Here is a 70,597-nt window from a genome sequence, read left to right as displayed (position 1 = left end):
GATATTATAGACGATTTGTACAGGACTTTTCGAAGATCGCTGTACCTTTGACGAAGTTAACTCAGAAGAACGTGAAATTCAACTGGACGGACCAGTGTGAACTCAGTTTTCTGAAATTGAAGGAGTGTTTAACGACGGCACCAGTCCTAACGTTACCAGAAGGAACGGAAGGATTCACAGTTTACTGTGACGCGTCAAGAGTTGGACTAGGATGTGTCCTTATGCAACACGGTCGAGTGATTGCATACGCTTCGCGACAGCTCAAGAAGCACGAAACGAACTATCCCACGCATGATCTAGAGCTAGCAGCGGTGATTTTTGCATTAAAGATTTGGAGACATTATTTGTACGGCGCTACGTGCGAAATCTTTACAGATCATAAGAGTCTCAAGTACATTTTTGACCAACGAGAGTTAAACCTCAGACAGCGGAGATGGATGGAGCTACTGAAAGATTACGACTGCACGATACAATACCATCCAGGCAAGGCCAACGTAGTGGCAGATGCCTTAAGCAGGAAGTCAGCTGGAAGTCTCGCGCACGTTACAACGACATGGCGGAGGCCATTAATCAACGAGATACATACGATGTTTAGCCAAGGAGTGGAGTTCGAGATCTCATCTCTCGGAAACCTAATGGCTCAGTTAACGGTACGATCGACGTTGATTGATCAGATCAAAGAGTTGCAAGCAGACGACCCTCAATTGACGCATCTAATCGAGGAAGTTCAACAAGGAAAAAGTCAAGATTTCAGTATCGTCAACGGAATCTTGAAATACGGCAGTCGAATGTGCGTTCCAGATGTGGAAGACTTAAGACAGAAGATCATGGAAGAGACTCATGGAACGATTTATAGCGTTCATCCTGGTTCCACGAAGATGTACCATGACATCAAATCAACGTATTGGTGGAGCGGAATGAAGAAGGATATCGCAGAGTTCGTGGCGAAATGCCCGACTTGTCAACAAGTCAAGTTGGAGCATCAACGGCCTTACGGATTTCTTCAACCATTACCCATTCCGGAGTGGAAGTGGGAGCAGATCACGATGGATTTCGTAATCGGACTACCCAAGACACAGAAAGGTTTTGACTCTATTTGGGTAATCGTGGATCGTTTGACGAAGTCAGCGCACTTCATTCCTATTAAGACGACTTATTCTGCAGCAAAGTTAGCGGAGATTTATATCACTAAGATTGTGAGCCTACACGGAGTTCCCGTGTCAATCGTTTCCGACAGAGGTTCCGTATTTACCTCTCATTTCTGGAAGAGCTTACAAGACGCGCTGGGAACGCGATTGAATTTCAGCACTGCGTTTCACCCTCAGACAGACGGTCAGTCTGAACGGACGATTCAAACGTTAGAAGATATGCTTCGACTTTGCGTATTAGACTTTGGAGGTAGTTGGGATACGTACCTACCCCTAGTCGAGTTTGCCTACAACAACAGCTATCATTCAAGCATCGAGATGGCTCCTTACGAAGCATTGTATGGGCGAAAATGTCGATCTCCTATTTGTTGGGACGAAGTCGGTGAACGAAAGCTCACTGGAGCAGAGATCATCCAGATTACGTCAGAAAAAGTTCCGTTGATAAAGCAGCGTTTGAATACTGCTTCCAGTCGACAGAAGAGTTACGCGGACCCCAAGAGGAAGGATATCGAATTTCAGCTCGGAGACTACGTGTTTCTCAAAGTGTCACCGATGAAGGGAGTAATTCGTTTCGGAAAGAAGGGTAAATTGGCTCCGAGATATGTCGGACCATATCAGATTGTGGAGCGTATAGGCTCAGTTGCCTATAAGCTAGACTTGCCACAGGAGATGTCGCAAGTTCATCCTGTCTTTCATATTTCCATGCTTAGGAAATATGTACCAGACCCTTCTCGAATAATTCAACCGCAAGCGGTAGACGTGAGCGAAGAGCTAACATACGAAGAACGGCCAGTGCAGATTGTCGATACCCAGATACGACAATTGCGGACCAAGAGAATCCCGATGGTGAAAGTTCTTTGGAGGAGTCAGTCCATAGAAGAGTGCACGTGGGAGACAGAAGAGGATATGAGGCAGAAGTACCCATATCTATTTACGCAAGGTACGTGGCTAACTTTTAAATTCGAGGACGAATTTATTTTAAGGGGGGGTGAATGTAATACCCCAAAATATTTTAAGATAATTACGTCGTGCCACGTGTCGTGATTTCCGATAAATTAAATTAAGAAGAATTTAATTTAATTATATCGGGAAATTTGAATAAATTTTAATAAGTTAAATAACGGGATTTGGGGATTTAACTTCAGAAATTTATATAAAATAATTTATAAATCCCGTAAGGAATTTTATTTCGCCAAAGTCCGCGAAATAATTTATAGTATTTATGGTAAAAGTTTCAAGTCAATCGGAGACTGTTTAAAATTTGGACGCGAATAGGTTTTGGACTAAATTGAAACTTTTGAAAAGTTTCAAGGACCAAAGTGCAAGTTAGCCAGATATATATATAAAAACCCTTCAGATGAAGGAACCATCCAGACTTCATCTCCTTTCCATTTCTTTCGATCATAAACGGCGATAACGTACGTTTCCGTCGCTCGATTCCGTTTCTCGTCCATTTTCGACGTTTAATAACTCGAATTGATCGTATTCACGAGGCGAATCACGGTAAGCTTGACGTTTTACCGTTTCGTTGATTATATTTTGAGTTATATTGATTCAAAGTTTTAGGCCACGAAACGATTTTATCGTTTATTCGATTATAGGATCGTATTTGGGTGTTTTGAAGTTAGAAATAGCGTTTTAGTTACGTTTTGAGCGTTTTGGCACGGTGGAGCACGTCGGAAAACGATTTCCGGGCAAAAGCCCGTGGCTGTGCGTCCCACAGCCGAGCTGTGCGAACGCACAGCAGGACTGTGCGAACGCACAGTCAATGGACTGTGCGAACGCACAGTCAACTGTGCGAACGCACAGTCAGGTGACTGTGCGAACGCACAGTCATGGACTGTGCGAACGCACAGTCTGCTAGGACTGTGCGAACGCACAGTCACACCGTGCAGACGCACAGTCCCCTGTGCAATCGCACAGGCAGACGTGCGTACGCACAGTGTTTTCGTCTATCGACCTAGTTCTTCGAGAAATTTTATACGCGCATATCGAGACGTGAAATGGGTTAGTAATTGATTAATGTGAGACATTAACCTAATGAAGTTAAAAGTGATATTTTATCCATAAACGAGTTTGATACCGTTTATCGGAATATACGTGAGAAGCACGACGATTAATAAAGAAAAACATATTGAATCTCGAGTCTAGAGTCAATCTTAGAATAGGATTCTGATGTGAGTCAAATGTTTTGAAATTTGTTTTAGATCCAGCAAGGCAAGAAGGAGCTGGACCAGGAGTTCGGGAAGCTTGACGTTCTAAAGCCCCGACGTATTTTTGGATAAGCGTTTTCTGTGAGTTTATACGATTTGCTTTTAAAGTATTTAAGCAATTATTTTATATTACTTTGTGTTTGAATTTCATGTTTGGTATGCGAATTCTTTTTATGAATTGCATATGTTTGATTTGAAACCAGTATTGATCCGATGGAACGTGCTACCTATTGGGCGACAATAGGACTGTGTGATCACCAGTTTTGATATGATTCAGCTGGGAGCTGATGATGAATATGAAATTTACGATTGGGTTATGATTTAGATACGCAGAGTGAACTCGGCTACGGTGTAGCCTGGAAGTCCCCGTATCTAGTGGCTGGGCCACCAGCGAGTTGGACTCGCAATTGATATTTATGATTGGATTGATAGATTGATTATTAGTATGTTTGAGGATTAAGGTTTCAATCGGATCTTATACTTGGCCGCATATGATTGATTGCGATTTTACGTTTTATTTGAATACTTACTAGTAAATGTATGAACTAACTCAGTATATCCCAATATACTGACCCCTCACAGATTTCCTTTCAGGATAAAGACGCTTTGAAGCAACGGACTTCTATCCTACTTCCAGAAGTCTGTATTTTGAATATGTAAAGAAACAGTACTTTACTCTTAGAGCTGCAGTAGATAAGTATTTTGTGAGTCAGCTGTTATATATAGTTTTCTGTAAATATTACTCTAACGTTTTAAAGTTTTAAACGTTTTACGCTTGCTGCGTTATTTATATGTGGTGACTGCCAGAGGATATGTGTGCCTGGCATATGTGCTTCTGTATGACACGTGTTTGCTTATGTCATGCATGACGTTTACATTTAGAATTGCGAAAAATTATTTTACGTTTTTAGGCTTGCTACGGGTTTCGGAGCAACCACTCCCATTCCCTAGCGCCGGTCTCGGCCCTGAGATTGGGTCGTGACACCAACCGTCTGATTTGTGTCGAAACCTGGTGGTATTTCCATGTACACCTCCTGAAGCAAATCACCGTGGAGAAAGGCATTCTTCACGTCAAGTTGGTGCAGCTTCCACCCACCATTCACGGCTAAGGAGACAAGCGTCCTTACTGTACTTATTTTAGCCACTGGTGCAAAAGTCTCATCATAGTCGATTCCGTATGTCTGACTATATCCTTTCGCCACTAACCGTGCCTTGTAGCGCTCAATTCGCCCTTCTGGGCTCTGCTTCACAGTGAAGACCCACTTGCACCCAACTATCTTTTTCCCTGCTGGTAGAGGTACTATCTCCCATGTTCTGTTTTTATCAAGTGCCCCAAGTTCTTCTTGCATGGCTGTTTTCCACTTTGGATCTTCCTTAGCTACCTGCCAACACTTGGGTATAGAGACAATGTCCAATGATGCAATGAATGCTCCATATATAGGTGATATGTTAGGGTATGAGACAAAATGAGCAATGTCATAACCAAAGCGATTTGGAGGGAGTCCCGCATTGTTGCGAGAGGACCTCCTCAAAGTAATTGGATTAGGAGAGGAAGGGAGAGGAATGATATCACCTGAATGATCAGAGTCTGATGTAGGTGTAGGTGTCTCAAGAGTCGAGGAAGACCGGGACAAGGGACTTGCGGGTACGAGTGCTTCCTCATCTTGTTTTCTCCTTCTTGTATACACCCTCAACTCCCCCTGATTTCGAACCTCACCACCTCTGGATTCAATCTCCTTATCAATCTCCTCACCTCTGAATTCAGTCTTCTCATTTTCCGGCTCCACAGAGGGTTCTTTCCTCAAAACAGGACAAGGTATCGTTCCCACATGTATTAATCTCCCATGGTCAGTACTCTCCCCCTCTCGCCTCATACACGTAGTATCTGGCGAGTCTCCAAAGGGCGAGGTCACCTCCGAGGTGTAATATGGTTCAAATTCTCTAAAATTTACATCCATACTCACAAACAATCTTTTCTCTATTGGACTCCAACAAACATACCCCTTCTGGGTAGCCGAATAGCCCACAAAAACGCACTTCACAGCTCTTGGATCCAACTTTCCTACCGATGGTCTGTTGTCCTTCACAAAACATACACAACCAAATACCTTCAATGGAAGGATTCCGCCATTATCTCCTTTCAACAGCTCACAAGGAGATTGCCACTCCAATACTCTTGAGGGCATCCTGTTAATCAATTGAGCAGCTGTCAAGACCGCTTGTCCCCATAAGTGCTTTGGAACATTCATCGAGATCATCATGCTTCGGGCTACCTCTAAAAGGTGCCTATTTTTCCTCTCTGCTACTCCATTTTGTGCCGGAGTGTATGCACATGTGGTTTGATGTTGTATTCCTTGGACTGACAAGTACTCCTCAAACGCCTTGTTGGTATACTCTGTCCCATTATCAGACCGGAATGCCTTCACTACTGCACTGTATTGAGTCTGAATCGCCCTGTGAAAGTCTTTAAAGCAGCCAAACACATCACTTTTATTTTTCATCAAATACAACCAAGTAACACGAGAAAAACAATCAATAAAAGTCACAAAATATCGATAGCCATGCATAGAACTTGTAGAACAAGGTCCCCAAACATCTGAATGTACCAAATCAAAAGCAAAAGAACTCCTATTTCCAGAACTAACATAAGAGCTCCTAGTAAATTTGCCAAACTCACAAGCATCACACACAAGTTTTTGCTTATTTGCCTTTTCATATAAAGATGGGTACAATCGACTCAACAGACTAATAGAAGAATGTCCCATGCGTTTGTGATGTAACAACAACACATCTTCCACACTACTCCCAAATGTTTCTACTCTAGCACTCTCCACCATGGATGTTAAGGCTGAGTCCATCCCGTCTCTATCCAAGTACCATAATCCACTATGCCACGTGCCAGTCCCAAGTCTCCGGCCAGTCCCCTTCTCTAGAAAGATCACCTTAGGAATATCAAAAGAAACGACACATTTCAGTTGGAGTATAATTGCACTAATGGATAAAAGGTTTACAGGAAAGGAAGGAGCATGCAGAACATTGGACAAAGTCATCGAATTGGTACCCTTCACAGTACCCTTACCAACCACAGGCTGAGCAGTACCATCAGCGGTCTGAATGCTTTCTGGGACTGCTAAGTGAGTATAGGAAGAGAACTCACTAGCAGTTCCTGAAACATGCCGAGATGCGCCAGAATCTACTATCCATTCTGGTGATCTTACAGTGGATATAGAGGCAAGAGCATGTGCATCACAATTACCTTTAGTTGAGTGAGCATAAGAAGCAGTGTTACCCCTGGATGAAGACGAGGTGTATGTGTCCTCGATCACACTCTTTTTGTCCTTATCACCTGCTGCTCTCTGCTTCTTCTTCAGCATTTCCAAGAGCTGACCATCCTCTTCGGTAAAGGCCACACTTGTCTCTCCACCATCCTCTGCTATCGTCAGATTTGCTCGGTAGCCTCCTCTTTCGCCTCTTCGGCCACCACGGCCACGACCACGGCCTCCAAACTGTCCACGTCCGCCTGACTCTCTCTCCTTAGGTGGCCTTGGACAAGCCGGTCTCAGATGACCTATTTCACCACAGTTGTAGCACCTGCGGGTCTCCCCCTGTGCACTTGTGTTACCCGAGTTGGAGACTACCAATGCCGATCGAATTCCCGGTGGTCCATTAGTTACAGCCTGCAATCCGATGCGACTCTCCTCCTGCATCATGGCTGCAATAGCCTCCTCCAATGGAGGAATCCTTGTCTGGGCTAGCAACACTCCACTCCTCTGCTCAAACATTGGGTTGAGGTTTTTCAGAAATTGCATAGTCCTTTCTTGCGCAAAAATCTCTCTACTCTTGCACGCAGGATCATTACAGCTTGCCATGGGCGAGAAGTGGTCATAGTCTGCCCATAAGCGCTCTAGATCTATGGCATAATCTTGAACAGTCCTATCTCCCTGAACAACAGCATCAATCTCTCGCTTTATCTGAAACACCCTCAGGTTGTTACCTGCCCCAGCGTATGTCCTCCTCAACTTTCCCCAGATGTCCTTCACACTCTCAATGCCATCCACTGTGGCAGCAATAGAAGGAACCATCGAGTTGAGCAGCCATGTGTATAGTAACATGTGAGTGGCATTCCACTCTGACCACTCGGCAGTATCTCTTCCCGGCTCTACCTTATCTCCCGTCAGATAGCCCTCAAGGCTCCTTCCTGCTAGAGCCCCTTTGACCCTACGCGACCAGCTCAAGTATGTGGCAGGTCCATCGAGTTTTAGATCTACAGGTGGGAGATCCAACTTCACACGTTGTGAGCGTGTTGGCTCCTCGCTTTTCGACAACTTCAAGAGCTCAATCAAAGTCTTCACATCCGCAGAATCTAGCTTCTTAAGAATTTCTTCCATCGAACTAACTCGTATCTGATTTTCTCACACCAATCGTACGAGACTGAACCCCCCTTTTTTTTTACTGTAGCAGCCGCGTTACTGTAGCAGTCGCGCACACTGTAGCAGTCGCACGCACTGTAGCAACCGCGCGCACTGTAGCAGCCGTGTCACTGTAGCAGCGCGTCACTGTAGCGGCAGCTAGGGTTTTGGCTTTGATACCATCTTGAATTTGTTCTCTCTTTTGATATTAGTTCTTGTATCTATTAATTTACATTCTAGGCATATATATAGACTTTACAATATTGCTAATAAGTCCCTATATCTTTTTACCTAATAAGACCCTAAACTTATAAATCTCAACATGAACAATAAAAGAAAACAGTTAAAAGACCAGTAATTAATTATTTAGAAATTTTATAGTAAATCACAAACGCAACAAACAAATAAATAGTATGATCATGGTTGTCAAATTTGAACCGGACTGGTCGATTTGAGCGAAATAATTGGAAACCTTATCTATTTTTTGTTCGGATTAATATAATAACTCTATGTATACAATGAATCGTCAAAAATCTCAAATTCGGCCGGTTAATAATACAGCTCCTCTATAATTCTAATAGCTGCAAAGCTTTTGATCAAGCTTAGTTACTGATTTTTGGCTTTTGTTACTTCTACATGAATTACCACATCAGCAACGAGTACTTCTCATTGAATTAGCATGCGTTTTGAATTTGTTAGATTCGTATAAATTTGTTAGAGGCGGTTACTTTTGCAGCAAACCAGTGAGTATATAAACTGATTATGCTACTGTAAATGATAACTTTTGATCATTAATAAAATTTCAATTTTCTGTAAATTTGTTATAGTATCAAAGCTTTGAAAGTCTTCTTTTTCATTGATTTAATAGCCAACACTCTTATTGTATAGCGTCGGTCACGGTCTCAAAATCTGGATCGTAATAGTTTTCTTCTCTGTTTGAAATAGACAGATCGAAAAAATCCTAGTTTTTAAAAGCTACTACGATTTGTTTTCTAGAGCAAAAAAATACAAACGAATTCTTGAGTAATTATATAACGAGTGTTATATATAGGTATTTTTTTTCTGTCAGAGATAACAGTATATAAATATATAGAAGAATGACAACCACATGAAGGAAATGAGCCATTTTTTAAACAAATAATAATAAGTGGACTTTGTAGCTACAATATGAGCCATCCAAATACACATTTATTTAACAAATATATATAAACCAAAGTTTAAATAATTTGTTAAACAAACGGTAGAACGCTAAAATAAATTGACAATATTAAAGATGATCAAGATACGTACCAATAGTAAAAATGATATGATAATAGTAGTACCTTATGAGTTTATTGTAACATGTAGTAGCGTAGATTGAAAAAACTATCCAGAAAGAATTTCTCAAGTGTACCTGTTCATTTATTTCGCAAAAATAAAATAATAGTTTAATATAATCATATCTGATATTGAAGGAGTCCTCTCGATTTATCTACCGAGAATAGGAGTTAGAGGGGCCAATTGAGAGGCCCCTCTTATGAAATAGGTTTCATTTTAAAAACTTAAGTAATAATTAAATAGTTATATTAATTAAATTATCGCATTTTTTAAATTAAGTAGTTATTTTAAAAAGTTTATTGATAAGTGTTATATAGGAGTTTAGCAGAGAGAAAAAACACCCACATAGGGAGAGAAAATCACCCATATTGGGGATGAAAGTAATAAAGAACATATAAATAATAACTATTTTCTGATTCTGGAATTTTGTTTTTGTTATCATCCCACATTCTAAAAAACGTGTTTCTCATTTTGACATAAATTAAAAACTCATTAAATTTAACCTCTCATGAGCGTAACAAAAATTTAATAATATACAGTTAATGTTCCATCGTCTATAATGTTTATGATAAAAAAAACTCATAATAAGATATATAGAGAAAACAAATATATTAATCAAAAACACCAATTAATAAATAATAATTCAAATGAATTTGATCTGTCAAAGACCACTAACTATAATGATAGTTAAAAATGTTTTTTCAAATCTCAAGACACTCTATATATTACACTTTTATTAAAAAATTGAATTGAAAAAATCAATTTCATACTAATTTTACATAGTTAATATATAAATAAAAAAAACCATATAATTTTAATATCAAATTCTGAAAAAGAAAATAATAGTAATTTCGTCACCACTTAATGGTTATAGATACGAATCGGTTTCTAATTCATGAAACGGTTATTCTCTCTTGAGGATAATATGGTCCCAAAATCAAATATTGGTAAAGAGCAACAAAGAGAAGCCGTCAACTTCAAGAATGAATTTAAATATTTTGAATTTAATTAAGAAATCAGAAATGAAAAGTACAATTTGTTTGGTGAATGACCATTTTGATGCTAATAATTGGCTTAGGAATTGAGATTTTCATATTTATCTATTTACATGAGAAAATGTTTTGCAGTTGTTGGTTATAAATTGGGTACCATCAAATTATGTTGATAAGAAGTAGCATGATCATACAAGGTAATTGGATATACTATTTAAACTAAAAACTGTCAATTAATTCAAAAAATTATTTCAATTAATGTAGAATCTCATCAGGAATATAATAGCCTCACAAGGAGTACATAACTTCACAAAAAGTACAATAACCTCATAAGGAGTACAAAACCTCACAATGAGTACAATAACCTCACAAGGAGTACATTAACCTCACAAGGAGTACAAAACCTCAAACGGAGTACACTAATATATTCAATATCCTCGTTAGTATTCGCCTTATAATAGTTTAAGATATTTGTGAATTTGATAACTAGCAATGAATGATGAAATATATAAAATATGAATTCAAAAATTGAAAATTAAAAACACATTTTTTATTAGAAAAATTACTGATTTAAAAAAAAGAAAATTTTATGCAAAATTGAAGCAATTATACGAGAGTTGATAATATTCAAGTGGATGATTTGTGAGAAAGGAAATTATTCGCAGCAAATCTAATATAGTCTTCTTCTCTGTTTGAAATAGACAGATCGAAAAAATCCTAGTTATACGGCTGTTTTATTCTAGGGACGCCACAATTGCTAGTATGCGACTCAGCCTCTTTCCGAATTATCACACGTGGAGCCAGGATTTCAACATAGGGAGGGCCAAATTACAATATGTAATATATGAAGTAGGCAATTTTAAAAATTAGGGGGGGCTAAATTGTAAAAAATAAAAAAATTGGTGGTAATTTTAACAATTTTAAAATTTTAGAGAGGGTCGTGACACTCCCATGCCTCCCTCATCTCCGTCATTGCGTGCGCGTCGTCGGCCGGTCGATCAATTAGTTGGTCTAGTATGGTTGGTTCGGTTCGAAATCTTATTAGTTTTTTATTTTTTGGATGTTATATATTTTAAATCCCTTTAACTTGCTATGTGTTTTAGGAGAGATTCTTAGGTAGACTCAGTCCACCACGTCATCCGTGGACTAGCCTATTATATAATGACACGTCATTAAAATGATGGCAATCTTGTAAATTCGTTTATTACTTATTTACACTTTTGAATAGTAATATTACAAGATTGCCATCATTTTAATGACGTGTCATTATGTGATAGGCTTAGTCCACGGATGACGTGGTGGACTAAGTCTACCTAAGAATTTCTCGTGTTTTAGGGTAGCAATTTTTACACTCCACAACTTGATGTTTGCACTCCAAAACTTGTTAAATTGGCCATAATATCCTTAAATTTGCCAATTTTTTCTTTTGTTAAAGCTCCGTTTCATGGTTGGTTCAGTTTGAATACTTATTATTTTTTTATTTTTGAATGTTATATATTTTTAACCCCTTTAACTACTATACATTTTATTTTACAAAAACGTATTATTTAATTGCATTTATTTTTAGAAACGTGTGATATAATTACATTTATTTTGGTAACATTTAATACAAAGTGCTCATCAATATCTCCCGATTACATTTATAATTACAATTTACATTCATTCTGAAGGTTTGAGTTTTTAAAAAAAGTTGAAATGTTTTAAATTATCCCGCAACAGTCATTACAAATCTAGTGTTATATTTATTTTATTTTTATCATTTTTGCACTCTTACGTTGGATGTTGAACGTGAGGTTGTTTCCACGTTTTTTTTATATATCAATATTTTTGATTTTGATGTTTTGGACTCGAGTGGATTCGAGCGCATGTTTTCATTGTGAGTTAGAGTTGGAATCTCGGGTGCATCCAAATAATCGTCTATCATTAATAGGCACCCGTCTGTACCACCAACAGACGATCCCAACGATCGAATGCTAGATAAATCTCTTAGGAACAACATATTTCAAAATGAGCTCAATCCAACGGTTCAATTAGGAGATATCGATATTTTACTAATTATATCAGATTTTGAAAACACGCGAATACAATAACGATAATCATCGAAAAAATGATCAAAATCTTATTGATTATGCCCTAACTAACACGCTCACAAAACCAAATCATAAATTCCTCATCTCATTTCTAATCCTTTCGAGAATAATACAGAATTCAATTCTCGATCAACGATCAAACTGTTTAACGAATTAGAATCACAATTTACTTTTACCTTAAAGATTGTAACACTTGTCAATTTCAATAAAAATTTCGACTAACTCCCATCCATAACATAATAAAAGAAAGTCCAGAAATCGATTACTACGAATTTGACGCGTGTCACACTGAAAATTTGAATAGAGCAAACGTCACACGTTGGAAACTTATATCACGACGGTGCGGGGTATTACATAATAGTTAGAAAACTGTTTTATTTTAGGGTCACCGCAGTTTGCATCTCTGGCCAGAGCCGCAAAACTTTTAAAAGAGAGCGACATAATCCGCGATTTGGAATATTCATTCTTTCATGTTCTGCTTGTAATTGTTTCAACATAAAGGAGATGAAAGGAGGAACATGAAAATCACATCCAATTTTACAATACGTTTTATCTAACTGAGAAACAATTAATCTAATCTCTATATTTATGTTTTGGAGTCAAGCAAATTATTTTTAATTTTTTTAATTAACTCAATCTCAAAATTTGCATCTCGGTGACTTTTAATTTTTGAGTAAATTAATTTCAGCTCCTCAGTTATACCATAATATAGGTCACTTGATCTCAAAACACATACTTTTAAATTTAATTAATTAAAAACATCAAAATTAATTAATTTAATCACGAGATATAAATTTATAATTTAATTAATTAAAAAAATCCAAAATGACTTATTTATCCCCATACTTGAGTTACCCTTACTTTTTTCATTTATTTTTCATGTTTTGAAAAGGTATTAATCTCAATATAATATCAAACATTTGCGGGTTTTGTCAATTATAATCAAACTTTCAAAACGGCTAGTTTAACCCATTTTGGGATAATTAAATTTTTTTAGTCATTCGTGAACCAAACAAAAAAATTTGTCATTTGTAAAGGGGTTAAACTAGCCGATTTTGATTGATTTCACCAGAATAGGTTTTAAATACCTCATATCATTTAAAATCGGTTAGTTTAGCCATTTACGAATGAAAAATTCTTTGATTTGATTCACGAATAGCTAAAAACAAGTTACAAATATCTGAAATGGACTAAACTAGCCGATTTTAAAAAGTATAGTTACAATGACAAAACATGCAAACTTTTATTATTTTGTTGTAATTAAACACTTGAAAAAATAAAGAGCATTTTGTTTCTGATATTCCCTTTTTTTCTTCTTTTCAACAAGATATTTATTAATTTACATTCAAAAACATTTGAGAAAATCAAACAAACACAGAGATTAAAGAAAATAATTATACCTTCACATTCAACCCAACAAAGATGGTTCAATTTCTAGGCTCAATTCGTGTATCTCCTTCTTCTATCGCCAGTTTTGCATCTCACAGACGCCAATTCTCTTCATTTTCCCTTACAAGAAATGGGTTCGCTCCATTTTCACTTTGCAAATATGGGTCCGCTCCATTTTCACTTTGCAAAAATGGGTCCTCCCCAATTAGGAGTATAATTCGAGCTTGCTCTGTATCAAGTATGTTCTGAGCTCTTCTATATTTACAATGAACTTAGTTTAATATTGTTTGTGATATAATAGTGTTCTTGCCTCGAAATTAGGGGAAGCTAGATTTTAATTAGTTTTGAATTTCCATTATCTGGTGTAGAATTGAGTTGTTTGAGATATCAGCTTGTAGTTGCATTATTTGCTCATTTGCTTACTTTATGATGCAATGTGTTTTAATGATTTAGCTTTATACTTCAGTGCATTTGCTAATCTTATTATTGTTCGACACGGAATTTCGTTGTAGATGCAAGTGAAAATGCGGATACCAAGCTGTCCATAGACCAATCTGAAATCATTTTCATGGGAACTGGTACGAGTGAAGGGATTCCGCGACTCAGCTGCCTTACTAATCCACTAAAGAAATGTCAGGTATTTGTGCAAACGTCGTTGCATAAGTATTGTGCCTGATCCATTGATTGTTTTTAGACATCAAATGCTCTATTATTTCTCAGGTGTGCTTAAAAGCTGCGGAGCCTGGTAATAAGAATAGAAGACTCAACACGGGTCTTTTGATTCGATATGCTGGGCCTACTGGTAGGCATAACATTCTAATAGATGCCGGCAAGTAAGTGAAAAGAATCTGTAGTCTTACTATTGTTTTTATCGCATGAAAAACTTGTATGCCTACTTTAAAATCTAGCATTAGTTCTGAGTAGTTCTAGTATGGTGATGGAGCATTCTTATGCATGCAATGCCATTCCGTAGGATATGATTTGATTATCTGACATCTCATCATTTCCAGCTGCATTTCCTTATATTATTAGTTGTGGACTAAAACTCTAAAATGAAGTCACATATCTGGCTTGCATTCTCACATTGTGGAACAGTTTATAAAATTTCTGATATGTAAATGCAGCCAATGAAAAAGTTCATGTTGATTGAGTATGATGTTCTGGTTTGACTCCCCTGCATTATTTGATGGAACTTCTTTCTTCATATTTAATTTTGCAGGTTTTTCTACCATAGTGTACTTCAGTGGTTTCCAGCATATGGGTTAGTTTCTTAAGTTTCTCAAGCTATCATCTACAGTTTCCTTTTATATTTATTGGTGTGTGTTGATCAACAACTGTTTGACTGAAGATTTGGTGTCTCCTGCTAGGCGAGGATCTAGATATCATTCTTTAAGTTATCTATAGGAATTTACATAGATCAATTAAAATTAACCTCTTACTATAAAGTAGGATGGACAAAAATTTGTTCTATATCATATGCACAAACGAGCATAAGAATATATGCATGTGGTAGTGGACAGATGCTGCAATTTCATATCTCTTCTAGATGGTACTGAGAGTGACATCATAATTTGGTTTCATGTAAACCATAAAGTTTTGGTTGTTTTTTGCTAGCTCTGTTATTTTGCATCTGTCCAGTATTATGTATTTGCGTTTTTGTAACTAATTGCATTTTTCCAGGCTAAGAACAATTGATGCAGTTATTATCACTCATTCTCATGCTGATGCAATTGGAGGTCTCCAACATTAACACTTCCTAATGTTATTTTGGAATAACTATATAAAGGCAATGCCTAAAGTTCTCCTTGTCCTTTTAAAGTAGAATTTTACATGTTATCTGACACTAAAGAATGTCCCTTTTCCTATGTAACTTGCTTCCCCAGGTCTGGATGATCTTCGGGACTGGACAAACAATGTCCAACCTTACATTCCAATCTATGTCGCAGAGCGCGATTTTGAGGTCAAAATTGTGTACCGTCTTTTACAAATTCTTTTAACTCTTTTCTTATGCTTTTGCATTTGAGCATGCTTTTTGAAGCTAATAGTATTATGATAAAGATGATCTGGTGTAAAGTAGTGACTATTTCGGGATTAACTAACCTTTTAGAAATTCGTCATTGGCCTTACACTGCAGACTTACTGAAGCAATAAATAAAACTGAGCTTTCTTCCCAAATGTCTCATGGATTCATTATTAACCATGTCAGTAAATCATCATTAAATCGTAGAATAATCATTACTTTTGGGTCATCTTCATGCATTTCTTTTTCTTCTCCTAAAATAACTGTTAGTTGGTGCATGAAATCCCGGTCCACCATTTTTCTGATCAAAAGGCTGGTCTGTTTTGGATACATGACACTCACTATGCAAAAGTGTCGATTTTATGAATTTTTTTCTTGTGAATTTAAAATATTAGAATTGTTTTTACAATGGTAAATTAATGCAGGTGATGAAGAAAACTCATTATTATTTGGTGGATACAAGCGTGATAACACCTGGTGCTGCCGTTTCATCGATACAATTTAACATCATGCATGAGGAGCCGTTTGTTGTATGTGATTTGAAGGTATCCACTGATTTTTCAATTAGTAATAAATGGCTTTTCTCATTTGAGTTTAATTGCTATGAATTTGAAGTTTGAACATGTTGTCAATTTCAGATTTAACATTTTGAATGGTAGAGAGTGCATCTTTGTTGATCAGGGCTGTACTTCAGCTATAATTAAACTATTAAAGTATGTAGTTGAAGTACTCATTGTTGTTAAAAACTTCTTGCTGCAATGCAAATGCAAAGAGCTATACTTCTCAATTTTAGGAACAATTACTTGGAAGCTATAAAAATATTATGGTGAGGCTATGGTTTGAGTGAAATACCAATCTTATTGCCAGATTAGTTTCACTAAACTTGAAATTCTTCAACAATTAGGTTAATTAGGTATCTTGCTAATTCGGCGCCTAGTAGTGCAACTATGTGAGAGGAATGATGGCCGCTGATCTTTAACAAATATCAGCTATCATTTGTTGGTCCCAGTTATGGACTTCACATTTGATAATTTCAGAAGCTAGGAAAATTGACCAGGTTGGCACGATGGATCTTATAAACCATGTCGATTTTTGTGTAAAGATGGGAGACGTAGGTCTACTTAGAATTCTGCCTTTCTGCCACAACACTCTGCTGGTTGAATCTTTCTCATTAGGTCTAAACCATTCAGCAAAACTTAATTTCTATTTGTAGCACTCATTGCTCGTTTATTTGTTATTACAACCTTCCTCGTGAGAGCATTACCTTGTACTTGTAGGCTCATAATTCGCTGGACTTCCCAACCTAAAATATGAAAAGGGGTTTGGAATAATCTTTCTATTTGAGCACAAAAATATGTTCTGTGACATAGAAAGTTAATTTGGAAATATTTAAGAACTATTTAAGTTTGTCTTGCTTTATTTCAGTTTACCCCCTTACCTGTGTGGCATGGTCCCGGATATCGGTCTCTTGGTTTTCGCTTTGGTAACATATGTTATATCAGGTGATGCTCTAAGCATGTGGGTTTTAAAATTGCATTGTTTTCTTTCTACCCTCATTCTGGAGTTTGTTTTTCATTTGCAGTGATGTTAGTGACATACTTGAAGAAACATATCCATTACTCAGGGACTGTGACATTCTGATAGTGGTCTCTCTCTCTCTCTCTAAGATTTCATGTGCATCTCTACTTGCAATTTACATTTTGTAATTGCTTTATGCAATTATGCATAATTTCTTCATTAGCTTATATATCTGAATCTGGTAATTTTTTAGGATGCTCTGAGGCCCGATCGCTCATCAGCTACACATTTTGGACTTCCAAGGGTATAATTAATCATCTATTTATCTGTTGGTGTCAACATATATAGTGCTACAAACATTTTGTTTCTTGTTTGTGTTGACTAAGAAAAGAAACCATGATGTCTTCTCTTAAAAATGTAAACCTTTTGGGAAAGGAAAAAACAATTTCATATCTTGTTCCATAGAAATTAGTGGTACACGAGTGTTTTTTTATGAGAGGTTTCATAAAATTAAATAAAAAAAATTAGCATTCTCTGGTAATAAAAATTTATTCTTTAAGGAATATATGCTCATTAAAATTCATTTCAGGCCTTAGAGGAAGTGCGGAAGATTCGACCAAAGAGAACACTTTTCACTGGTATGTGTAAGCAATCTTGCATCTCGATCAATGTGATTATAATTTCTGCTCCAGTCTTAACGTGATTTGGTCAAATCCTTGTTGAATAGCTTCAAATGGCTGTATAACATTAATCTCAAAAATATATTCAAGCACTCCTTATCCTATTTTGTTGTTGTTCAGGCATGATGCACTTGATGGATCACGACAAGGTAAACGAAGAGCTTTTGAAGTTGATGGAGACAGAAGGGCTTGATGTACAACTAAGCTATGATGGGTTGCGTATACCAGTAACACTCTAACTTCTGTCTTATCTTCTGTTTCTTAATCTCATTCTTTCTCTCAACAAATACACATAGAATATATTTTTGCGCTAAGTGTCAATTGCTCTACCCTGAGTTTATATGCAATGTCAATCATGAGCGCATGCATTGTAATCCCCAGTCTTGATGGGGCAGGTTAAAATTATAGGGAATTTTGTGAATAACTTTTTTGTGGTGAACAAATGAAGCATTTCTATCTCACTAGTGCTGAATTTTAGAAATAGCCGAGTGGCTATTGAACTTTAGAGATGTTTCACTCAACAGTCTTCTCTCACTCGTGTCAGTGCACAATTCGTACAAGTACCTTCGTCGGAATAGCCTTGATCCATCTAGCACTTACAAACATGGTTTATTTACGGCTGTACGTGTGAGGACCGTAATATTCCAAAAGAATTGGAATAGAGGTTAGCGGTGAATGCATGATTGTAGGTAGAAAGCAGAACCTAATTGAAGAAAACTCGGGTGCCTATGAAGGGACGTAAGTGATATCTTTTGGTATAACTAGTCGGTAAAAGAAGGAAAGCGAGTCTGGTAATACTAAGTTGTAGAGATATGCCAAAAAGAAACTTGGGGATCTCCCAGAAGTGGGCATAGCATGTGGTTTTGGTCCTAAGTTAGGTTAGAAATTTAAGTTGGCATTTTCACCCAGACCAAATATTTGACATTGATTCACATATGATAAGAATAAGAATGGCAGCCTAATTTCTTGCCTGAAGTAGGCACTACTAAGTTAAAAGTGAGGTTACTCTCTGTCCATATTTAGTCTAAGATTTCAATGTTAAACCACTTGCCATGTCTTTACTGCCTTCAATTTTTATCTACTATTTTATGTGAAGCTGATTTTTTAGATTAATTACATTAAACTAAACAAAACTAACTTAACATGTTCAATATAGAAAAGAAACAATAGGCATGGGCATGAATAATTGAGTCATGGCAATTTTTGAAGAGCAAGATTTTTTTTGTTTCTCTGTAGTGCGGGACCTTACACGGTACAATATTGTGGCCTAGAAAAAGGGCATGAATTTAACATGTTATAATACTTATAAATAGAAATAGAGAAATTCCTGGATATATTTTGCGTGCCACCGTCATACATGGACAAATTTAATTGAGTTTCACATTATTAAATTATGTGGAATTCAATGGCTCTGTTAACAGATGACGTATTTTATCTATTATGTGATCACTATTGGCAATGTGAGGATTAGTCCTTTTTTGCAATGAATAAGAGGAGAAGGGGGCTTTGATGACATTCTCACTCCGCATTTATCATATAAGCTCTCTTTCGTTGTATAATGCTGGGTATTAATTTTAGAATTTAGTAAAGAACCGCTCCGCATTTATCATATACCGCTTTCGCTGTATAATGTTGGATATTAATTTTAGTATTTAGTATTGGAAAACCGGTCAATAGCATGAATAGTCACTCTCAAAGAGAAGCCTGATCTAAAATAGATTCTTATAATTAGGTGAAGCACATTTTTATTTTCAAGCTATCACTCTAATGGTATTAGGTTAGGCTTGAGAAGGAAAGCTATTACTAATTTAATATGATTCTCTGTTTCTACGAGCCGATGATTAAATTCGTAAAATTGAATAATTGGAGTTGCATGTATAATTGTTTTCATAATTAAGTATAGTTTTTTTTTTTAATGAAAATCTTTATATCTTGCTGTAGTTCTTCTATTCATGTTCTTGGGTCAATATTTGGCAGCTCTCGTGAAACATTTTAATAATGATTGATGTGAAATATTGAGAGGATTATCTCATCTCAATTTGAGTATAAGATTAAATTTTTTAAGTATAATGTCTCAATCATTGAAGAGGCCTAAACCAATTAAGCTTTGAACTTTGTTGAGTTTGGCTAAGTTAATTAGCTTAAAAAAGTTGCATGCACTCAACAAACATTCATTTTTTATATATTATTTTAAGGTCAATTTGGTGTTTTTTTTTTTTCCAAAGTTAGAATATATTAATGAAGATTTGGTGTTTGTTTAAGCCTAACGGTAATAGAAAAAACCTATAGAAAATGACAATTGCATAAGCAAATTATATATCATTATCTACATTGATAATTAAACAATAATAAGCGAACTGGTACTAGAGTGTTTTGTCTTAACTAGAGGATTCAAGTTCAGAGTCTTTAGTATGTAGACTAAAAAAAATTTAGATATAATTTTTTTCGACAAAATAAATTTATCTGCCCCAATTTCTAGTTTGGTTTATCATTTTTCTTTTTTTTTATTAAATATATCTTCAATTTTGTTTAGAGCTGTAATGTTATACGCTCATATGTTAAAAATATATCCAACTTGGTAATGTATATATAATATCGCACCATATAAGCTCCGAACTGAGGCCAAATGCTGGATAAGGCTAACAACTACTCCCTCCGTCCCAATAGAGTTGTCCACTTTGAGAATTTTTTTTGTCCCAAAACTCTTGTTCACTTTCAAAAAGTAACTAACTTTACACTTAATTTTCCTACATTACCCCTATTTAAAGTCCACTAATAAAAGTAAATTGCAAGTGGACCCTACATTAAATAGGGGTATGACAAGAAAAGTAAGGAAAATTTTATAAAAACTATAAACAATGATTGCTTTTCTTAAACTATGTGATAAAGGCAAAGTGGACAACTCTATTGGGACGGAGGGAGTAACAAGGTTAAAAAATTATGGTATGTATGACAGATAGGCTCTGGTTCTAGATTAATTTATTTTGTAATTTTTTTGTTAGAGATAATTTTATCATTAACGTGGAGAAATTTAGTTTAAATTAAAATTAATAACAATATTTCTTCTATTTTATATCGTGTTCTCCTGATTTTTAATAGGATGGAAATAAAAAGGGAAGAATTGCTAAATTATATGCAGCAAAATTACTTTCAGATTAAAATTGATATTTTTTTTATCAATTAATGGCTGAAAAAAGCAGAGGAAGAATTAAGAATTGCTAAGAACATTTTATTTTTCTACCCGCCACCGACTCACCGAGTTAAACTCCTGGTCTACATAAGACTAGCAGCCGACCTTTTTATTTAACCTCATATATATAATGTATAGCCGCCTGATCTATCGATTGTGACATATTTATATGTGATTGTGAACTATATAATATATAAAATATTATTCAATCAATTTAAATTTTATTAGGTGCACCTTTATGATAAAGAATACATGCATGCTAATGACTAGATACCATATGAATAAATACTTCATGAACGTAAAAAACATCTCCCAGATGATACGTTAATTACGTCAAATGTATAATCTGAGTTCTTATACATTCAAAATGTAATTAATAATTTGATAAATGATTATGACCATGATACATGGTTTTATATTATTTAAATTAAACTTGACGTTATACTTCGATGAAATATGTATCATCGGATTCAATGCCAAAATTAAAAAAAATGCAATTAGGGAAAAGATGAGATGAGATGATTAAAAAATATACGAAAATTAAAAATCAGTAACTACCTTTTAGAGAATAACCGCTAATTTTGTTATCGTAATAGGTCCTTCATGAAATCCCGTTGACTATTATATTTAAAGCTTAATTAATGAATATTTCACCTTTTCTACTTCTTATGTTTATGGCTCAAACTTTTAAAATTATCAATTTTAATTCATCTTCAAGTTTTATTTTCCATTGTAGTCATTTGTTTAATATTTTTTATGAATCGAATTATATCAAAAGCATTTTTTTATTTGTTTTGAATTGAAGTGAAAAAAATTTAAATATGTTCTTCGTATTTGGAATTCTTTATGGTGGTAAACTAGAGTAATATGAAGCAATATGAATAGTGTATTTAGATTTGTTTTGTCTATAATTTAAACGAATGACTACAATTGAAAATTAAAATTAAAAAATGAGCTAAAATTGACGATTTTGAAAGCTTAGACCATTAACGAGTGAGGTATAAAAAGACAGAAATATTGTGTTGGTTATCTTTCCCCTTGCATGATTAATTATGTACATAAACAGTCATGAGTTTGCAATTAAGTTCCTTAATGATATTTAGGCATTTAAATTTGGTCCAATTAAGAGAAAGCAAAATCTATAAATAAACAAATCATGGCATGAGAGGGGAACACCTAAGGCACATAACAAACATGGAAATCTATCTTATGCCTTTTTGTTAATTATTAGTATAATAAATTAACAGGAAAAATGAGCTGTGTGAGCATTATTGAGACTTGGGCAGAGCAAGATCCCCCAAATTTTTCAAAATCTCTATGATTGAAGAATAAAACAAGAAAATGACAAAACAAAACCAATACTTATTTATTGTACCCAAGTTTTCTTTTTAATGTCTATATATTCCATATTTATGAAACAACAAAAATTCATTAAAAACATAAACTAACAGAAACACACACTCAAAAAATATCATAATTTAAAACTATAGAATAGAGAGACAAGTGTATGTGCATGTGGAAAATAAATATTGCCACTAGCTCCTACTTCATTAAATATTTGTCAATAATTTTCTGTCATTGTTCATCACACTTTCGCTTATCTTTGAACACAATTCTCCATTTTCTTATATATTTATATTTCAAGACTATGTATGTGCTCAACCACTAGAAATTTATTATTTATTTGGTGTTGAAGTGGGTTTTAGAACAATATGATATTTACTAAATTAATAAATTCGGTTAGAGTTAATTAAATTAAAGTTACAATTTTATGTAAAGTTACATTTTAAAATTCAGTAGTTATTTAACATATTATTAAAGGTTTTATAGTAGTTATTTAACATATTATTAAAGGTTTTATGATCGGAAGACCGATTGGAGTTTGATTTTTAATAATTCTTATTTATTTAATAAAATATTTTAAAATGAAATAAAATGAATATATTTATTCATAATTTAAATTCAAGTCGCATTTACGTGTGAAAATCGGTTGAAGCACAATTATAATTAGAGTCTCACTTAATAATATTAACAATTAAATTTATTTAATAAGTTCAAAATATGACTCTAATACCAATCTATAAAACTAATTATTATTATTTTTTTTTTTTAACAAAGGCTAAAATTTCCATTAATAATAACGAATTAATCCAGTAATGTTTTATTCAATACTACAAAAAATCAATTTTTTAGTTCAAGCCAGCTTAGATATAATAATTTTAGTTAAGTTTAGTGAATATGGGATTGAAATAATCGAACGGAATCAAAAAGATCAACTAAACTAACTAGTTTGATGCATTCGATTTGATTTTCTTTTAACTCTTCGAATATAAAATTCGGTTGAATTTTAAGTAAACAACTAAAAATTTTGTGTGAGTAAAAAAAATAATCATATTATTTTGATTAGTCGACTTAATTAGTCAACATTTAATCACTATCAACGCACGGTTGTAGTCATTGAAGTTGTAAATTATAGGTAGCACAATTATATGCGGGTCAAATTCTGTTAAAGGACCATAGTGTCTCTAGCTATAGCTTGCAAGCTGAACTTATTGACCCTCAAGTCAACTATGTGTAGTGTATCTTTTTCTACATTTGTGCAATTTAGTCCAATTTATTCATGCATGAATTTCAATCATGCTAATCCTATCACTAATTTCAATTCAATTTTGGAATCAATAAAATACATATAGGATTAGCATGATTAATTGAAGTCTTAAAATAGTTTTTATATAAGACTTAAGTGATTCACTCTAAAGATGATTATTACTCCTTTAACATCTTTAGAGTGAATCAATATATTTTGGATTAGCATGATTAAAGATGCTAATCCTATGGAACTACATTCTCGAAAGATATTAAATATATTCTTTATTCCATCATAAATTTATACACATTATTTATAATAAGTAATTTTCCTCTTCTTATTTTATAATCCTGTTTTTCCATTTTAAAATGTTTCATTTTCAAAGTTTTATTTTTATTCTCAGAATAATTTTATATTAATTAATTTTTAATCCTTTTTAAGCTAGTCATCTTAATAAAAGTTTTATAGAAAACTCTACTACCATTAATAAAAATAGAATATAAAAAATATAGTAATAAATATTTTATTGATCTTTATATTGAATAAAGTGATACTAAAATGAAATCGAGGGAGTATATTTTTTAAGTGATTAAATATAATTTTATAATTTTACAGACATTAATAATTATAAATAATGCCATAAACATATGCAATTTTAAATTTGAATTTACTAAATAAAAATATACAATCACAAATAGATAAAAATAAGCAAATTTATGTACTGCACACATACATATAAGTAGTAATTAAAATAATCATCTATCTAGAATTATATTTTAAAATTTAAGTAACCATGCAAAACTGTCAGAAATTTCAGCTATCTTTAAGAATAAACATAAACAATACTTATTGAGTGATAATGAAAGCTAAAAAAAAACATAATAACTTTTTGCCATGCCTCTTACAAATTAATCAATGAATCAATCATAACACTGTAAATTTTACAAAATCTAAAGCTCTATAGCTGTGATGTAAATATGGAGTCTAGCTACACATAAAAAAAAAATTAATTTTCTATATATCTCGAGATTGATAGAGAAATGATTCCCTCTTTTCACGTAGCCATTACTTTATAGTAGTAGCACTGATTATTATTTTACAAAAAAAGTCCAATTTTTCAAAAAGTAAAATTGACAAAAATTAAAAATAAAAGTTTTTTTAAAATTTTTAAAATTTAATTTTGGTTATTTTGAGGAAGAAGAGAACAAAGGGTTAATGACCATTGTATGTCTCATTTGCTAATTATTTCTCAAATTAACCCCAAAATTTCAATTTTTCCCACTTAATACCTTATAGACCGCGGAACTGTTCCGCGGTTTGTGTAAACCGCGGAACTGTTCCGCGGTCTGTCCTACGTGGCTCCTCGCTGGCCAGTCAGGGAGGAGCCACATAGGAAAAGTAAACCGCGTAACAGTTACGCGGTTTGCTTTTCCAACGTGGCAAACCGCGTAACAGTTACGCGGTTTGCTTTTTGTGCAGCCAGGGAATTTAATTCCCTGGCTGCACTGATTGGGAGAAAATTCTCCCAATCATTTGATTTATTTTAAATGATTGGGAGGTTTTCTCCCAATCATTTAAAAAAAATTAAATAAATAAAATATTTATTTAAAAATGAAAAAATCTTTGATTAAAAAAATTTTACGTTTTAATTGTTGAATTTTTTAAATTTAAAACGTTTGAATTAGTTAATTTTTTTAACATTCTACAAAAATAAATTTATAAAATACTACAAAATAATTATATTAACAAATATTCAAATATAATTTATACTTTATAGCAATAACATATTTAATAAACTAAAAATTACAAATTAAAAAAAAATTAAAATGACGTGTCACAAGGAATAAATTTAAAATGACGTGTCACAGGGAATAAAAATTAAAATGACGTGTCACAGGGAATAAATTTAAATAATACTGCCTAGTCAAAGAGAGGGAATAAACTCCCTCTGTGAACCGCGGAACTGTTCCGCGGTTTACAGTGACGTGTCACTATAAACCGCGAAACAATTCCGCGGTTTACGCCGACGTGGCTCCACCTGCGTCCAGATGGAGCCACGTCTGCAGACCGCGGAACACTTCCGCGGTTTGCAGTAGACCGCGGAAGTGTTCCGCGGTCTAGAAGTGACAAACTTAGAAAAAAATTTAATTGGGTGCTAATTTAAGAAATTTTACTAATTTTATAAATAAATATGTCATTAACCCGAGAACAAAAGAAAAGACAGAAAGTGCAACGTCAGTAGGGTTACTTAACCTTTCAATTCTCTTTTGGTATAATTTTGTTTTGAGCCTCATACCCTTCTTCTCATCCACATCTCTCACTCTTTTTCTATCCTTTTTCTTTGTTTTTCATATTCAAGAAACTATTTTTTCCCTTTATTTCACACAAAAAATTTAGTTTAAGGATCTGAGTTTTTTAAGTTTTTAGTTTTTTATTTAGTTTCTACTAGTTTCTTGTTTGTTTCTTTTCAGTTTCATCAAAAAACCTAAGCTTGTCTCTTTGCTTCAAACCAAACTCAGATGAAGCTTTTCTTAGTGTCAACTTATGTAGTTTTAGTTTAGGTTTTATTTCTTCATGTGTCTTGTTTTTGTTCTAGGTTTTTTGATTTTGAAAACCAAAGATCTATCCATGTTTCTGCAAGAAAACTGATAATCTAAGAGAAAAAGATGATGAAAGATTTGATGTTTCATCAGCAACAACAGCAAAACCAAGAGGAAAACATGTCAAATTTAACTTCAGCTTCAAGTGTTTCTTCAGGCAACAGAAATGAAAGCAATACAGTCACCAATTACCCTAATCCTCAGCAATATTTTACTCATCCTCAACCCTCTCAATCTCAACCACCTCTCAAGAAAAAACGAAACCTACCCGGAAATCCAGGTTTGTTTTCTTGAATTTTCTGTGTAAGATTCATTTTTATAGCTTATAATATAATCTTGAATATTTCCTTGTTAATCTTGTGTTAAATCTGTTGAAAATATGCAGACCCAGATTCAGAAGTGATAGCTTTATCACCAAAGACATTGATGGCAACGAACAGATTCTTATGTGAGATCTGTAACAAAGGGTTTCAAAGAGATCAGAATCTTCAGCTTCACAGAAGAGGACATAATCTGCCATGGAAACTGAAGCAAAGAGCTAACAAAGAAGTGATTAGAAAAAAAGTTTATGTCTGTCCGGAAGTAACCTGTGTTCACCATGATCCATCAAGAGCACTCGGTGATTTAACAGGAGTCAAGAAACATTTTAGCAGAAAACATGGTGAAAAGAAGTGGAAATGTGATAAGTGTTCAAAGAAATATGCGGTTCAATCAGATTGGAAAGCTCATTCCAAAACCTGTGGCACTAGAGAATACAGATGTGACTGTGGAACCCTTTTTTCAAGGTATGATTATATTAATCTACCCTTTTTTAGACATAATTTCGACACGGACACCGTGAACGGTGTTATTTTAATGTAAAATATGAAGTTTTGTGTCCGTTTTAGGAATATTTTAGGTGATTTTGATTTGAAATTATTACTAGACAATAAGGATTGGTAATAAATGTATCCTCTTACAAAATCCCAGATTGTAGACTTGACTTAATTACTGCATTATTGTGAAAGAGAAAGCTTTTTATGGCAAATTTTAATGGCAGCAGCTTAGGTGGACAATCTGTCTCTCTATATAGTCTAGAGAGAGAAAGCTGAGTCTAGAGAGAGAAAGTGGTACATTATTACATTATTGTTGTTGTCATAAGGCACTATTGTTCAGTTTTGTTTTGTTGTGGTGTGAGGTTTTGTTTTGTATATTAATGGTGGAATTTTTGGTATTACAGGAGGGACAGTTTTATAACACACAGAGCTTTTTGTGATGCTTTAGCAGAGGAGAGTGCTAGAAATATTACTGCTGCACCACCTAATCCATTGATGATTACTCAAGCTTCTGCAATTTCTTCAAATCTTCATCAAATGACTCAGTTCAACAATCAAGAATTGCATGCATTTTCACTCAAAAAAGAGCAGCAAATTTTCACTAATTCTTCTTCAGCTCATCTCCGGCAAGAGTTGCCGCCGTGGCTAGCGTACCCACCACCTCAAGGACCACCACCAATGGATCATCATCATCAACAACAACATCATCATAATCTTTCATCGTCGTCATCGTCAAATTTTGTAAACCATCAAGATTTGAGCTCTGCAAACCCTAACCCTAATCTTGGACCCACTAATCTCACACACTACCAAGCACCACCAGCACCACACATGTCAGCGACTGCATTGCTGCAAAAAGCAGCTCAGATGGGAGCAACGATGAGCAGTAATAATAAAACAACAACCGCTGGGTTCATGATCAGACCGCATCACGTGACACCAGATTTGTCTGGGAATATGACAAGTGGTGGTGGCTTTGGTCTAAATTTGTCATCACGTGATCATGAACAACAACAGCTTGTAAGTGGGTCATCTTCATCATCAGCATTTGCAGGTACTAATACTACTACCAATGGCGTTCTTCTTCAAGAAATGATGAACTCTCTGTCGTCTGGGTTTCATCAAGAACCTCATAATAATAATTCGTTTGAAGATGCATTTGTTAGTGGGGTTTTGAATAATAATAGTAACTCTAAAAAAGATGATCATATCAGCTTTCTTGATGACGACTCATCGTCACTGTCAAAAGCTTCAACATCAACCGTTCATGGCGGCGGTGGCGGTGGTGATCAGGGTTTAACCAGAGATTTCTTGGGGCTTAGGGCATTTTCTCACAGTGATATACTGAGTATGGCTGGTCTTGGTAATTGCGTTAATACTACTGCTTCTCATGAACAACAGCAGACTCAAAAATCATGGCGAGGTTAGCTGATCGATCAGTTTTTTTATTTTTTTTGCTATATAGTTTTGGATGTTTTAGTTTTTAAATTCTATTTAAGCTTCCCAAAGGGATAAACATATATCTCAAACAAATATATGTCCAGATAGTTCAATGCCTTATATATGCAGCTACAATTTTTGCCTTCTTTTTTTAGTTGTTTAATTACTTTTAAGCTTTTTAAATATATCTTCATTAAAAAGATATTAAGGTTACTTATCTAAAAGAAAAATATATTATAAACGGGCAATTGATTTTCGGGATTACTAAATTGTGTTATTTATGGTGACTCAATTTTAAATCGTTTATTTTGGATATTAAATTTTAATTTCATTTCAATATGAGATTTTTATGCTAAATTATACAATATTTGTTAAGTTTAAGACATTCAATAAACAAAAATCGATTGCCATATGATATTTATGTAGAAATTTTTCAGACCAAATTATATATAACAAGTTATTAAGTAAAAATAAGTAAAAAACTAATTGATGCATAGCTAAAATAAGCAAAAATTGGTTGCCGTTTATGCATTTTTTGTCTGAAAATTTCTGGTTGAAATAAAATTAAAATATGGTCTCCAAATAAAAATAAGATGTATAGTTTAGTGATTCTAATAATCAGTTACATAAATATAGACTAAACAAATTTATTGGTTTTACTAATTAATATAATTACGATATATTAATAGTATAATTTAAAGTATACTAATATTATTTTAATAATCAGTTACATAAATATAGACTAATTAATTTATTGGAGTATTAGAAAAGGTTAGAAACAACTTTTTATAATTTTTAGTCTGCTCGACTATAAATTAGTTGTAATTGCATTTTAACTGTAAAAAAAATCGGAGTTTTTTGACTAAAAAGAAAATGAAAATTATTCCTTCAATTACAATATCTATGAGATATGACTTAAAGTAAATTTCAAATATTTTGTCTGTTCAATGCAAGGTTGTTAGATTAGATTATCAGCTTTGTTATTTTTTTGATGATTAGCAATGATGATAATATTATGATTAAGCAAATTGTAGTTATTATATGGTTGATTAAATCAAGATTAGCTTCTTTAAGTAGTCTCTTATTTACTGATGCTAGCACATGAATTTATCGATTTATTTATTTATTTTGCCAAATGGGATTGAGAATTTGAGTAATTCTGAAAAGAATTGTTGCCAATTTGGTGATGATTGAATCGATTTGCTCATAAGAGAAGATTCAGTGTCTTATTATGTAAAGGTAAGTTTCCGTTCTAATTAAACTTATAATAATATTTGCTCCACTCATATTATGGTGCTCCAATTGCTGCCCCGCACTTGATTTCATCTAATTAAATAAATTGAAAATTTTCTAATCTTTACATGTCACCACTAAGCATGGGGCAATATCCAGCCAAATAAATTGTTAATTTAATCAATCGAAACCGAGTTAATCAAATGAGCTAAAATCTTAAAAATACAAAATCAAAATGAATGAATTAGGGTCAATTTAGTTAAACGGGTAACTATAGAAAAATTAATAAAAATTAATATAAAGTATTTAATTAATTTAATTAACAGAATTTTTAAATTTTTTAACCGTAAATAAATCAACTTTTTTTACTCTCCAAACTAACTGAATTGGCTAAATCTATAACATAACTTAATTAATAGATTTGTTAAACCAGTGAATTTGGTTTAACCAAAACGTTTGTTCAGGTCATTATTGTTAAAATTATTAATAAAATCCAACCATAAGAACAAACTAATTCATTTTGAAACTTTTCATTTTAACCAGTTTATAATCAGCTTTTATCAACAAGTATAACTAAAACAAACACTTGCCTTAAATTGTAAAATTATAAATTAAAGAACATAATAAGAAATTTTCAGATTTGGGTTAAAAGTGATACATTCTACTAGTTTTTCTTTAAAAAAATCAAAATGATCAATTGTTCTTTTGTGTTATTTAAATGCAATTTAATTAAATTCACCTCCAAAATCAATAAAAACAATATTCTCCATCAGAATCAAAGTTGGAATAGTAGATGAGAAAGAATATATGTACACATGTGGGTAGATAATTTTTTAATGAGAGAAGCTAGGTAGCTAACTTTGAATAAATGAGAATATACATTAGGTTATAATTATTTATATATAAAAAGGCATTGGATTCTGATAAAATGTAAATACTGATGTGTGAGTTAGCTTATTATAGAAATGATTATTAAAGAGAAAATAAAAGAGATGCGATTTGAGACCTAAATAAACTATATAGTATAGCAATGTTGGATGCAATCCCGAGGAAATTAATTAAGATGTGTGATATAGTGATTTTTGCTTTTTTCATGCAATTTCAAATCACATAACAGGTACATGTCAATGGGGTACACTTTTTTAATTTTCTTCTTCTATGTAATACTATACTTTACTATTAAAAACTACTGTGTTTTTATTCCTTTTTTTCATTTACTTTTTAACTTTTTGATATTACTGCTCTTGAGATTTTGCCCAGTAAGTACTAAGTAGGAACATAAATATTATGAGAAAATGATCATTCGGGTCCTAACATTTGTAGAACGGGCTCATATAAATTGAACTTTTTTGATTTTAGCAATAATTTTTAATTTTTTAATATTATTTCAATAAACTCTCTAAATTTGACATTTTTTAATATATTTTTTATAATATTAATATTTATCATTTTTTAATTTATCTAAATTTTTAGAACTGTATTTGTTATTTTTGAAAATAAACAAATATTATATAAGAATCAGCCTCTTACTAATAAACTATGGCAAATAATTGGTTCAATTTTAGCGAATTTATTAGATTTTTTAGGTCGTGCATTTAATTTTTTCCGCAAGCGCTCTCCTTTTTAATGGTAAAAAAGAGTAAGACTCTTTTAAAAAAATCTATTAAGAATATACTAAGTTGGCGATTGGTTCAATTTTAGCGCGAAATTCGTTTTATTGTATAAATGAATTTCATTTAAATTCATTTTCAAACTCTAAATTCCCAACTTTAAAATTCTACATTCTAAACCCTAAATCTAAAGAACTGTAAAGAAAATTAAACTTGAAATTCATTCAAATGAAATAAATTGAATAGAATACATGTGTTTGGTATAATTTGAAATTCAATTAAATTTTAACATAATTTATAAGAAAATATCAATTAAAATTATAAATTATTTAAATATTTGAGAATTTTACATTAAGTGATTTTTTAAAAGAATTATGTCATGAATTTTTTTAAATAAACTGTCATCTCTAAAATTTATGAATTTTTTCTCATATTATGAAGGTTGTACTTGTAATGATTTCAAGTAGCTTTGAATTCATACTTATCAAAATTCCTACAAAATTTTAAAGACAATTCAACCTAATATGCAGCATTGGTTCATATTGGCACGTCTTTGTGATTGAATGTGTACAATTAAAGGAGAGTCGAAAAATTAATATAATTTGTGTTCATCAATACGGTATGATTAGGCTATCATAAGATAAAGTAGTTTTGATCTGAAACTAAGAGGACTTTACAATATAATATCATTATATCACTAAGTGCGACAGAATAAAGATGCTTACCCTAAGATTTTGAGATATATATATTAAATTATATTTATTTACATATGTTAGGTCAGTTTAGATATGGTATGGCAAATGTCCTTTTATTAAACTTTTTACAAATTATTAAATTATTAATATACATATACATAGAGATTATATAAAAATGAAAGGAAATCATAATTAAACAAAAGATTCCTTTGAATATGGATACCCACTTCTTGATCTCTTTGTGTTATTGCATTGTTTTTATGATTTTAAAATCAGGGATAATTCATTGAAAATTTGTTAATTTTTTTTATCTTTCTCATACTTACAGTCCACTTTAGTTCATATCTATATTTATTGTATAATTTTTAAAGGAGTATTTCTTAATTTTATTTTATATTTTTTAGTATAATGTCACTCTAATTTGTTAAATTTAGGTTAAACTCATCTTTAAGCTTATGTATCTTTAAAATTTTATTTACATGATTATTTTCAAACTTCTATCTTTATTTAGTACCTATATTTAATGTATTTTAAATTTGTAAGTTTTTTTAGACAGAGAAAGAGCATTAAATTTATCGTGAAACGTGTGCGAAATTAAATTTAAATATAGACTTAATTTGACTCGTTGACAAAATGGACCATATCATCAAATTATAAAAGGATGAGATAGAGATTTTTTTTAAAAATATAGGGGCCTATTGAGTAAAAAAATAGAAAAAGAAACCATTTACTTCTTTTGAGAGAATATAGTTATATTATAGAATTTAAAGACTTTACTAAAATTTCTTCGTCAACCTCCGCTAACAATTGACATAGAATAAACCAATCTCTGTTAAAATGGAAAGTTGATTAATTGTAAACAAATAATCACCCAATAATTAGCTAGTATTTTTGCTGTTAATTGTTAAAAGAAATTACAGGGATGTGATTTAATAGTACTAATGTGTAAAGGATGAGATGTTTGGCATTTAGTGGGAAGACACTGTGAGTTGCAGAGTTTGTCTGTGTAGACAAACTGATAAACAATGGCATCTCTTTCATATCATGAGCTTATGGCAGGCAGCTCATCTAACAAAGGTGAAGGTGGTGGCCTATTTCTGGCACAATCCCCAAAACATACAAACATGTGGGTTGTACCCCCTAAAGTTTTATGATTTTCATAATCAATTATTGAGATTTCAATGCTTTATTGTCTAATTATTCATTTTACCTACATCAAAACAATAGTAGTAAACTATTTGAATTCTAAACTCGGATGTCTAATCCGTATTTTAAGAATCAAACTGGACAGACCAATTTAACCAAAACTAATATATCAATATGGTTTAGAATTCCTTTCAAAACTATGTAAATCATATAAATTAAAATTATTAAACAGACTAAACTGTAAAACTTAATTATATGATTTTTTTTATGTTTTAGTTAAATGTTTATGTATATATTTAAATTTTGAATTTATAAATTTTTTGTTTTTGTTAAAAGATGAATTTGTTGAATGAAATGCGAGGAACACAAAGATGTTCGAGTTTTCAATAATTTTTGAGTGATTATAATGAGAAGCAGTCATCGATAAAAAAATTTAATTATAAAATGAATCATTCAATTATGTTTATAGTGTATATATTTAAATTTAATTTTTAAAAAATAAAAAATTAAATTTAAAATATGTTTAAATATACTATTACGACATTTCTATTATCATTAAAAAAATAAATGTATTATATTAATAGAGAACCAACTGTCTTTTAAACGATTAAATTATTATAAATATGAATAATACCTCTTCCATCGATATAACGAAGCGTAAATTGCTCAATACAATCACTTTTTTTTCTCTTCTCCTCCTTCTTCAAAACGTAGTTGAAGTTTTTCTCTTTTGTATGAGAGGTGATTTTTAGCCATTTTGGGCAAAAATCACCTCCCCACCTTCCAAACCCTTTAGTATCCACAAATAATAAATACTTTTTTTTTACCATATATCAATAGTTTTAACGCCATTTCTTCCGATCTTTTTACTTTATGTGAGTGCGTTTGTTCTCCAACATGAAGCTTATACAAGAGATCATCGGATGTCATCACCGGTTGTAAAATCAGAATTTTGACAATTTCTTGCTTTTTGTTTGAATTTTCAATTTTACAGGTTTAAGTTTTTTACAACTTGAATCATTTAGATTTATTATAGATTCAAAATGTTTTATATTTGTAAATTATATCCATTCATCTAGATCTTATTTAAAATTTAGTTTTTTTGAATGTTTTTACAATGAATCGTTTCGGATGGCATGTAGTGGAAATGCGTGATTACGTTGTAATTATCTAGTCCGATTTCATAGTTAGATTTAAGATTCTTATAATTAATTTTACCATTAATAATATTTTATCTTTGGCAATTGAATAATTATAAGGTGTATATGGTTTGTTAGATTAGTAAATTAGATGGGAGGAAGAGATGTAGTTTGACTTGTGGTTGTGAAAGTAGTCCCTGCCTTTGTGCTATTTTAATGCAAACTTTTCTCATTGACTTGCCCCACCTCTCTCACTCTGTCTGTCTCGTGAGAATAGGATCGTACTTTTCATCAAAATTTTGATAGCTTTGGCCTCTTAAATGGATAAAGCAAATTACATTGGTCCCATTATACAACAATTATTGGTTTCAAAAGACTTTCCCCATCACTTCTTCAAATCAAATCCCTAATCTTATCATAATAACGTGAATTGCCTTCGGCATTTAATTCAAAGATATTTATTTTTTTTAATCAAAAAATTGATTTTATTTGATTGATGAAAAGACGATTACAAAAATCTTAAATCTAACAACGATATATTGAGCTAGATAGGACTTTTTAACAATATAATGTATCATCCAATACAACTTTACAAATCTATAGCTAAGCAAATAAATTTAAGTAAGTGAGCAAAATTTGTAGATTTAAAAATTATTATAAAAAAACTTCTAAAACTATAATAAGTTTATAGAGCAATCCCAACCGCAAAAAATAAATTTATAATAAAAAGCTTTAATGAGAATGCAAGAAATTTCAAACTCCGTTTTTTGTAAAACTCGTCATTTGAAGAAGATAAATCCGTATAAGATATGTAAATGAAATCAACAAAAAAAAAAACTAATAATATTCATCAAGACACTTATTTAGTGGATTTTTTTAAAGAGGTTTCAAAGTTAGAGAGATGATTTTAGCTGAAAAAATGGCTAAAACCACCTCTCTAGAAGGAGACATCGTTGCAAGATAAATCCGTATAAGATAACCCGGAAATTCTAGAATTTTTGGCATTACGAGAAGCCATGAACTGAGCGCTAATGAATGGCTGGAAAAATGTCATTTTCGAAGGTGATCCACTCCAAGTAACCTCAAATATTATAGCACATAAGTACATAACTGTTCTATAATATCATGTCAGAGTATTTGCGATGATATTTGGCATTTCCAAAAATCCTTCGATACGACAAGGTTCCAATATGTGCCACGCAAAGACAATTTCCTGGCGCATCAATGAGCTCAATTAACTAAAGCATCAGTGCTATATCAATTTCAGCAAGCTCCAGTTTAGTTTACTGCTCCAGTTTAGTTTACTTGTTTTAATCTGTTTCTTTTTTTGCCTTGTTTTTTTTGTTTTTCTTTGTCATATTGTATAATCTATCGCGGTTAAAAAAAATCCATATAAGATATATAAATGAAATCAACAAAAATAAAAAAAAACTAATATTGTAGGTGGTTATTGGGCTGCCTGCTCCTTGGACACACAGAATTCGCTAATTAGCCCAAATCATATGCTAAAACAGGCCTTCAAGTCCAAGAAAGTATTGGGCTACAAATTAGGCCCAGCTCTGTTGATTAGGAAAACACTAATAAAATAAATTTACCAAAAAAACTTCTGAAGGATTAATTTGAAAAAAATTGTAAATATTGAAGTCATTTTTTAATTTTTTTTCCTGATAAATCTGATTATGTTAACTTCCATATTTAAATTAAACGTTCATTTGTATAATTGTATGATTTTAGAAGGTTTAATTGTACTTTAAAATAGTTTAAGACTTATCTGTACTTTTATGAAAACTACAAGGTTTTGTTTTACCTTTTGCCTAACTTTCCTTTCTGTTATGATTTATTTGGTGGACTACTATTTACCGCCCCAAATTACTACTCACCGCCCCAATTTTGACCAAACTACCCCTAATCCTTTTTCAACTCAAAAAACAAAAAACTCATCCTCTCAACTTCCTCTCAAACCAAAATCCATTACAAAATCTCAAGCAATAATCGAAGCCGATTTATGTCGGAATTGGCGAAAGATAAAAGACGGGGACCTCCGGTAAGTAATTTAATTTCAGTTTTTAATTTTTTTAATTTTTTTTTTACGGAAACCGGTCATCGTCCGGCGATGGCGATGACCGGTTGCACCATCGCCGGCCGATGGCGATGGTGCAGCAGACCATCGTCGGGCGATGGCGATGGTCTGCTGCACCATCGCCATCGGCCGGCGATGGTGCACGCCATCGCCCGGCGATGGTCTGCTGCACCATCGCCATCGCCGGGCGATGGTGCAGGCCGTCGCCTGGCGACGGCCAGGCTGTCGCCGGCGATGGTGCAGGCCGTCGCCGGCGATGGCCAGGACCCGCCGGGGATGGCCAGGACCCGCCGGCGACGGCCTGGCCGCCGCCGCCGTCCGAGGGCCGTAAATTGATTTAAATTTTTTTTATATATATATTTTAATTTAAAAAATTAAAATTAATGGATTTAATAAATAATAAAATAACCTAAAAATTAATTAAAAAAAAATAATTGAAAAATACAATTAAATTTTATTAGTTATAGGTGTAATTAAATTAAATTTTATTAGTTATAGGTGTAGTTAAATTAAATTTTCATAGTATAATTTTAGGTTGTATAATATAATTTTTTATTTAATTAAATTTTATTATATAGATTAAATTTAATTTTGATAGTGATATTATTTTAGATTTTAAGAAATAATCTTTAATTTTACGGACTAAATAAATTTAGGTATTTACAATTTAGAATTTTATTAATATATTTTTATTTGCTTAAGTTTAATAGTATAATTTAATTAATATTATTGATTGTAAAATTGATAATTGCAGAAAGAAGGACCCGGTAATGGTGGCAGGGGAAAGAGTAAGCCTATTATAGCTGAATCTGATTTTGAGGAGTCGGGACAACGAAATGTTCGAAAGCGTGGTGTGAGTGCCTCAGTCCGACGACACAAGAAGGGGACTCCTGCTATTGAGGGAGCTAGTGAGACGCCAGTCGATGATCAGATACAGGATGATCGGATGGAGGATGATGACATGGAAGACCGTCGGATAGACGATGCTGATTTTGAGACTTCTGAGGACGAGAGTTTAGGACCAATCGTGAACATTCGACGGAAAAAGGGGAAAGATGGACGGTTTATTGCTGAAACGTCATCAGGTAAATAAAATTTAATTATTTCATTAATTTAATAATAATAGTTAAAAGATATTAAATTTATGTTAATTGTTGTAATTGTAATTTCAGTGACGAGTAGAAGAGCCAGGACTGAAATACCTGCTTGGACTATTAGTGATCCAGTGCCAGGTGGACCTGAGGACGGGAGTATTATTCCCAGTTTCCTTGGACATGTCGCTTATGGAATATGGACAGGGAAGGAGGAGCGAGGCACTCTGAAGTGTCAGAGTAGACATGCAGTTTGTAAGAGGCTGTCAGCATGGCATCATGACGCCTCAGACGAGGTCAAACACCTGATAGCCGAGAGTGGTTTGGGGCATCTCCCTGATATTATGTTCAGTCACTTGGATATTCCGCTCCTTTCTGCATTTGTGGAGCGATGGCAGCCTGATACTAACTCTTTTCACCTGCCATTCGGGGAGATGACCATTACACTGCATGACGTGTGGATTATTCTCCGTATTCCTGTGGACGGGAAAGTGGTTTCAGGTAAATTTTACTATATTTTTGTTTAAATTAGATATTCATTTTAATAATTTATTTTGTATTCCTTAAAATAATACATGGCTGCAATATGTTTTCAGATAAGCCCGGGAAACAGTTGTTGCTTGCCTCCTGTGTAGAGATTTTAGGGATCTCTATGGATGACTTGTTAGCTAATTCGACGAAGCATTATGAAAATGGAGGGGTTCTGATTGAGTCCATTTTTAGGAATTGTGGACGGGGTTTGAGTGCTGAGGTTGAGGCAATAGCGTGGATGTGGCTGACGCTAGGTTGCACTCTTTTCGTCGATAAGACTGGCCACCGGGTTAAACCAGCCTGTCTTTGGGAGGTTAGGGATGGAGTCGCAGACGCGAAGGATTATTCTTGGGGTTCTGCTACACTGGCCTATTTATTTCGTCAGTTAGGAATCGCCTCCAGAGGCGACTGTCACGGTTTGTCTGGGTGTCTGACACTTCTCCAGGCTTGGATATACGAGTATTTTCCATGTTTCAGACCCCAGCGAGATAGGCTGATTACAGAGATTGGCACTCCTCGAGCACTCAGTTGGAGTGTATCCGGGACAGAGTGCACAGAGATCCGGCTTCAGTCATTGCGTGCCCGCATAGACAGTTTGATTGCCGACGAGGTACGTTGAATGTAATTGTATAGTTCAATTTTCTATATTTAGTTGAATTAAATTAACATGTTATTTTTTAATAATTTTATATATTTTGGGCAGGTGTCGTGGCTTCCCTTTGGTGGTGGCCCTGCTGCAGTCCTTCAGCGGACTGCTTACATGGGTTGGATAGTGTACAGGGACATTGTTGAGCCGTACATGTCCGCCAGATTTGTACGTCAGCTGGGGTATGTGCAGAGCATACCGTCGCCTATTCTTCGGCCGGAAAAGGCCGTTAGGGCGTGGAATTCAAAGTTGTACAATGTGGAGATGGCTCAGATTGGTGCGGTCGACGGCTGGCAGGGTTTTCCTATGACTTGCATGCTTCCTTTGACGTTGCTCGAGCCAGCCACTGTTCTTGCTGGAGCTTGCCATCCCCCGTACTTGGAGTGGTACGCACGATTTTCCCACCCGCAGGTCCTTAGCTCTGACGTTACAGCTTCACGAGGCCGTCCTTCTCGCTCCAACATTGATTATGTAAGTCTTTATTAACTTAGTAATTAATATATATATATATTTAATTGTTTAACTGATCTTAATTTACTTTCCTTTTGTAGTGGGTAAATCGTTTCAGTTCCCTGAGCCAGAGAAATCTCACGCGTATCACTGCGGCTAGTGCGCCGTTTGCCATTCCGGAGATAGATCAGAGCATATCTGAGTCGACCACTGACTTGGAGCGACTCATTGCAGACTGGCGGCTGGCAGATTGAGATTATTGTTTTTAGTACTCTATGATATTATGGTTTTTTTTTATTTTGTTTGTTGTACTATTATGTTATGTTTTTAGTACTCTATTATGTTATGTTTTTAGTACTCTATTATGTTATGTTTTTTTTTTGTTTTTTTTGCAACAATTTATATCTAAACATTTGGCAGCACTTCCTCTATACTACTAGCGTAATACATATATAGCATCAATCCCAACCTAAAAACACATTATTTTGAAAAATATAATTTTTAGCAACAAATTCTAACAAAAATTCGGCAGCATTTCCTCTATAATAGTAGCATCACCCATTTTCAGGGACTTCCTGTAAAACACACAAATACATATATATTTGCCAACAACACCAACCAAAAAACACATATTATATTTACAGAGTATTTTTAGCAACAAATTCTAACAAAAATTCGGCAGCATTTCCTCTATAATAGTAGCATCACCCATTTTCAGGGACTTCCTGTAAAACACAAATACATATATATTTGCCAACAACATGAGCGTATCTACCCAAAAAATAGTATCACTATCTCTCTCAGTGGCCGTGAGTCGATATCAGATGAATGTAAAGGCAGAATGGTACACGTACCAAAACCCGGGTGTGAGTTCGTCGCGCCATTTATGAAAATGACAGCTACATTGAAGAGAGTGGCAATGGGGAACAAGTCATCTATAACCTGCATCCAGTGATCGCGCCCACATGCCTCCCCTTCCCACCTAATACGTGAAATGGCCGCTTGGATCCCATCACTGCAAAGACCGTCATATAGGCCAGGGTTGCCGGCTAGTTCATTTGCAATGCTTCTTCTTATGAAACCCCACTTGTTTTGATCACCGTATATGTAATCTGCGACAACGCGAAACCCACAGTTCCCGTCGCCATCCACGTCCACATATTTCGTGACAAATGGCAGTATGATTCCAGGAATAAGCTCTGAATTCGGGATAAAATCTGCATAAAACATATATTGACATTATTGTTGTACACAATATATTAACTTCGCTGCATTATTGTTATAAAAAATATATTTACCTGATGTAGCAGCACTGTAGCCCCGACCTTGAGATGACTTGGCACGGCCACGACCACGACCGTACTCCCAACCACTCGGGTTCCGCTTGGTGGATGTGCTCCCCTTCGGTCTACCTCTCACTGTGCTCTTTACTTCTGGTTCAAGATAAGCAGATTCTTCGGGATGAAGTCGCTCGTTGATAATATGAGATATGTCGCGCACAATAGAGGGATCTTGAGACATCACCTCCTCCACAACCCCGCAAAAGTACCGATGATCCTCTGACTGAAAAGCGGCATAATCGGCTTGTTCTGATGTTTCAACCCCGTCACCGATAACAAGCGTCTTCCAAAATGAATGGATACTGTCCAGACTAATCGGAACACCTGACAATATTATATACGACACTTATATTAGCTTTCAATAAGAACATTACTATCGAAATAAAAAGTATTGCATTGTACCTGCATCAATCACCGCTTTCAGCTCACATGCACACGGAATCTGATGTGTTGTTCTCAGCACACAACCACAACGAACTAGAACATCGCAACTCAACTCTCTCATACGCCTTAGTTCCTTCGCCACTAAATCAAGACAGTAGTGGGACACTTTGTAGGAGACATGGTCGTATGGATAACCTCGTCGATGGACGCCTATAGTCTGTCTGGAGCCCTCGAGTGTTTCCCTGCCAATATAGACAACACACTAAATTAATGATAATGTCAACGTTATTTTTTATTATTAAGAAAATATTAATTATTACAGAAACATACCTAATATCAGTCAACTGGGACTGTATAACGCTGTAATACCCCAAAATATTTTAAGATAATTACGTCGTGCCACGTGTCGTGATTTCCGATAAATTAATAAAGAGAATTTAATTTAATTATATCGGAAATTCAAGAATAAAATCTAATGAGTCAATTAGCGGGATTTAAGGAGTTAATGTTGAAAATTTGGATGTGGAGGTATTTTGGGGCTAAATTGCAAATTATGCAAAGTTTAGGGGCTAAAGTGCAAATTAGCCAATTAAGCCCGAAAATAGAGATTTGAGGATTTTTGATGGAAATATGTATTTTTGAGTTAGTATTATTTATTTGGAGATAAATAATACGTAGTTGAATTAATAGAAAGATTAATTGATTTCGATTTGGACTAAATTGTAAGTTTTGAAAAGTTTCAAGGACCAAATGGCAAGTTAGCCATTATATATATAATTCATACCTTCAGATGAAGGTTACAGAACCTTCATCTTCTTTTTCCTTTCTCTCGTTCTAAACGGCGATACCGTATCGTTTCCGTCGCTCGATTCCGTTTCTCGTCCGTTTCCGACGTTCTATAACTCCAAACGATCGTATTTCGACGGGTAATCACGGTAAGCTTGACGTTTTACCGTTTCGTTGATTATATTTTAAGTTATATCGATTCAAAGTTTTAGGCCACGAAACGATTTTATCGTTTTATCGAGTTTAGGATTGATATATAGCGTTTTGAGCTTAGAATACGCGTTTTGGTTGAGTTTGGAGCGTTTTTGCGTATATAGCAGGTCGGGAACCCCGGAAATCGATTCCGGGGGATCGTGCACGACTGTACACGATCGTGTACTGTGGTACACGAACGTGTACTTGAGGTACACGAACGTGTACCATCAATGGTACACGAACAATGTAATACCCCAAAATATTTTAAGATAATTACGTCGTGCCACGTGTCGTGATTTCCGATAAATTAATAAAGAGAATTTAATTTAATTATATCGGAAATTCAAGAATAAAATCTAATGAGTCAATTAGCGGGATTTAAGGAGTTAATGTTGAAAATTTGGATGTGGAGGTATTTTGGGGCTAAATTGCAAATTATGCAAAGTTTAGGGGCTAAAGTGCAAATTAGCCAATTAAGCCCGAAAATAGAGATTTGAGGATTTTTGATGGAAATATGTATTTTTGAGTTAGTATTACTTTGTCACGACCCAATCTCAGAGCCGAGACCGGCGCTAGGGAATGGGAGTGGTTGCTCCGAAACCCGTAGCAAGCCTAAAAACGTAAAATAATATTTCGCAAAACACAAACGTCATGCATGACATAAGCAATCACGTGTCATGCAGAAGCACACATGCCAGGTACACATATCCTCTGGCAGTCACAATATATATAACGCAGCAAGCGTAAAACGTTTAAAACTTTAAAACGTTTAAAGTTATATTTACAGAAAACTATACATACAAGCTGACTTACAAAACACTTATCTACTGCAGCTGTAAGAGTAAAGTACTGTTTCTTTACATACTCAAAAATACAGACTTCTGGAAGTAGGATAGAAGTCCGTTGCTTCAAAGCGTCTTTATCCTGAAAGGAAATCTGTGAGGGGTCAGTATATTGGGATATACTGAGTGAGTTCATACATTTACTAGTAAGTATTCAAATAAAACATAAAATCGTAATCAATCATATGCAGCCAAGTACAGGATCCGATTGAAACCTTAATCCTCAAACGTACTAATAATCAATCGATCAACCCAATCATAAATATCAATCGCGAGTCCAACTCGCTGGTGGCCCAGCCACTAGATACGGGGACTTCCAGGCTACACCGTAGCCGAGTTCACTCTGCGTATCTAAATCATAACTCAATCGTAAATTTCATATTCATCATCAGCTCCCAGCTGAGTTATATCAAAACTGGTGATCACACAGTCCTATTGTCGCCCAATAGGTAGCACGTTCCATCGGATCAATACTGGTTTCAAATCCAGCATATGCAATTCATAAAAAGAATTCGCATATAAAACATGCAATTTAAATATAAAGCAATATATAATAATTGCTTAAATAAATACTTTAAAAGCAAATCGTATAAACTCACAGAAAACGCTTATCCAAAAATACGCCGGGGCTTTAGAAACGTCAAGCTTCCCGAGCTCCTGGTCCAGCTCCTTCTTGCCTCGCTGGATCTAAAACAATTTCAAAACATTTGACTCACATCAGAATCCTATTCTAAGATTGATTCTAGACTCGAGACTCGACATATTGAACTCTTATTAATCGTCGTGCTTCCCACGCATATCCCATTAAACGATATCAAACTCGTTTACGGATCGCAAATTACTTCCAATTCAATCTTCTTATAACCTCATTAGGTTAACTACTATTCGATTTCCGATTCAATACGCGTAATTAATTCAATCGAAGTACGAAAAATCAGGGTGCGAGAATCGAAGGGTGCACGCCCGTGCAGGGAGGTACACGTTCGTGTACCTTGGTACACGTTCGTGTACCATATGATGGTACACGTTCGTGTACTTTAGTACACGTTCGTGTACCTCAAGTACACGTTCGTGTACCACAGTACACGATCGTGTACAGTCGTGCACGATCCCCCAGAATCGATTTCCGGGGTTCCCGTCCTGCTATATACGCAAAAACGCTCCAAACTCAACCAAAACGCGTATTCTAAGCTCAAAACGCTATATATCAATCCTATACTCGATAAAACGATAAAATCGTTTCGTGGCCTAAAACTTTGAATCGATATAACTTAAAATATAATCAACGAAACGGTAAAACGTCAAGCTTACCGTGATTCGCCTCGAGAGTACGATCAATTCGAGCTATTAAACGTCGAAAATGGACGAGAAACGGAATCGAGCGATGGAACCGTATGAAACGAGCGAGAGAAATGAGAAAGAGAAAGAAAGGAGATGAAGGTTCTGTAACCTTCATCTGAAGGTTGAATCATATGTATAATGGCTAACTTGCCATTTGGTCCTTGAAACTTTTCAAAAGTTTCAATTTAATCCAAAACTTATTCAATTAATCGTACTATTAATTCATATACGTATTATTTATCTCCGAATTAATAATACTAACTTAAAATATAGATTTCCATCGAAAATCCTCAAATCTCTATTTTCGGGCTTAATTGGCTAATTTGCACTTTAGCCCCTAAACTTTGCATAATTTGCAATTTAGCCCCAAAATACCTCCACATCCAAATTTTCAACATTAACTCCTTAAATCCCGCTAATTGACTCATTAGATTTTTATTCTAAATTTCCGATATAATCAAATTAAATTCTCCTTAATTTAATTTATCGGAAATCTCGACACGTGGCACGACGTAATTATCTTAAAATATTTTGGGGTATTACATTCACCCCCCCTTAAAATAAATTCGTCCTCGAATTTAAAATTTAGCCACGTACCTTGAGTAAATAGATATGGATACTTCTGCCGCATATCCTCTTCTGTCTCCCACGTGCACTCTTCTACGGATTGACTTCTCCAAAGAACTTTCACCATTGGAATCTTCTTCGTTCGTAATTGTCGTATCTGCGTGTCGACAATCTGCACTGGCCGTTCTTCGTAAGTTAGTTCCTCGCTCACGTCCACCACTTGTGGTTGAATTATTCGAGAAGGGTCTGGTACATACTTCCGAAGCATGGAAATATGGAAGACCGGATGAACTTGCGACATCTCCTGTGGCAAGTCTAGCTTATAGGCAACTGAGCCTATACGCTCCACGATCTGATACGGTCCGACATATCTCGGAGCCAATTTACCCTTCTTTCCGAAACGAATTACTCCCTTCATCGGTGATACTTTGAGAAACACGTAGTCTCCGAGCTGAAATTCGATATCCTTCCTCTTGGGGTCCGCATAACTCTTCTGTCGACTGGAAGCAGTATTCAAACGCTGCTTTATCAATGGTACTTTTTCTGACGTAATCTGGATGATCTCTGCTCCAGTGAGCTTTCGTTCACCGACTTCGTCCCAACAGATAGGAGATCGACACTTTCGCCCGTATAATGCTTCGTAAGGAGCCATCTCGATGCTTGAATGATAGCTGTTGTTGTAGGCAAACTCGACTAGAGGTAGGTACGTATCCCAACTACCTCCGAAGTCTAATACGCAAAGTCGAAGCATATCTTCTAACGTTTGAATCGTCCGCTCAGACTGACCGTCTGTCTGAGGATGAAACGCAGTGCTGAAATTTAATCGTGTTCCTAACGCGTCTTGTACGCTTTTCCAGAAATGAGCCCAAAATATTTTAAGATAATTACGTCGTGCCACGTGTCGTGATTTCCGATAAATTAATAAAGAGAATTTAATTTAATTATATCGGAAATTCAAGAATAAAATCTAATGAGTCAATTAGCGGGATTTAAGGAGTTAATGTTGAAAATTTGGATGTGGAGGTATTTTGGGGCTAAATTGCAAATTATGCAAAGTTTAGGGGCTAAAGTGCAAATTAGCCAATTAAGCCCGAAAATAGAGATTTGAGGATTTTTGATGGAAATATGTATTTTTGAGTTAGTATTATTTATTTGGAGATAAATAATACGTAGTTGAATTAATAGAAAGATTAATTGATTTCGATTTGGACTAAATTGTAAGTTTTGAAAAGTTTCAAGGACCAAATGGCAAGTTAGCCATTATATATATAATTCATACCTTCAGATGAAGGTTACAGAACCTTCATCTTCTTTTTCCTTTCTCTCGTTCTAAACGGCGATACCGTATCGTTTCCGTCGCTCGATTCCGTTTCTCGTCCGTTTCCGACGTTCTATAACTCCAAACGATCGTATTTCGACGGGTAATCACGGTAAGCTTGACGTTTTACCGTTTCGTTGATTATATTTTAAGTTATATCGATTCAAAGTTTTAGGCCACGAAACGATTTTATCGTTTTATCGAGTTTAGGATTGATATATAGCGTTTTGAGCTTAGAATACGCGTTTTGGTTGAGTTTGGAGCGTTTTTGCGTATATAGCAGGTCGGGAACCCCGGAAATCGATTCCGGGGGATCGTGCACGACTGTACACGATCGTGTACTGTGGTACACGAACGTGTACTTGAGGTACACGAACGTGTACCATCAATGGTACACGAACGTGTACCCTCATATGGTACACGAACGTGTACCAAGGTACACGAACGTGTACCTCCCTGCACGAGCGTGCACCCTTCGATTCTCGCACCTTGAGTCTTCGTACTTCGATTGAATTAATTACGCGTATTGAATCGGAAATCGAATAGTAGTTAACCTAATGAGGTTATAAGAAGATTGAATTGGAAGTAATTTGCGATTCGTAAACGAGTTTGATATCGTTTAATGGGATATGCGTGAGAAGCACGACGATTAATAAGAGTTCAATATGTCGAGTCTCGAGTCTAGAATCAATCTTAGAATAGGATTCTGATGTGAGTCAAATGTTTTGAAATTTTTCTAGATCCAGCGAGGCAAGAAGGAGCTGGACCAGGAGCTCGGGAAGCTTGACGTTTCTAAAGCCCCGACGTATTTTTTGGATAAGCGTTTTCAGTGAGTTTATACGATTTGCTTTTAAAGTATTTAATTAAGCAATTATTTTATATTGCTTTATATTTGAATTGCATGATTTATATATTAAATCTTTAAGTGAGTTGCACATATGCTTGATTTGAAACCAGTATTGATCCGATGGAACGTGCTACCTATTGAGCGGCAATAGGACTGTGTGATCGCCAGTTTTGATTTGATACAGCTGTGAATATGATTAAGTATATGAGTTCTGAAGGTAGATGTATGATTGTGATACGAGAGTGAACTCGGTTACAGTGTAACCTGAGCCCCGTATCTAGTGGGTTAGACCCACCACTGGGATTAAGAGAAGTGTCGCGACTGACGTGGTAGAGTGTGAATACTCCCGGGTCGGACTATTGGATAAGTCTTCCTCTGAATATATACGGTTAACATATTTGAGGATTAGGGTTTCAATCGGATCTTGTACTTGGCTACATATGATTGATTACGACTTTATGTTTTATTTGAATACTTATCAGTAAATGTATGAACTCACTCAGTATATCCCAATATACTGACCCCTCACAGATTTCCTTTCAGGATAAAGACGCTTTGAAGCAACGGACTTCTATCCTACTTCCAGAAGTCTGTATTTTTGAGTATGTAAAGAAACAGTACTTTACTCTTAGAGCTGCAGTAGATAAGTGTTTTGTAAGTCAGCTTGTATGTATAGTTTTCTGTAAATATAACTTTAACGTTTTAAAGTTTTAAACGTTTTACGCTTGCTGCGTTATATATATTGTGACTGCCAGAGGATATGTGTACCTGGCATGTGTGCTTCTGCATGACACGTGATTGCTTATGTCATGCATGACGTTTGTGTTTTGCGAAAAATTATTTTACGTTTTTAGGCTTGCTACGGGTTTCGGAGCAACCACTCCCATTCCCTAGCGCCGGTCTCGGCTCTGAGATTGGGTCGTGACAAACGCAGTCCACCTTCGTCCAAACTGTGTCTAGAGCACCTGTACTAGAGTTGAGCCACTGCTTTAGCTGAGCATGTGCACTCTCCACTCTACACGTAGTGGTGTTTCCAAAATGTAAGACTTTGTTTGTCCAACATGATACAAACTTCTCTTTGTGCCCCAACCAAGTACGGTCAAGATATTGCATCACAGCTGGAAACGCTCTAGTCCGCATTTTCACAGTGGTCAAAGCTGCTACGTATTGTTCCTCTGTTTGAGCCTTAATAAGTTTCTTCCACGACCCATTCATGAAAGTATCAGTTATTGCGGTGTCTCTCCCACACAGTTTGAACACTTTGTCTTCTACATCCTTATTTATGTGCCACGTACAAAGCAGATGAGGGGTTTGTGGAAATATCTCTTTCACTGGTTTAAGCAGCCCCAACTCTCGATCAGTAAAAATACAAGTCGGCTGTAGGTGGTCGCCAATCAAAAACCTCAACCTTTCCAACACCCATCTGTAACTCCCCTCGGTCTCATCCTTCATAATTGCATATGCAATTAAGAAGTTCTTGTTAGAAGGAGTCATACCGATAATCTCAAAGAAAGGCATGTGGTATTTGTTGGTCTTATACGTGGAGTCCATACCGATCACCCAGGGGTAAGTTCGGACTAACCGCACGGAGTCAGGATGCGACATGAAAAGATGGGTCAACACACCTGTGCTCTCCTCAGAAAGCGTCCAGTGTAAATAGTTGTGCGTCAGAGCCAAATGAAAAAACTGACCTACCATATCTCTATCCTCAAAGCTGGACTTTCTCAAATTATCTCTGTAATTATAAACTTGTCTTCTTGTAGGGTTGTCAGATGGAAATTTTTCTTGAACAGCCGCCAAAATAGCACACGGCTTAGCTTGTGCCGCACTCATATCCCGCACAATCATTTTGGCCGCAGCGCTCAGTCCGCTCATCTGACGGTGTCCCTCAGGATACACAGCTAACGCATGATTGTGCATACTTGAAATCCCAGACTTCGCAAGAACAGTCAATGTGCCATTAATAAATTTCACCACAATCCTGAAAGGGCATTGGCAGGCCTTCGTCTTCGTATTCTTTCGTGCAAAAGAATCTAAATCTGTGTGCGACCCTCTATATCTCTCACCCCGACAACATTTCAAAAGTTTTACCAACCCCCCTTTCTTGTGAGACGAAATAACCAGCTCAAACCCAATCTGTATAGCAATTCCCTTTGCCCAATTTATTGCTTCGGTATCACTTTCAAACCCGTTTTCATAAAAAAACCGTTCACTGTAATCGATACCGTCACTGCCATAATCTTCTAAATGAACCTGCAAAACGAAAATAATTGTAACAATTTTCAGAAAAATAAATTAAAATTACACTAGTTAAATAAAATCACAATTATAAAATAACATTAAACACATGAATACAAAAATTCGCTAACAAAAAAAGTTAAATTTAATCGAAACTCTAATTAAAAACACTAACAAATAAATAGTAGTCCACATAAAATTTAATTAAAACACTAAACTTATATTATAACTAATAGAATTTAATTGATCTCTAACTAATAAAAATTAATTAATTTAAAGACATTTAATTATTTATTTCATTAATTAAATTTTTTTTTTTATTTAAATTAAAAAAAAAAAAGAAAAATATTGTCCCTCAGGGACGGAATCGTCCCTGAGGGACCCATGGCCGCATGGGCCATCGCCATCTTTGGGCGATGGACCATTTAAAAATATTTAAAAAAAATTAAAAAAAATTAAAACGAACGTAAAATAGATAAAATACCTCGGCAAATCCGGATACGCTAGTTTCGGATGGTGGATATTCGTTTCCGGACGAATTACGAGCGTTATCCGTCATTTTAATCGAATTAGTAAATGTGGACTACTATCATTTGAGAGAACAAATTTTTTTTTTGGTTCATAATTTTTTTTTTTTTTACAATAAGGGTAAAATGATAATTTTTGGGGCGGTGGCCAGTAATTTGGGGCGGCGAATAGTAAACCCCTTTATTTGGCGCCACTGTCAAAAACGCTACATAAAAACCCGTTTCTTTAGTTTTTCAAACACCGTTTTTTAACCTCACCTACTTATTCTGTAGAAAAACGTTTCAATATATATGCATCCGAACAGTCAACGAGTTAAAGAGAGTGAACGCACTGCTTCGTCACTTGCTTAGCACTGTAACAGTAAAACAAACACCAAACATTTTTCCATAAACTACCGGCAATGATCGCCGGAGCTCGACGGAAAAACATTAATCAAGCAGCGGTAACAATGGCAACGAGAAGGAGAGCACCTAAAACGACGCTGTTTTTAGCACTGATAACATCTTTACTAGCATTGGGAGTGTTGCTTCCGGTAGTCTTTGCTCCTCTCCCGTCTCTTCCTCACACTCATCATCACCGTCACCGGAAGGTCTTCGCTGCAAAATTTGTTGATTTTGAAATGTTAATTAATTGAAATTTTAGTGATGTTTTTTTCTTCTTCAGGTAAATGGAAGAAGAAGCTTCGAGATTAACGAGGATATGTTTTGGAGAGACGGTGAGACTTTTCGGATAATCGGAGGCGATTTACACTATTTTCGGATTCTTCCTCAGGTATAATCTTTAAATTAATTATATAAAATTCATTAAGATTTTCTCATTTGGTCAATAAGAATTAGATGTACATGTTGTCTGCATAATTTATTTTTAAATTATTTAATGAGTTTAAAATTCATTAGGATTTTATCATTTTGTTTATAAGAATTAGATGTACATGTTGCCTGCATTTAATTTCTTTTTAAGTTATTTAACGAGTTCTCTGCGAAAGCTCTATTAAAATTACTTCTTGTTGTGACTCGTTAAGTACTGGGAAGATAGGTTGTTGAGAGCAAAGGCTTTGGGATTGAATACAATTCAAACCTATGTTCCTTGGAATCTACATGAGCCACAACCTGGCAACTTTGTTTTTGATGGTATTGCCGATCTAGTTGCCTTCCTCAAACTCTGCCAGAAGCTAGATTTTCTTGTTATGCTTCGACCTGGGCCTTATATTTGTGGAGGTATTCAAGCTTTCGAATTACAATTTATGATTTGTACTAATTGGTCTTTATGTAGGCAGGCTATGAGTGATTAATGGAATTGTTTTCTCTCTTGCAGAGTGGGATTTAGGCGGTTTTCCTGCTTGGTTACTAGGTGTAGAACCGGCTCTCAAACTGAGGTCATCTGATCCTGCTTATCTTAAGTTGGTATAGTTTCTGCAATAGCCTTATTTACTTGTATATTAGGATTATTATGGAACGATGCTCTAAGTAGATCAGCTGCAGGGGGCTGGTAATTTGGCAATATTGCCAAATCCGGATGCTGAGCATTTTCTTGTGATTTTATTCTAAGAAAACTATCTGATTCCTGAACTGCTTTTAGGGGGACAAACATTGCAGCAACTAGTTATCGTCATATTCTTAGGTTCCTTTTTTGAGAGATATTTGAGGATAATGGTATTTCTTAAGTGTAGCAGCTAGCTTAAATTAATCTCTGTATTTGCTTAAAATTCATGAATTAAAAAGAAAAACAATGGACATGAATTTGGCAGGTTGACAAATGGTGGGGAGTACTGCTACCAAAGGTCGCTCCTCTCCTTTATAACAATGGAGGCCCCATTATAATGGTTCAGGTATGAGAAATGTTATCCTGTCATTACCAAATCTTGTCTAATTTCCAACATGTTTTTAACTAGAAGAAGATGCCATAGTAATTCATCGTGTTTGATCTCGGGAGAATTATTTCCAACAATCTGAGGTGCTTCAAGATCATATAAAGTTTCTCTCTTTGGTCAATTTATTTCTTTGTGGACTCAAATGTTACAAACTTAATACAGGACGGTATTTGTTGTCGCTTAGTGATCTAGTTGAATAATATATGTTCAGCTTATCATCAATTTTTTCCCATGTATTTTCAAACTGTCAATACTTATTATTCTTCAAATTATGATAAAGAAGTTTATGCTGACAGATCGAAAATGAATTTGGGTCATATGGAGATGATAAACCTTATCTTCATCACCTGATCAACTTGGCCAGACAAAACCTTGGGGAGAGCATAATATTGTAAGATGCTCTATTACTTTAGTCTTACATAGATGGTTTTATATAGATGTACATCAATAATTTTTTATATGTATGTGCTATAGCACATCTGCCCACAAAGGTGGTTCTATCTCTACGCTACTTCCACTAGCTGTAGCTTATTGAAAATTCAATTACAAAACACATCATTGAGGATTCTATAAATGTTAAGGGCGGAAAATAAGGTTGTCATAATGAGCTAGAATTCAGTGGAAGATTGTAAAGATTCCGCCTAAATCACATTCATAGCATCATGGTTTATCTTTTCTCTATTCATAAACTTTGGAGAGGATAACTATTGTTTACATTCAGTGGGGACTTGTCCTGGAAAGAGCTTATGTATCATATGCATGTGCATTCTCTTGCTTTTGTCCCTGCCTCGTGCATTTATTGACTCATTGATGAGTAAAGCACGATTTCCTTCTCCTCTCATATTGGATAGTATTATGCAAAACATTTCCTCTTACTTCACTCGGACTGACTTGGCATATCATCATATCCTTGACAATAGTGTACTTGTCATAGGTATACGACAGATGGTGGCTCTAGGGAAAATCTTGAGAAAGGAACAATTCTAGGAGATGCTGTATTTTCAGGTCAGGTTCAATTTCATATCACATACATCTATATTTTCTGTAATTTTTTGATTCTATTTTCGTCTATTGTGCTCAGTGAATACGTCCATTAAAAAAAGATATTAGATACTTGTCTGCCTGGTCTGCTTTCTGTGGGAGTTCTTGTATACAATGAACATCTTGAATTTATACTATTGTTTTCAGGACTAAATCTGGAATCGTTGGCTACTTCAATTTGATGCATTTTAATGTCTTTGCTTGGACGTGCAAAATTATTAAATAGACCTTGTGGCACCTTCTCAGGTTGACTCCACTGATTTTCAAAATTGCAGTGTTTTTCTTATCACTAGCTCTAATTGCTTTTTTTCGCTTTTTTCATGCCTCAATGTGAATGCTTTAAGGTGAATTCAAGATCTGAAATAACTATTATCTTCAACTTGTGCAAAACATTTTTCTTGACCTTTATCTCCTCTAACATTTTGCAGCTGTTGATTTCACAACTGGTGATGATCCTTGGCCTATATTCAATTTACAGAAAGAGTTTAATTCCCCTGGGAAATCACCACCACTATCTGCGTAAGTGTCATTTCTAAAAGATAAAATCTTCTGTCCTGTTGTCAGTCCTCATACTGTTTTGTTTTCAGGGAGTTTTACACTGGTTGGCTGACGCACTGGGGAGAGAAGATTGCGCAGACAGATGCTGAATATACAGCTTCTGCCTTGGAAAATATTTTAGCACGAAATGGGTCTGCTGTGCTTTATGTATGCTCTAAATTTCCAACTTTATGCTTATCAAAGATAATGCCTTATATGGTAATGCTACAATCTGGTTTGTTTTAATGCAGATGGCCCATGGTGGAACAAACTTTGGATTTTATAATGGAGCAAATACTGGCGCCGCTGATAAGTCTGATTACAAGCCAGATCTCACTTCCTACGATTATGTGAGGGCATATCTAGTTTTGGTTTAACCAACTTGCAGTAAATTCAAAGAATAAGCTGTATGCACCACCAAACTGATTCAAAATTATCTTTCAGGATGCGCCAATTAGAGAATCTGGTGATGTGGACAATGCTAAATTTCATGGTATGTTAAATAAAATGAACTGGTCTATGTTGAGTCACGCGATCTGGTATTGTTTGTAAATATAATTTGTTTCTGAATCAGTGCCTCAATGAAACTAATGGAGGTTTGATAAAACACAAGTTAAAGAGTGTAATTAGTCACCAATGAGCTATAGCTCAAATGGTGTAAGCTTTCAGTAGCAATTCAACAAGATACTGTCTTAATGAATGTATATTTCAGCACTACGAAGGATAATAGGGCAATACAGTGCAGTGTCTCTTCCCCCAGTTCCTCCAAATACTGACAAGACAGGATATGGACCTATTCAATTACAGAAAACAGCATTTTTATTTGATTTACTTAATGTGATTAATCCTGCTGATATGGGCGAGTCTGAAAATCCAGTCTCAATGGAATCTGCGGGACAGGTATCCTTGGTCTTCTGCTCATAGTAATTTACTGTTATCCAATCCATTTTAATATGAGATTCCTTATCTCTTTGTGTCATTATTTCTTTTTCAGATGTTTGGATTTCTAGTATATGTTGCCCAGTATTCTTCAAAGCTTGATGGAAGTTTATTATCTATACCAGAGGTAGAAGACTATCTTATATTTACTAAGCTGAATATCCAATGGCCTTCTTTGTGCTTTATGTGTAATTCCACTAATCAACTGATTTTGACTATTTTCTACTATCTTTTGCTACTGGCAATGATTCATTGGAGCTCTTTATTCACATGCAGACCGACCTTCAATTTTCCCTGTTATCAGTTCATTAAATATTTGATGGGAGTAGTGCTCATTTACTGCAGGTGCATGACAGAGTTCAAGTGTTCACATTGTGCCCTTCTGGCAGAAATGGCGGGAGGCCAACATATGCCGGTGCTATTGAGAGGTGGTCAAATCAAAATCTTGTCCTTCCTAATGCTAAATGTGCCTTGAACAGCAGCTTAATTCTTTTGGTATAATTCATCCTTCTCATGAAAAGTTAGACTACATGTCTACAATTTTATTTTCCGACATTTAGCTCTCTAGTATAGCTAAATAAAGCTACTATAGGCGTAAAGACCACCAAACTTTTTACTGATTGATCAAGTTTCGCCCTCATTACCCTTTTGGCAATTGAGCTTCACTCTCACTTAGCATGAGTTTTTGCTCTTTGTTTTATGTTGAGGTCTGTTTCCTTAAAAAAAAAACTCTTAATTTATTGGAGAGCCTTCAGGACTTGAATACAATTGAAATTGACTGAACGTAAGCAATAATCATAATCTATCCCTGTTACAGAGACTGCTAATGTTGATCAATTCTCTGCAATTTTGTTTTCTTCTCCACATTGGTCCTTGCAGATTTGATGCCCGGTGTATTTATGGTAATAAATTATTTTTCATTCTTGCAGGTTGAGAATATGGGACGTGTAAATTATGGGAAATACATGTTTGATAGGAAGGTAAATCAAATTCCTGTACAAAAAGACTTAAAGAGTTATGTGATTTTCTGATGGCATGGTTATTACTGTTATCCTGGCATTGATATTCAGCTTGTCACTTTTTCAGGGAATTTTGTCATCTGTTTATCTAGATAGAAGAATTTTAAATGGATGGAAAATGATTTCAGTTCCTCTTCACAACCTGAACGAGATGCCAAAAATCAATCCCATAATTCCAGATGCACTTTCAAGATTCCTTGCAGCATCAGCCCACACAAAATTAAATAAAAAGCATAGTAAGCTCTCAAAATTTTGTAAAACCTGAGTGATCATTTTCCATATTCTGCATCAATTCCAGGTTGATTTTGATTTTGTAGTCACACTGAGTCGTCGGTCCATGACATTTGGAAAGCTTTTGAGTTGTTTGTTAGGTTACAAACAATTATAAAAATAAGACAAATTAATCAATACGTTTCTTATTCACTCTGCAGAGAGTACTTCGAAAGAACCAGCATTCTACACGGGGCACTTTTCAATTGAGAAAGCAGACCAAGTTAAAGATACATTCATATCATTTACCGGTTGGGGTAAAGGAATAGCTTTTGTGAATGACTTTAACATAGGGAGATATTGGCCGGTAATAAGTTTCTCTCTGTGTATTCTTTTCCATTTTGAATCTGTAGCTTAATTTCAGCTTCTTACCTGTATGTATTATTTTCCGCTGAGGTTCTAGGTTTGTTTTCTTTTTCCTTTTTCCCATTGCAGTCATATGGACCACAATGCAACCTTTATGTCCCTTCTCCAGTTCTTCGGCAGGGGGATAATGTTTTGGTATGAAATGCTTAACCTTCATTTATATGTAGTATGTTCAGAATGATAAAGAGTCCGTCTATTTGTGCGTGTCTGCATGTGGAAGGTTGATTAGCAGTGAACACTAATTCAGGAAATTATTTCTTGACATCTGAAAGTCTCAAGTGTCAAAATTCATTTACAAATCAACTAAATCACAGATCATTCCTGAAATAGATTAAGAACTTTATTTACTGGTGAGCCGGAGACATTTGATGATCCTTAGCCACCTTTTTGATGAGCAACACAAAAAGTCAGATGTCCCAATCCGAAAGAACTAGTGGCTTTCCCAAGAGGAAGTTTCATCATTTTTATCGATGAGACTGTCTCTGGAAGCTTGAAATTTTTTGAATCTCTGTAAATATTCATTGTGGGGTGAGAGAGTAACAGATGAATTCTCACTGCTGTCAGTAATGTCATATATGAGAACACTATCTCACCTACAATGGTACATAAGTAGAGAATATACATACTCAGGCAAAAAATTAACAATATATTGGACAGAAATGTAAACGTTGAAATAGGAAATATTGAAAAGTGAAACAACAAAAATAATATTTCATAAAACCCGAGTATAAATATAAGGTTTCAGAATTTTAGAAGCGTTTCTAGAATCAAAAATGATGCAGTACTTATGTCAAGGTAGTTTTACATAATTAAAAGGAGTATTTTTGTTGACTTATTGTTTCTGTTGCCATTGCGCAGGTTATTCTTGAGCTAGAGTCTCCGCAGTCAGAACTTGTACTACATTCAGTAGATCAGCCAGACTTCATGTGTGGTTCAAGTAAATCAAACTTGCATCAGCTTTAGCGACGCATTTTATGCATGCAAAAACTGTGGTACACAATTTCCGGAACTCCAACACTATACAGCTAGTTGGCATTGTGTAGGATGAAAGACAATACAGTCAAAAGGATAAGGAACAAGTTTTGGAGATTGGAGTACTTCAATTATTCATCAATGCAGCTTGTAAAAATAGCTTGTCTTCCAAGTTACATCAAATCCTTCAATGGAAATAAAAAATGTATATCTTTTATGTCTTGCAGATTTTAATTATTTTCTTGTGATCAAAATTACAATTTCAAACATGGGCTATTTCTACTCCCAACATGCTCATGGGGGAACAGCCAACTATGATACATAAGCTACTACTATTTGAGCTAAAAATTGGAACAAAGAAAACGAAAATCATTTTGAAGTTTCGAAAACAAAAATCATTTTGAAGTTGAAGCATCTTTCTGATCTGATTTTGTTGCTGACATAGCAGCACTTGCAGCCATTGTCATGGCAGTAGCTGCAGCACCCAGCTTTGCTCCTCCGGCGGCCTTCATAACACCAGCTACTTTTGCAAATACAGCAATGCCTCCGACAAGCATAGCCCTCAGCGCGACAGTTGGTTTTACAGCCATTTCTTAATGTTTCTGCAAAATTCATCACCGTGTCACATTCATTGACTTTGCCCCTCCGCACCAGAAAAAAAAGTCACATAAGTTCATGAAAACTACAAATTCATAAACTTTACCCCTCCGCACCAGAAAAAAATGAGTCACATAAGTTCATATAAACTACAAATCCAATGAAATGTCTGAGGATTCATATGTTTGCCCCGAACTTGGCCTGAACGGTGCTAAACTTCTTTATTTAACTTACTGCCGGAAAATACAACATTTTTATTACTCGACCAACCATCAAAGAATTAAAAACAACCTAGATTGATAGCATATTACGCCAGTAGAGAAAATTGACGGAAGGCTTTTCTCCAACCGTTAAAAGAAATGGAAAGACTTTCTTCTATCTTAGAGAAATCAGCCAAATTTAAGAAACAAGGCTGCCCAATGAATTATGTAAGGATGTAATGATTTACTCATACACAAGTCTAATACAAACCTATTGTTTCCTTCTGCTGATAATCTAAAAAGGAGAAATTCCTAAGAATCCGACTACTCAATAAGTCGATGACTCCTTTTCCTGAAGCTCTACCAATAAGCAATATGAATCGACAGAATCTAGGAAAACCAGGCTAGCTAATGACGCATGTGTGTGCTCACAAAATGCCAACAAACCGTCTCGTACACTCATTTCCTCGCTAAATACCAGAGTGGAATATCATACCTAATTTTGTGCCTTAGGTAGCACGGACACAGGAAAACGTGACAATTCAATATGGAGACGGCGAAACAATGTTACTTTTAAGGTTTCCTATGTTAAAAATGAAGTTTCATGTCCGAAACGCCAAGTTTCCGACACGTTTCCGAAACAGAAAACGTTGATCGAATGAAGTGTGCTTGCAACCTAATTCTTAATAACCCACAAAATCATAAACATACTTAGAGCACAAACTTTCTCAGAAGTGAAAACATAATTGGTCAAAGAAAAAGCAGTCTCCTTACATTTAACATAACACAATTTTTGTTTGATGAGATTTAACATAACACAGTTAGTTTGTCCTCAACACCCAGAATAATGAATGAGAAATTATAACCATTGCACTAAAAAACCTTATAGACAATTAAGTAAATGGAAACAAAAGTTACAAATTAAGTTAATTTCTTTAGCAAAAAACAAAGACCTGGATCACATTTTAACTTCAAGATTAAACATAGCATAAAATTTATGTCAATAAACACCCAAAAACACCCGTATAAAATGGGAGTAAAGCTAATATACAGAGAGAAAAGAACCTGAATTTGTCAAAATCAAGAGTGCCCTTTTTGTTATTTTTTGATAATCTGAGCAGGGCAGAAGAAGAAATGAAGGGAAAAATAGAGATACCCTCTTAATTTGATTGTGTGTTAGAGCTAAAATTGAGGTCTTTCCGCTTATTTATGTCACATGAAATTTTTGCCTCTTGAAACCAGTCAAAAAGGATACGGTATGTCGTTTGTCAATTGAAGAAAGGGCCAATCTGCCCCCTCGAACTGTGCTCCGGAGTCAAATAGTAAATCACTTTTAATATTTTCAATCAACTAAAAATCTCAAAATTTATATCTCGAAATCAAATAATTCACTTTTAATTTTTTTTAATCCATCAAATTCTTAAACTTGTAATGTGAAATCAAATAAATAATTTTTAATTTTTCTAATCAATTAGATTTTTAAATTTGTGTCTCAGGGTCAAATAAATTACGCATTTGATAGATTAAGAATTATTTTATCCCGCAACACAAGTTTAAGAATTTAAAAATTAAAAGTGACTCATTCGACCTCGAAACGCAAATTTGAAAAGTTTATTGAGTAAAAAAATAACCAAAAATGACTTATTTAATCTTGAGACATAAGTTTAAGGACCAAGTTGACTTTTTTACTTATTGTTCTTTGTTTTGATTGACATTTGTAATAACGCCATTACTGAGCAATAAACAGAGACAGCGAGAACAAAGATGGATCTTTCATACCCAGCAGGAGCAGGAGCAGGAGGAAGCTGGACAATGATACCCAACATGCCATCCCAGAATAACTCCCCTGTACCCCATTCAAATCAAGATCAATTTTATCTCCAACAACAGCAGCAGCAGCAGCAACAACAACCGCCGCCAATTAATCAATTTCAGCAGCACCATCAGCAACAGCAGCAGCAGCAATTTCAACAGCAGCAGCAACAGCAGCAGATTCTATTTCAACAGCAGCAACGTTTACTTCAACAGCAACAGCAACAGCAGCAGCAGAATCAGCATCACCAGTCACTCGCGTCGCGGTTCCACCTTTTACATGTATAGAAATCGGAAACCCTAATTTGATTCGAAGTTATTGTAATTTGGTTGCGAATTGAATTGAAGTATTTTTGATTTAATGTTGCAGCTGGTCGAGAATTTGGCGGAAGTTATCGATAATGGAAGCCGAGATCAGCACTCTGATGCTTTGGTTTGTTTGAATTAGGGTTTTGCTTTTAGGTGTTAGATTTTAATTTTATGTTTGAAAATTTTGCTGATGGATTTTTACAATATTAGGTTAATGAGTTGAACAGTCACTTTGAGAAGTGCCAGCAGCTGTTGAATTCTATTTCCAGTTCTATTACCACCAAAGCTATGGTAATTGCTCAACTCATATTTACTTTGTGACCTTGTTTTCAACTGGTTGTAAGACCGCCTGTGTTCTTACGTGTTTCGTTTGAGAAACTTTCGGTATGGAAATGTAGGTGCATGTGGAGATGTTAAAATCTATAACATTCTGTAGAGACATAAGGGGTTTCGGCTCTTACTATCATGGCTATTTTGTATGCCGATTAATTTGATTTCCTCATTTGTGAGGATGCATATGTAATTGAAATGAAATGAATTTAGTTAGTATTAAGAAGAGGGTGAACATGCCAATTTTAAGGGGTTGAGTTGTGGACGTAAACTTTATTGGTAATTCGGTATGATTTGTATGGTGATTCTCTAGAGATATTGAATGCAGACTGTTGAGGGACAAAAGCGAAAGTTGGAGGAAAGTGAGCAATTGTTGAATCAACGGAGGTTTGTGATACGTCTGTTAAAGAATTTTTATCTTCTTTGTATATTCAGTTTGCTTTATATATGAGTTAACATTTTTCTCGATAACAGAGGCCTAATAAGCAAGTATAAAAACTCTGTTGGAGAACTTGTCAAGTCCAAACCATGATTGTTGCTAACCGCTGCACAACGTAAGAAACTTTCTATCATATCTCAATTCTCTTGAGCATTGCATATTTGATTTTGAGTATCGGAGTTGCGTATAATATTAGTTAGAAGATGAAATATCTATTATGTTTTGGACATTGATCGAATATTATAATCAACCTTTGATTGAGGATTGTATTTCTTAATGTTAGTCCTTGCAGTTATAATGTTGAAGTTATTATATATTCTTAAACTGAGAATCTCAGGCTTGAATTTTCGTTTCTAGTCAGTGTTACCTTAATTGGAACCTCAGAAAATTGGTTACAGTAATTATGGATTTGGCAGCTTTAGCTTTTTAACCCTCTTAAGTTCTGGTATGTTTAAAACATTGATGCATCGCTCATTTTACTAACAAACAGATAATCGTTCAAAATCTTATGTTGTGTATTTATTGAAATTGTGTAGAATTGTAAAGCTAAGAAAATCTTATGTTCTGTTGATTTCAGGTCTAAATGACGGCCAGAAATTCTGAAACCACAGATCCGAATCGGATTCAGATTCGTTTTGTGCTATGTTCTAGAAGGATATTTTAATTCCAATGCTCCCTTTGTAACATTTTAGTTGGAAGCTAGAATTGATGGATCAACCCTTCTGTCAAGTGTTGCATCGATGATATAGACATGACAGTCTATTTCTTGTACATCATCATTTGAGTAACATTCAATTACAGTATTCTTCTACAATAGTTCTATCTTTATCTAGTTCATATATCTTATTATTTTGAATTTGTCAGTCCTTTTCTTAGCGGAGAATGAGTGTGCATTCCACTCACTATGAAACGGACTTGTGATCGAATTTAAATGTCCATCTAATCTAACGCATTAGCAAAATTGGCCACATCGGCAAAATATATATTTGAAAATATAAGGACTTATTGAATAACAAAATCTAAGAAATGATAAGATAAGTAAAACGATTAAAGTACAAAAATCTTTTACCATTTTCTACATAAAAATTGTCAATCACGTAAAATATGACATGACAAGTAATTTTGTTACTTAACGGTGACTGAGTGACACCTCACAACTTCCGTTCATAAAAGAATTCATTAAAAAGAAAATGAATAGTATAAAAATCAACTAAATAATAAATTTTATGAAGGAGGCAAATAATACAAGTTAAAAAGTACATGAAACTTTTAAAGGTTAAGTCTTTCTACTTCAGAACGAGAATTACTCATGCATATACATTTTTACAAAACCATTTTATAATATAATCAATGGGGGAGACGCTTGTGGAAAGATTGAACCCACGACCTAACAGTTTGCAGCTCAACGTTTATACCGTTTGAGTTATAGCTTATTAGTGTGTGTGTGTCTGTGTGTGTATATATATCGGAAATGAAAAATGCTAAACAGAAAGGCAAAATGATAAGAATATATTATATATTTAAAAAGGTTGGCCCGTCGATTAGATGATAGAATTCTCGATCAATTTAATCAAATTTGAACAACTTCATTTATTAGATGACGAAATTATAGATAACTTTCTCAATTTCAAAGTTTTAGAATTGTTTTCGAAAATAAAAATAAAATCCTAACATTGACTATGAAGTGAATGAAATGGAAGTACCAATTTTTTTTTTCTTTTAAAGTAGTATCAATAATTAGTTATTCACTACAAAACTAATTTCTAGAACTTGTGGTGATGTTTCAAGAATTTGACAGAGTCCTAAAAAGTAAAAACAAACAACTGTAATTACATACTAAATTTAAATCAACGATTTCAATTCAGGTTAATCTCTATCCTAATCTAAAATTAGCTTAAACTTTCAATTAAACTAATTAGTTTATTAATAGAAAATATACAAAAATAAAATAAACCATAACAGAATCCGTTATAACAAAACCGCTTTCTCTCTCTAAAACATATATGTCTCTATCTCCTTCCATTTCTCCCCATCTCCCATTAGGAAAAACCAAAGGATCCGCAACTAAACCCTAAAACGACACCATCCCCGCCGGCAACGCAATAGATATCTCTCTAACATCAAACAAAACGACATTAACAACTCTCCATTCAAAACCAATATTATGAGCAGGCTTAATGGCTCCTCCTCCTCCACCACCACCACCACCACGACCCAAGCCTGCGCCGCCTGCAAATACCAGCGTAGAAAATGCGCGCCTGACTGTATTCTTGCGCCTTATTTCCCTCACGATCGTCAACGGCAATTCCTGAACGCGCATAAATTGTTCGGCGTGAGTAACATTACTAAAATTATTAAAAACCTAAACCAACCTGATAAAGACGAAGCCATGCGTACGATCATTTTTCAATCGGATGTCCGTGCGAATGATCCTGTCGGGGGTTGTTATCGGATTATACGCGAACTCCAACGACAAATCGAGTTCCATAAAGCCGAACTCGACCTTGTTCTTCATCAACTAGCTTTATGTCGAGCGCAGCAACAACAGCAGCAACAGCAACAAACGCATTTTATGCTAGAAACCGAACATCATCAAGATCCGGTTACATCCTTAAGCTGTGATGATTTAGTTAATGCTGCCGCGGATTCTTTGGACATTTATGATCCGATGCTACAGTATCAGTTTCCGCAAACGAATGAAGAAGATGAATTTGTTGTTATTCAAGATAATCAAGTGCAGTTGCAAGAAAATGTTCATGCATTGTCTATTGAAGATTCGTCGCTAATTTCGTCGCCGTGTTTGCATCTTAAGCAGCCGTTTGAGGATGAATGTGACGAGATTAAGCCGCTTCTTGACATTAACGACGTTAAATTTGAGGCGGATGAATTAGTTGAAAGGAAGTTTGTACCGTCTACACAGTTAGTTATTTCATCTTAGTTTACTGTTATTATTGTTAATTGATTATACATGATACATGCAGATATATAAAAGAAGAGCTAGACTGACTGAGTATTAATTATTTTTTGGATTTTTTTTGGAATTTTTCTATGTCGAGCTGAGGTGAGCTAAAAGAGTAGTTTGATGTTGATAAGTTTTTAGTCTGTTTAATTGCTATATCTTCTATATCTATGACTTTCATTAGACATTTTAAATTTTCATTTTTTTTCTTCGGATAATTGATTCTCGGAATTACTAAACTATTTTTTTATTTTATTTTGGTGATCAAATTTTGATTCATTTTATTTTAAATTATTAAACTTTGATTTCATTCCAACTAGAGTTCTAATGCTAAATTACACATTTTACAAGTTTTTAGGTAACAAAAATTGTCACGTAATAATTTTTTTTGGCTAAATTATGTATATGGAACAAATTTTTAAGTAAAAATAATTAAAAATGACTATCATGTAGCAAAAATTAGCAAAAAACAATTGTCGAGTATGCATTTTTAGCTTGAAAAAATTAAAATATATTAATCAGAAAAAAACAAGTCAAAGCTCGGTGATTTAAATGAAATAAGGTGATAATTGAGTAACTTTCAAAAATCAATTATCCCATTCTTTTTCAGTTGCAAAAGTTTTATTTCCATTTCAGGATAATATTTGTAAAAAAAACTAGGCAAGATGCATATTTTTAATTAACCACTATATATCTATTAATTGAATTTTTATCAAATAGTTTTGTACGGATGTTATGATGCTTCATTCAATATAACGTTCAATAATCATGGCCTTCTTGCCACTATAAATCACATTATTTTTGCATATTAGTTACTTACTATTGCATCTTACTTGAGTATAAATTTGATTGTTTAAGATGTATTATGTATATACAATACAATTTTAGAGGGAGATATTCTTAATTTATTATTCTTTGAATTAAGAGTTCAATTAAGATATTTGAGCAAACTAAATTAACTTAAAATCAAAAATTTAACATTCTATTACACCGTTCCAATGTTAGTTAAGAAATCATTTTTAAAAAAAGGATGAAAAAATATACAACCGTTTTAGGTTTTCTAAAAGCGTATTTTTCCAACCATTTAAATCCAAATAAATGGATTTTTTCTAGTAATATGAGATTTCTATTAAACACAAGAACCACTTTTCAGTTTTAAAATTCAATAAACACCATTAATAATGATATTGTTTCTTTCTTTTTGTTTTTTTGTCGAAAGATGAAAATTTCATTAAAGAAAAAAATTCACTACGAGAGTCTCGACACACCAAATGGGCTAGAGAGTTACAACAGAAAGAACTACTAAAACATTGACTTAAAAGACGAAAATCTTACAAAACTACATCATAAGCCGAACTTGGAAGTACAGTCCCTTTCATACCCTCATTATGCCCTTCACATCCCCTTCGAATATACCGCTGGGACCTTCATTTCATTGTGATAGCTAATAGGATAGCTTCCTGTAAGGTCATAGCTTCAATCAATTCTAGGAAATTACCGTAAGAAAAATGCCGAGCAGCTGGAGCGATAGACTGACCCTATTGATTTCGAACAACACTGTCATCCACTACTCCCGTGCACGATGCTTGGTGAAACAGACCATCAAAATTTACTTTAAATGAGCTCACCAGAGACGATATTGGTTCTTGATATATTTTAGTATTAAGCGAATTAAATAATAAAGAGATTCGATTTGTGTGTCCGTGTATTAATATATTTATTTTAATATGTGTGATTTAATTAATTATGCAAGAAATTAAATAAATGAAACATGCCTTATAAAAATAAATAAAAGGCAAAAGACTCACTTTAACTCTTGAGATCAGAGCGAAAAAATTACTAAGACCCTAAAATTGAAGGTTGCTCACTTTGCCTCCTAACGTTGTCCAAACTGGCTCAAATCACACCAAAATTTTAACTTCGTTTGTTTTTCTATCAAATGATGGCGTGGTATGTTGATAGGAGTAAAATACTCCTATGTATTGAGTTGTTTTCCGCATGCTTTTGCTATGTTTCACCGTGCTTTTTGGTTGTTTTGTATACCTTATTGCGCGCGTGTGTGTTATAGGAAAAATGGAGCAAAACGGAGTCCTTTTGGCCTAAAAGATGGAAGAATCAACGAATCTAAGAAAGGGCGAAGTCTTGGAACAAAAAGATGCCGAAAGCACATTTCAGAATCTGACCCTGATGCACTAATTGAAGATTTTGGATTAGTTAGAGGCTTCTAAAGAGTTTGTGTTCTTCACAAGAAATGAAGTAGACATCCTAAGATTTCCAGGGGTTCAAGAACCAACTCATTTGGACGTTTCTACACCGAGTTATGAAGGTTCGAAGTCAGCAATTGTGCAGCAGAAAATCAGCAGAGCTCGATCGAGCTCCCCACTTATGGGGAGGGCTCGATCGAGCCCTTAGGCAAAAAACGAGCAGGGAACTTGTGAAGAATGAAGGGCTCGATCGAGCCCTTCCTCATAAGTGAAGGGCTCGATCGAGCCTTAGTGAAAAATGTGGCTGGGAGCTAAAATTGAAAAGAAACAAGACTTGGGACCACTTCCTCTTTTGGCTAGACACAACTTATACATGGTTGTCTTTATTTCCTCCTTTGTATTGCCTATATAAGGCACATTATCTCCAAATTAGGTATAGACTTGATATAGAACATTTCACCTACTTTTTAGTTTCCTTTTTTTAGTTAGGAGTAGATTAATTTTAAGGCCTTGTGCCTCCATCTTTTCCACCATTGTTGTGGTGTTGGAGCTTTACTTATTGTAAGAACAAGATTTATCTTTGAATGCAAGTGCTTAATTTCAATCTTATTCTTCCAAGTAAGTATTTCTTATCTTTTATTTCTCTTTATTTAGGAGTTAATGTGATGTTAACATGATTGACTAAACCCCCATGTTTGGGGGTTGATATGATGGTTGAATAATTGCTAGATTGGGTTAGAGTTTGGCTTGTGTGTTCTAATTAATTGCTTAATGCCTATTCTAGATTGATCACCTAGTATTTGTTGCTAGATTAATTTCCACCTTGAGAGAGGGTTTATTAATTGGAATTAATTAATTAGATGCTTAATTAGTAACACCATGAGAGTGGGTTAGTAATTAGGTGGCCTATGAATTGTGTTTAATTGCTAATTGCCTCTAATTGTGTTTAGTGCTACGAGAGTAGGTTAAGCTTAATTAGTTGTGGTTTTGTAACTCTTTGAGGCTCGAGAGAGCGGGAGTTGCGATTTAGAAAAAGCTCGGTTCGCGTTTAGAAGCCATAGTCCGACCCCTTGATAGTAGTTGGTTAATCATAGTATCAACCCTCAAGCTCGTTATCCATAGTTTATCTTAATCATTCAATCACTTGCTTATTGCTTTTTGCTAGTTAAATTATTTAGTAATTGTGTTTGCTTTACTTAATGTTTTAATTGTTCGAATTCGAAATCAACTATTGTTGTGTGCTAAACGAATTGAGACTTAGAATCGATTCATTCTCATCAAATCCATTGTCCTTGTGGGATTCGACCTCGGTCTTACCGAGTATTACTAGTTGCGACACTGTACACTTGCGGTTTTCGCCAACAAGTTTTTGGCGCCGTTGCCGGGGATAGTGCGTATTTGATTGATTGAGAGTATTCTAAGTCTTGGTCGAGTTAGTTTTATTTTTTTGTTTTTGTGTTTATTGCTTCTACCGTTTGTTTTCGTGATTTACGCTTGGTGTTCTTGTTTGTGGTTGTTCAGGAAAATTGTGTGTTTGTTGGTTCCTCTTCAAATATTATTTTTATGGTGAATCTATTCGGGCAAGAGTAATGGCATGGGATCCAAATTGTGAGATTTGTGGAGATTTTAGTCATACCGGAGCCGAGTGTCCTACACTCTATTCAAGTTGGAATGACCATTTCAATTATGTGGGTTATCAATGGCAAGATAATGACCCTTATTTCGACATGTATGATCCGGGGTGGCACAAATCTCCGAATTATGGTTGGGACAACAATTGGGAGAACTTCAATGAAAACTCAAATTTCAACTCAAGTTATCATCCACATCAAAACCAATGGGACTTCGACTCCAATTTTGGCAATGAACCACAACAATCACATGAATTTCAGCAAAATGGAATGTTTGACGAAGGGAGTAAGCTTGACAAGTTGCTAGAGAAGATTGAGAAAATGGAGCAAAGAAAGGAAAATTATTCCGCCACTATTCATCGTCTTGCGGTGCAAATTACTGAATTAAATAGCTTTGTTCAAGGTATAACCAAAAGTGGTTTACCTAATACAACCGAGGCTATTTCGAGAGAGCAACTCACGGCCATTGAACTTAGAAGCGGAAAAGCTCTTGATGACCCTCGTGGCAAGAGACCTATGGTGGTTGAGGATGAGCCAAGTTATAGTGAGCTAAGTGCTAGTGAGGAAGTGGAAGTTGAAGCTCCATATGTTAGACCACCACCCTCACCTCCTTATGTACCAAAGGTCCCTTTTCCGAGTCGACTCAAGAAGGCTTCGGACAACCAAGTGAGATTACTAGCCGAAATGGAAGCTACTCCAACACAACATGTTATGCCCATAGATTTGAAAGATGATGGTGCTTTAGTAGAACATCCTCCCACAAAGGTTCACATAGAGATTGAAAGAGAAAAGTGTGAGGATGTTGAACTTGAAGCTCCAATTTCCAAACCACTTACTTGTCCCAAGAGCGTAAATGATGAAAATGAGGAGAAATTTGGTATTACGGTACTCTACAAGGAATTCAACAAATCCTTTGATTATAAAGATCCATTCTTAGAGGGGTTTGATTTCGAGTATGACGGAAATAATACCAAGTATATGAAGATGCTTAATACTCCTCATGTTCATTATTTTAGAGTAAAAGCATACTTCATATCACATGAGCTTTATTTGAAGGAGCCAACAAGGAAAAGGAGGGAGAAGATGCTACCAAGACGGCTCCCGCATGTTAGGTTGTATTTTTAACAACCTTACGCGAAGAGTCTAGCTTTGGACTCCAACTAAAGCGCGCTCGGAAGGCAATCCCGAGAGGTTTAATTTCTTACTTTTGCTTCTTTACTTTTTAATTTTTGGCTTTTGATTTTATGTTTGAGTGTTTTAGTTTTGTGTTTTATGTTCAAGATAATGCCGGGTATGTTCGTTTTTGATATGTAGGAATCAAGGTTAAAGAAAAAAAATTCTGCTTCTTTTAAGCCTGAGGGCTCGATCGAGCCCTGCCTCATAAGTGAGGGGCTCGATCGAGCCCTATGAACAAAAAGAAACAGAAATTTTTTTTTGGGGGAAAGGGGCTCGATCGAGCCATGCTTACAAGGGGGAGTTTGAATTGTTTTAATTGTTTTAAAGGGGGAGCACATAAATTGGTGAAGTGGCGTCATCTCTACACTTCTTCTTCTTCAAGTCAAATTCCGGCCACCACCATACACCATCTCCGGAACCCCCGGCATTTGACTAGCGAGATTTGCATTTTCTAACTCTATCTCATACAATTTCATGTTTTATTTTATTTCTTGCTTAGAGACTAAGCTAGAAATAGTGCGAGGAGGGTTATGAAATTGTATCTCGCTTTGCCATTATGTTTTTGTCGCTTTATTTTATGTTTGCGTTGTTTGTGTTTAGATTGTTGTAGGTTGTTTTTATGTGTTTATGCTTTTATGTCGTTTTTTATGTTGTGTTGTGTCGCCTCAAACCAAAAATTCGAGCTCCAAACTTGTTGAATGCTTTTGTACGGATTTTGGTTTGATGGATTTTTATTAGAGTAGGATGCTTTGTTAGGTAGTTTTTGTTGTCTCCCTTTGATCACTAAATCTTTGGCTTGTAGTGTGATAAGCTTGATTAGTGATTTTAGCATTTTTGAAATTTTGTCAACAAATGTACTCCCCGGTTAATGAAAATGTTGAATGTTTGCATCTTTTATCAACAATTAAAAATGTATGCTTGCCTAATGAAAGTCAATTTGTGTAACTTGTTTTGATGATATTAGGGTGTTACCATTTGTTAAATTTTGACCAACTCTAGCACGATTATTGAACATGAGGCGGATCCATGATATGTATTTCAAATTGTCAAATTTGTGTTAATTTCAAAAATTTGTGGACATAATTGGCATGTTTTTCATAGGAATTAAATAACTATATGCATGACACTTCTTTGATTGATATATTCGAGCCTATTGTTTTTGTGTATAAGTGTCGGAATTCCTAGAACTTGCTCGGTGTCCGTTTGAGATTATATGGTTGAGTGTTGACAACTTAGATGACTATGGCATTAGGATCACACAATTCAAAAGACAACTTAAAAGCCTACCCCTTTTCCATTAGTTAGCACAATTTTGAGCCTAAACCTCTTCTTGACTAACCACACAACTACACATTTAACCTTTCAACAATTTACCTCTCTAAACACCCGGATTTAACTTGAATAACTTAGGATTAAGAAAAATATGATACTAGCTCGATGTATTAGAAAGAAAAGTGAACAAGTGCTAAAAATATAAGTTAATGCCTTGAAGAAAAAGAAAGAAAAATAAAAGAAAGAAAGAATAAAGGAAGTTGAGAAATAGAAAAAGAAAATGAAAAGAAAAAAAAGATAAAGGCATATGGAAAAAGGAAGTAGTTCACTTATAAAAAGTTCCGAGTGTAGATCATTGTTAGTGATTGAAGCATTTTTGTTGTTCAAGTTGAATCTTAGCCAAGTATCCAAATTACCTACCCAAACCCTTGACCAAGTTACAACCCTTCAAAAGTCCATATGATGAGTAGTCAATTACCGAACTAAGTAGTGGAGACCGGACTAAGAGCAAGCCTATGGTGAATTCCCGCATGTTTTTGTGCTTAATTTTCATACCCGAAACACTTGAGCGTTAGAGTGAAACCTTGTGAGAAAATGGTTGTCTAATGCCTATGAATGATATGCCATGCTTGCCGTGTTTTGAGTTAACCAAATGTTTGCATGTCCCGCCTATGATTGCAATGTTTGATTGTTTTGAGTAGCGCTTTATTGACACGGTTGTAGCCTCAATATCATAGGAACACGTCGTTATAATTGAATACATCATTTGTTTGCATGCCTTTTAGTTGTTGGCATTGGATGTTTTGCTTTCACGTTTTCATCGGTCGGGAGTATGGTTGTGACATTTGTTCAAGTCGTTAAGGTCGCTAATCTTGTAGCTTTAGTGAGATTCATTTCTTGCTTGGGGACAAGCAAGGATTTAGTGTGAGGAGGTTTGATAGGAGTAAAATACTCCTATGTATTGAGTTGTTTTCCGCATGCTTTTGCTATGTTTCACCGTGCTTTTTGGTTGTTTTGTATACCTTATTGCGCGCGTGTGTGTTATAGGGAAAATGGAGCAAAACGGAGTCCTTTTGGCCTAAAAGATGGAAGAATCAACGAATCTAAGAAAGGGCGAAGTCTTGGAACTAAAAGATGCCGAAAGCACATTTCAGAATCTGACCCTGATGCACTAATTGAAGATTTTGGATTAGTTAGAGGCTTCTAAAGAGTTTGTGTTCTTCACAAGAAATGAAGTAG

At 34.8% G+C, this 70,597-nt stretch overlaps 8 protein-coding genes across 9 annotated transcripts; 6 read left to right on the top strand and 2 right to left on the bottom strand.

Moving 5' to 3' along the window:
- Positions 1-13,483: 13,483 nt before the first annotated feature.
- On the top strand, positions 13,484-18,237 carry LOC126683165 (putative hydrolase C777.06c). The gene is made up of 12 exons (XM_050379001.2): positions 13,484-13,796; positions 14,071-14,195; positions 14,279-14,391; positions 14,778-14,819; positions 15,239-15,294; positions 15,442-15,518; positions 16,004-16,123; positions 17,004-17,080; positions 17,161-17,224; positions 17,350-17,400; positions 17,686-17,734; positions 17,897-18,237. Exons 1-12 carry the CDS (start codon positions 13,592-13,594, stop codon positions 18,013-18,015), a joined length of 1,098 nt encoding a protein of 365 aa, XP_050234958.1. The 5' UTR covers positions 13,484-13,591; the 3' UTR covers positions 18,016-18,237.
- A 7,633-nt stretch (positions 18,238-25,870) lies between these two features.
- On the top strand, positions 25,871-28,554 carry LOC126682380 (protein indeterminate-domain 7). The gene is made up of 3 exons (XM_050378030.2): positions 25,871-26,433; positions 26,539-26,938; positions 27,373-28,554. The coding sequence occupies exons 1-3, from the start codon at positions 26,220-26,222 to the stop codon at positions 28,394-28,396; spliced, it is 1,638 nt and encodes a 545-aa protein (XP_050233987.1). The 5' UTR covers positions 25,871-26,219; the 3' UTR covers positions 28,397-28,554.
- A 7,588-nt stretch (positions 28,555-36,142) lies between these two features.
- LOC126680729 (protein MAIN-LIKE 1-like) lies at positions 36,143-39,323 on the top strand. Its single transcript, XM_050375910.2, has 6 exons — positions 36,143-36,275; positions 37,066-37,396; positions 37,484-37,903; positions 37,999-38,543; positions 38,637-39,050; positions 39,131-39,323. Exons 1-6 carry the CDS (start codon positions 36,237-36,239, stop codon positions 39,281-39,283), a joined length of 1,902 nt encoding a protein of 633 aa, XP_050231867.1. The 5' UTR covers positions 36,143-36,236; the 3' UTR covers positions 39,284-39,323.
- Positions 39,324-39,733: 410 nt separating this feature from the next.
- LOC126680728 (PKS-NRPS hybrid synthetase cheA-like) lies at positions 39,734-49,455 on the bottom strand. Its single transcript, XM_050375909.1, has 7 exons — positions 49,372-49,455; positions 47,589-48,902; positions 41,084-41,103; positions 40,772-40,995; positions 40,328-40,693; positions 39,822-40,246; positions 39,734-39,754 (listed from the first exon to the last, which is right to left on the bottom strand). Exons 1-7 carry the CDS (start codon positions 49,444-49,446, stop codon positions 39,734-39,736), a joined length of 2,445 nt encoding a protein of 814 aa, XP_050231866.1. The 5' UTR covers positions 49,447-49,455.
- A 254-nt stretch (positions 49,456-49,709) lies between these two features.
- LOC126681212 (beta-galactosidase 17) lies at positions 49,710-56,646 on the top strand. 2 transcript variants are annotated; one of them, XM_050376689.2, is made up of 19 exons: positions 49,710-49,947; positions 50,079-50,186; positions 50,437-50,632; positions 50,730-50,818; positions 51,163-51,243; positions 51,582-51,676; positions 52,220-52,290; positions 52,755-52,845; positions 52,914-53,031; positions 53,115-53,213; positions 53,308-53,356; positions 53,576-53,763; positions 53,858-53,929; positions 54,148-54,297; positions 54,732-54,782; positions 54,889-55,057; positions 55,253-55,398; positions 55,527-55,592; positions 56,316-56,646. In XM_050376689.2, the coding sequence occupies exons 1-19, from the start codon at positions 49,816-49,818 to the stop codon at positions 56,418-56,420; spliced, it is 2,076 nt and encodes a 691-aa protein (XP_050232646.1). In that variant the 5' UTR covers positions 49,710-49,815; the 3' UTR covers positions 56,421-56,646. The 2 variants fall into 2 exon arrangements, with proteins under 2 accessions (XP_050232646.1, XP_050232645.1); XM_050376688.2 differs by having other exon boundaries at positions 49,710-50,004.
- LOC126681213 (uncharacterized) lies at positions 56,315-58,436 on the bottom strand. The gene is made up of 2 exons (XM_050376690.2): positions 58,292-58,436; positions 56,315-57,031 (listed from the first exon to the last, which is right to left on the bottom strand). Exon 2 carries the CDS (start codon positions 57,017-57,019, stop codon positions 56,825-56,827), a length of 195 nt encoding a protein of 64 aa, XP_050232647.1. The 5' UTR covers positions 57,020-57,031; positions 58,292-58,436; the 3' UTR covers positions 56,315-56,824.
- Positions 58,437-58,940: 504 nt separating this feature from the next.
- On the top strand, positions 58,941-60,930 carry LOC126679796 (mediator of RNA polymerase II transcription subunit 9). Its single transcript, XM_050374778.2, has 6 exons — positions 58,941-59,320; positions 59,409-59,471; positions 59,558-59,638; positions 60,006-60,064; positions 60,152-60,231; positions 60,694-60,930. Exons 1-5 carry the CDS (start codon positions 58,991-58,993, stop codon positions 60,207-60,209), a joined length of 591 nt encoding a protein of 196 aa, XP_050230735.1. The 5' UTR covers positions 58,941-58,990; the 3' UTR covers positions 60,210-60,231; positions 60,694-60,930.
- A 1,210-nt stretch (positions 60,931-62,140) lies between these two features.
- Positions 62,141-63,110, top strand: LOC126679795 (LOB domain-containing protein 22). Its single transcript, XM_050374777.2, has one exon. It carries the CDS (start codon positions 62,281-62,283, stop codon positions 63,052-63,054), a length of 774 nt encoding a protein of 257 aa, XP_050230734.1. The 5' UTR covers positions 62,141-62,280; the 3' UTR covers positions 63,055-63,110.
- Positions 63,111-70,597: the final 7,487 nt, after the last annotated feature.

This window comes from Mercurialis annua, linkage group LG5 (assembly GCF_937616625.2).
Source record: "Mercurialis annua linkage group LG5, ddMerAnnu1.2, whole genome shotgun sequence".
Taxonomy (NCBI): Eukaryota; Viridiplantae; Streptophyta; class Magnoliopsida; order Malpighiales; family Euphorbiaceae; genus Mercurialis; species Mercurialis annua.
The sequence above is the reverse complement of the archived record's forward strand: the minus strand, read 5'-3'. Positions and strand labels throughout refer to the sequence as shown.

Coding starts and splice junctions, on each gene's coding strand:
- LOC126683165 (XM_050379001.2), top strand. CDS start 13,592: ATGGTTCAATTTCTAGGCTCAATTCGTGTATCTCCTTCTTCTATCGCC. Junction 14,196..14,278: donor ATCCACTAAAGAAATGTCAG/GTATTTGTGCAA, acceptor ATTATTTCTCAG/GTGTGCTTAAAAGCTGCGGA. Junction 17,225..17,349: donor ACTGTGACATTCTGATAGTG/GTCTCTCTCTCT, acceptor GTAATTTTTTAG/GATGCTCTGAGGCCCGATCG.
- LOC126682380 (XM_050378030.2), top strand. CDS start 26,220: ATGATGAAAGATTTGATGTTTCATCAGCAACAACAGCAAAACCAAGAG. Junction 26,434..26,538: donor AAACCTACCCGGAAATCCAG/GTTTGTTTTCTT, acceptor GAAAATATGCAG/ACCCAGATTCAGAAGTGATA. Junction 26,939..27,372: donor TGTGGAACCCTTTTTTCAAG/GTATGATTATAT, acceptor TTGGTATTACAG/GAGGGACAGTTTTATAACAC.
- LOC126680729 (XM_050375910.2), top strand. CDS start 36,237: ATGTCGGAATTGGCGAAAGATAAAAGACGGGGACCTCCG. Junction 37,904..37,998: donor GGACGGGAAAGTGGTTTCAG/GTAAATTTTACT, acceptor ATATGTTTTCAG/ATAAGCCCGGGAAACAGTTG. Junction 38,544..38,636: donor ACAGTTTGATTGCCGACGAG/GTACGTTGAATG, acceptor TATTTTGGGCAG/GTGTCGTGGCTTCCCTTTGG.
- LOC126680728 (XM_050375909.1), bottom strand. CDS start 49,446: ATGACGGATAACGCTCGTAATTCGTCCGGAAACGAATATCCACCATCC. Junction 41,104..47,588: donor TAGACACAGTTTGGACGAAG/GTGGACTGCGTT, acceptor AGCGTTATACAG/TCCCAGTTGACTGATATTAG. Junction 40,694..40,771: donor GAAAGCGGTGATTGATGCAG/GTACAATGCAAT, acceptor TAATATTGTCAG/GTGTTCCGATTAGTCTGGAC.
- LOC126681212 (XM_050376688.2), top strand. CDS start 49,816: ATGATCGCCGGAGCTCGACGGAAAAACATTAATCAAGCAGCGGTAACA. Junction 50,633..50,729: donor TGGGCCTTATATTTGTGGAG/GTATTCAAGCTT, acceptor TCTCTCTTGCAG/AGTGGGATTTAGGCGGTTTT. Junction 53,930..54,147: donor GTTTATTATCTATACCAGAG/GTAGAAGACTAT, acceptor CATTTACTGCAG/GTGCATGACAGAGTTCAAGT.
- LOC126681213 (XM_050376690.2), bottom strand. CDS start 57,019: ATGGCTGTAAAACCAACTGTCGCGCTGAGGGCTATGCTTGTCGGAGGC.
- LOC126679796 (XM_050374778.2), top strand. CDS start 58,991: ATGGATCTTTCATACCCAGCAGGAGCAGGAGCAGGAGGAAGCTGGACA. Junction 59,639..60,005: donor CTATTACCACCAAAGCTATG/GTAATTGCTCAA, acceptor TATTGAATGCAG/ACTGTTGAGGGACAAAAGCG. Junction 60,065..60,151: donor CAATTGTTGAATCAACGGAG/GTTTGTGATACG, acceptor TCTCGATAACAG/AGGCCTAATAAGCAAGTATA.
- LOC126679795 (XM_050374777.2), top strand. CDS start 62,281: ATGAGCAGGCTTAATGGCTCCTCCTCCTCCACCACCACCACCACCACG.